This window comes from Brienomyrus brachyistius, chromosome 14 (assembly GCF_023856365.1).
Source record: "Brienomyrus brachyistius isolate T26 chromosome 14, BBRACH_0.4, whole genome shotgun sequence".
Lineage (NCBI taxonomy): Eukaryota > Metazoa > Chordata > Actinopteri > Osteoglossiformes > Mormyridae > Brienomyrus > Brienomyrus brachyistius.
Window position 1 is genome coordinate 8,262,723 of NC_064546.1, and position 72,089 is coordinate 8,334,811.

Sequence of the window (72,089 nt, forward strand, 5' to 3'; positions counted from 1 at the left end):
TCTCATATCTGAAACTGTATCCTACGGGTCTTCTCTCCCACAAAAGATAAAAAAACGATTTATACTCCCCGCAAACTCTCTCACTAGATTTGCTGGATCCTCGTTCAGACATACACACAGCCCCTTGAGAATGCATTCCCGCCCTTTATTAACATCATCATCCTAAGTGAAAAGGAATAAGGACAGAAGGACATCTGGATAGAATTATGTTCTCTCAAAAAGGAAATACACCATCATATCTATTTTCTTTCCTCCAAATTCATTCTTACTTCAGTCAGAGCTTACTTCAAGCTCTGTGGACACTTGCCTAAATGTTTCTGTCCTCCTCTCTTTACAAATAGCTTCAGAAGTTTGTTAGATAACACATATAGCTGTGAGAGAAATCTGGATTGCAGGGGCATGGTGGTAATCCACTTGAATTCAGCATTTATCAGAAAAAAAGACAAAAATACATATTTGATCTTATCATCGCAGTTATTTACAACGTAATTTAGTCCACTCCAATCACACACCTCATTTGCTTCAGAGTGCTGGCCATCTTGCCTGGAACTCTTGTATCATGGGTCTGTCATGTACCAATTCATATCTCCTATATGCAAATGTATTTTCCATTTTCATCCTCACCACTTCCCTGTTGTTCCTCTTCTTAACATCTGAAAGAAGTTCCTCTCCCAGTCTCTCAAGGCTAACGTCTGATTCTCCAGTAGGATAAGGGGGGCAGTAATTAACTTCTGACCGCCTTGGTTTCTTGATTCCAAAAGCAGAACTTTGCTTACCCTCTGGTTTGTGCTTGAGAGAGTTTAACATCACCTCACAACACCCCAGCTTTCTCAAGTGAGTGCGGTAGATAGCCAGTTTATTCTTCAAGCTGGTGCCTCTATCTTGTACCTCATTCACTGAAGTGAGGTTCATAAACTCATTTCCAAATATTGCATCCATGAATTGAAGTCTCAAATTAAGGTTAAGACCACACTGTCTTTCTACCTCGCAAATAAGTTCATTAACTGAAGTCCATCTTGGAAAGTCAGCTTTTGGCTGCTGTTGTCGCCCAGGATTACTTTGAGATTGACCAGGGAATTCATCCTTCTATGTCTTAGTCTATGAATAGGATGAAAAATGTGTAACCTACAAATTTGCAAAGCTGTGGCTAAAAATTTGAAAGCTAGGTACAATGTACAATGTAGGTACAATCTTGATGGGCCGAATGGCCTCCTCTCGTTTGTATAGTTCTTATGTTCTTCCTGCTAAATAGTAACCGACATGCATGCGAGATATACAGTATAGTGGAATATTAAGGTTAGTGTAATAGGCAGAAAACTCATATATAGATAAAGCACAACAAATACAATGATTGTGGATATAACTGAATCATGGTGACAAACTATAAAGACAGTGTCTATGGCCAACAGAACCACATCGTCTGCAAAAAGCAGAGACCTAATCTTGAGGTCACCAAGCTGGACACCCTCAACACCCTGGCTGCGCCTAGAAATTCTGTCCATAAAAGTTATGAACAGAATCGGTGACAAAGGGCAGCCCTGGCGGAGTCCAACCCTCACCGGAAACGAGTCCAACTTACTGTCGACAATGCGGACCAAGCTCTGGCACCGGTCGTACAGGGACAGAACAGGCCTTATAAGGCAGCCTGGCACCCCATACTTCCGGAGCACTCCCTACAGGTCTCCCCGAGGGACGCAGTCGAATGCCTTCTCCAAGTCCACAAAACACATGTAGCAAACTCCCACGCACCTTCCAGGACCCTGCCGAGAGTATAGAGCTGGTCCACTGTTTCACGTCCAAAGCAAAAACCACACTGCTCCTCCTCAATTCGAGATTCGACTATCCGACGGACCCGCCTCTCCAGCATCCCCGAATGGACCTTACCTGGGATGCTGAGTAGTGTGATCCCTATAGTTGGAACACACCCTCCGGTCCCCCTTCTTGAAGAGGGGGACCATCACCCCGGTCTGCCAATCCAGAGGCACCGCCCCCAAAGTCTACGCAATGCCGCAGATGTGTGTCAACCAAGACAGCCCCGCAACATCCAGAGCCTTGAGGAACTTCGGGCGATTCTCATCCACCCCTGGGGCCCGGCCACTGAGGAGCTTTTTTTTTTTTTTTGGGCGAAGTTCTGCCGGAGGTTGGAGTTGAAGCTCCTCCTGACAGGGGATTCTGCCAGGTGTTCCCAACAGACCCGCACTATATGCTTGGGTCTACTAGGTCTGACCGGCTTCCTCCCCCACCAGTGGAGCCAACCCACCACCAGGTGGTGATCAGTTAACAGCTCCGACCCTCTCCTCATCCGAGTGTCCAATACATGCGGCCGCAAGTCCGATGACACGACCACAAAGTTGATCATCGAACTGCGGCCTAGGGTGTCCTGGTGCCAAGTGTACATATGGACACCCATATGGACACCATATGAACATGGTGTTCATTATGGATAATCCGTGACAAGCACAGAAGTCCAATAACAAAACACCACTCGGGTTCAGATTGGGGGGGCGTTCCTCCCAATCACGCCCCTCCAGTTCTCACTGTCCTTGCCCATGTGAGCATTGAAGTCCCCCAGTAGAACAAGAGAGTCCCTGGGAGGAGCGCTCTCCAACAACCCTTCCAAGGACTCTAAAATGGGTGGGTATTCTGAACTGCCGTTTGGTGCATAAGCGCAAATAACAGTCAGGACCTGTCCTCCCACCCGACGGCGAAGGGAAGCTACCCTTTCATCCACTGCAGTAAACCCCAATAGGGGCAATAAGTATGCCAACGCCTGCTCGGTGCCTCTCCCCGTGAGCAACTCCAGAGTGGAAGAGGGTCCAACCCCCTTCAAGGAGACTGGTTCCAGAGCCCAAGCCGTGTGTCAAGGTGAGCCCGACTACATCTAGTCTGAACCTCACAGCCTCGCGCACCAGCTCAGGCTCCTTCCCCACCAGAGAGGTCACATTCCAGCTAAGAGGCCCACTTTTTTCAATTGCTATACGAACTGGGTTTCATTAGCAAACTGCTGTGCCAATTTCATTTATTAAAAAAGTCATAAGCTTTGAGGTTGTGGCGCTCAAGGATCTCACTTACAAATCCTCTAGATAGTGGGAATGATGCAGAGCATAGTAAGTAGTCCAGTTTTTGTAATAACTCATCAATAGCTTTACCTGGTACATGAACTAAATACTCCAACTTCAAGTGAGTTATATTGGCCTTTCTAGTCTAGGGATATAACAGGAACTTCCTCTTCCACACATTCCTCCTATTTCTGACAATCCTCAAACTAATGAACTAATGGTGATTGTAATGTACTTGTTATCACAATACGAGGTTTAAAATCAGTTAGGGTGTGAAGTGTGTGTTTGCGACTCTTATGAGATTTAATTGTTCCATAAATACTGGTTTGAAAACTACAGCCAACAAACATGCAAGACAGACTTTCATTTCTCCTCAGATGTGTGTTAATATGAACAAAGAACTCCCTTTCATTAGATAAATTCTTGTTTTTACATATGTGACAAATGAAAATAGGCAACTCCTTTGAATTTCATTAACTTGTATGGAATGAACTCTACTTTGATGTACAATTAAAGCATTCCATGTCTTAAATGTTCCATTGAACATAGGCTAGATGACAAACATAGGTACTTAAACACAGCAGGTTCAGCAGCAAGCTTCTGTTTCTTGTATTTTCCCCATCTTCTGACATCATATTGGCACTGAGTGGATGATCTGGTGGTGCTACAAAATGAGGACATACTCACTGAGACCTCATCCCATGCCTGCTTCACCCCAAAAAGCTTAGGTGGGAGAATGGTGCTCCCATAAATGATATACTTGTGCATTTTCACTTCAAACTTGAGCAGGTCCATTTCCTCGGCTGAAAACTGATCTGACTTGCCAGGTAAACATTCCATTATAATAGCAATCCGCCATAGCTCATGCACCCCTGCCTTTTAAAGGTGAGGTGACGTGCCATTTTGATTTGGTTTATTGCATGTTACGTCCAAAACATAGCTCTGAATAATTGAGAGTTACGACAACGTTTTTGCACCTTGTGCTAGCTTGAATTCTGTTTTATTCACCTTAAAAATAGCAAACTGGATTTGAAAACACCCATAAATGTTAGTTGCACCCTGCGCCTTATGTTATATCATCAAAATATGCTGATATGCCCTTTGCCTTGCCTGTATGCGACTTTGCATAAAGGCACTGAAAAAACATATCAATATATTGCAGTTTACAGTAATGGGTAACACTTTACAGTAACTGCACCCTCATATGCTATTATATTGCATTCTTAAAACGTTCAATGCACCTTCATAATGCATTCATAATGCATTCATAGAACATTCATAAACATCATGTATACCATAACATCCTAACATCCCTTAACAGCTGTAATATACATTAATAACAGACATTATACAATAATAACAAAAATTTAAGGTTAAGAGATGTTAGGATTTTAAGATGTACTTGCATGCTGCTTATGAATGTTCTATGAATACATTATGAATGCATTATGAAGGTGCACTGAATGTTCTATGAGTGCATAATGAATTCATTATGAAGATGCACTTAATGTAAAGTAATGTTTATTATATTTTCTGGAGGGCGGCATGGTGGTGCAGTGGTTAGCACTGTTGCCTCAGACCTCTGGGACCCAGGTTTGAGTCTCCGCCTGGGTCACATGTGTGTGGAGTTTGCATGTTCTCCCCATGTCGTCGTGGGGTTTCCTCCGGGTACTCCGGTTTCCCCCCACAGTCCAAAAACATGCTGAGGTTAATTGGACTTGCTAAATTGCCCGTAGGAATGCATGTAAGAGTGAATGGTGTGTGAGTGTGCCCTGCGATGGGCTGACCCCCCATCCTGGGTTGTTCCCAGCCTCGTGCCCATTGCTTCCGGGATAGGCTCCGGACCCCCCGCGACCCAATAGGATAAGCGGTTTGGAAAATGGATGGATGGATGGATATTTTCTGGATGGGGTATACATAGGGTTTTGGGACTAGTCCACCGCCGCCTGAGATACTTTCTTATTAATGCAATAACGCAGTAAGTATTTGAAAGATTGTTTTAAACATTTGCAGACATATTCTATTGGTGACAAGTTGGAATTTTTCAAATTTGTGGACAAATTGCATGTACAATTAAGCAGTGCTGCAGGAAGCAGAAGCTTTCAGGAAAGCCACCCAAGAACATTGTTTACGGATCTAAGTATTTTTAGCTCTTGAATCTTTCACTTAGCAGTCGATTCTCCCATGCACGTAGCTGCATACTTTATTGATTTAAGTGTATTCTCCCATCAACTTAAGTATGGAGTTTAAGTGCACTCAGCCAATTTATATGCTTTGTGCAGAGAAACACCAACATATGAGCATGTCACATGCAATTAAATTCTTCATTCACACATAGTGGCAACTCTGTATTGTTTGTTTACAAAAGTTCATCACCATGCAATGCGTTGCATCATGAAATGTACATAAAACTTTTAGGCAAATGAAAATAATGTACAGTATAATACAAAAAAAATCACATTTTCGAAATTACTGTATTGTTTTTGAGTATTAGTCTTTTAATGTTAATTGTTTAGTTTTTTTGGGGGATGTTTTGTGTTTCTTTTCCGTGTTTTGGCATCTTTCGAGCGCCCAGCCCAACAACAAGCATATACTTAGTTGTACTGTTTTATTTAATTTAGCATTATTTGTATATAATTAAGGTATTTTAATTTAAGTCTATATTCTTGGTCACAGAAAAAATTAAAAAAATTCAGTGTTCCTGAGGTTTGAACTAATTATTTGTATTTTGATTATTTACACTCCGTTTTGAACTCCGTTTCATCCTGTATTTTCATACACATGCGTACAATTTATACATACACCACAATGTAGAAACTACATACACTAGGTCAGGGGTCAGTGGAACTACCTGACCAGAACAATTCAATTCAATTTTATTTATATAGCGCTTTTAACAACAGTCATTGTCACAAAGCACTTTACATTTAACCGCCCAGAACCCCACCAAGCAAGCCTGAGGCGACAGTGGCAAGGAAAAACTCCCTCTAGCAGGAAGAAACCTTGAGAGGAACCTAGACTGGGAAGGGTACCCCATCCCCCTCTGGGCGAATGGGGAGCATGAAATTTATGTAAGGAATAATTGACGACGGGCCGTTGAATTATTAGAAAATAATGCACACCCGAGGTGGTAATGCGGCCACGACGCGATTCAACGGTCCGGAGTCAATTATTCCGCTTATACTACGGTTGCCACACCTCAAGACATCGATCAGATGATATATTTCAAGGGATTCGTCCGGTTTTTCTACTTAAATCGCTATTGTGAGTAGGATTATTTCTTCCGCATCTCATCCAACGACTCTTTTGCTAGTTCCAAAACGTCATTTTAAAGCTGGCAATGGAGGCTTGAGCCGTTGATAGCAGACCAATGCAGTTAATAATGAAGTTATTAGAAAGAGAGCGAGAGAGACAGAGACACAGAGAAAGAGAAACAGAGAGAGAGAGAGAGAGCTTGTATGAATTAGGCTACCTCTGTGTGTCCCTCAACAGTGTTCTGAAGCACCGTCTCTAAACTGTAAGTCTGCTTTAAGATGCAGCGCTGTTATTACCTCGCTAGTGAGAAATGTCATGTGTAGCCTTTAAGTTGGTACACTAGGCTAACTAATACTGCTGCAGCCCAGTTGTTGAAAGTTTCATATTCACCGTAAATATTAAAATTTACTTTTGGAAAATCGTCTGTCATGTTGTTGTTTTTGTTAGTCCTGTGTGCTGTATAGGTACTGTATGCTAATTTCCGTTATTACAGTTAACTATGCGAAGTGATATGGAACTGTAATGCGGTCAAGAGAGCTACCTGGAACTACGTTCGCCGTGCGTTTATCTGAAAATAATTGCACACCTCAGAACGTTCGTCAGCCAATCAGATTCAAGCATTCAACGGTCCCGTAGTATAAATTGAAATTAATTTGAGTTCATATAGTTATAAAGTCCCAGTTGGTTTCATGTAGTTATCAGGTGCGGGTTCACACAGTGTAGTGTCGGCTCGGGATCAGCTCAGAAAAGAGAAGATGGAGAAGAGTTATTTCCCTACACTTAACCTCCAGCAGGACTAAAGTAACTATGGCAGCCTGGCTAAAAGAGAGACCTGGAAGGAAACACAGACATGAGGGTTTCCAGGGGTTTTGGCGTCAAGCCAACCTACCGTTCACAGCTTAAATGATCGGCAAGAGTGGCAGGACGACAGCACCAATCCCCCTTTCACCTTTAATCTCAAATGATTATGAACCTCCAGATTTCCTATTCACCTTAGAAAAGGAGATATAACTATCCAAAAGACTGGCTAAAAGCAGAGATTGTGTCTGAGTTCCGAACACTTGCCCACCTGATTGCCTACCTACCATTCTACACTTAAAGAGGGCAGACGTGTGAGTTTTTGGTGGCAGTGACTAGCAATTGGTTTGGAATTTCTCTGGATTTCAGTTAATAATGTAAATGAAATAGTCCATGTTCTACGTTTTGCTTGTTGCCAAAGTCATTGAGGGCGTAACCCCCTTTTGTTACTTTATGAATTACTTATAGACAGCTGCATCTTCTTTTTCAGGTTAAGTGTGGTGGGCGTGTCAGCACTGATGAGGGGACAATATACTTAACTTTTAAGCACGTAACTTTTTTTTGTTTTACTTAAGTGCTAGATGCTAAAATTCACCCCTTGAAATATACCAATTTATTGCCCAAGAAACAACATGGAATACTGGGGAACAAGTGACTGTATCTTGCCTGACAGCTGAACTCACATTTTGAATGGTTAAATGTGGTTAATCTCTCTCCTTTTCAGATATACTTGGACATATATATATTAGGTCTGCAAGATATGTGATAACATTGATCAGTATCGTGATGACAATATGACTTTTGATAAATTAACATACTGAAGTGTGCATATTCACTATACAGTTACTATGTCTTTCTGCCTTAATAAATATACTGCTAACATATACCCCAAACATTGAATAGTCTATGCCCACATAGATGAATGCTGTCACAGTGGGGGTCACGTAAATAAGGAGGACAACGCTGCGGATCAGGCAGATATAAGGACTTCCTGCTTGCAATTCAAACAGAAAACCAAAACGTATTCCAGGAATCGTGGTCGAGGTACAGGCAGCAGTTGGGCGATCTTCACCGGCAATTAAGGGACAGAGCTCAGAATCCGGGGACAGGCGGGCTGAACACTGTTTATCAATACTCAGCAGATTCATCGTTGCAAAGGCAGAACAGGGTCAGGGCAACAGGCAGGCAGAGGTACAGACAGGTAAAGGGATATAATAGGACAGAACTGCTCGAACTTGCAATAGCATGTGGAAGATCTTGCGTCTAGCTGGCATGCCAGATTGTGAAAGACTGCCTGAATCACTATGCAACACTGCTTCAGTCTTCTGAGATTTATCTCAACCTTATACAAAAAAGTTCTGTTTAACAGTTTTAGTTATTGCACTAACAGGACAAATGTCCGAAACTCCCTATTTTTTTGCCATCACAATGCAACGCTGCTTCAATTTTAGGGTAAGCTGTTTCAGAATTTCCAGTTTTTCATGCCTAAAATGTGCCCGCAAAGTTTGAGAAAGTGCCACAATACTTTTACAGTTTTCATCAGCTTAAGTGTGTTCTACTTTTGCCATTTCCTTCATTTGCTGACACACTGCTGCTTAATTTTTGGGACAGTTTGTCAGAAAATGAAACCAGGTGTCGATCATCATCCATATAATACTTTTGTGAAGCAGTAGTAAGATCCATCAAATATTTTTTGACTTATCACATGCACAAGGTCAAATGTTGTCTGCTTCCTGTTGCTGCTATGGGGCGCCATTTGTAAAGGTACTAAACATTTTTGTACTTGCCACTTTTTCAACATTTAGCTAGAAGTCAATGGTGTTGCGGATCATCAGGTTTTTTTGCTGTATAGATTATGTTAAAAATTGTTTATCATATGTAAATATAAATGGTATGTCTATATATAAATATTAAATGTAAATGTTAAATGTAAATGTAAATATAAATGTTAAATATAAAACTTAAATGTAAATGTTAAATTTAAATGTAAATATAAATGTTAAATATAAAACTTAAATGTAAATGTAAATATAAATGTTAAATGTTAACTTGTGTCTAAATGTTAAATGTAAAACTTATATGTCAAATATAAATGATAAATGTCAAATATAAATGTTAAATGTGATATTCAAATGTTAAATATTAATGCTAAATGTTAAATATATATCATGTACATTCCACTGTGACATCAGGAAGTTCTCAATGTATCTTTGGGCGGGAGGGGGATCAGTAGTATCGTAAAACTACGGAAGCAATATGGGTAAAATTAGATGCTAAAAACTCAAATAGCCTAATTGTCGGTGTTTGTTACAGAACACCTAATATAGCTGCTGAGGAAAGCAGATTGTTATATAGTGATATTAGGACTATGAGCAATAAAAATGATGTGGTAGTTATGGGTGATTTTAATCTACCAGGAATGCAGTGGGACATTGTCACTGGCTCTTCAGAAAATGAACTGGAGATGGTGGAATTAGTACAGGATTGTTTTTTTACTCAGTTTGTTAACACCCCTACCAGGGGAGATGCCATTCTTGATCTTGTTCTCTCTAATAACCAGGACAGGATTGGTAAATTAGACGTTTTAGAACCACTTGACAGTAGCGATCATAACATGGTCAAATTTGAGGTTAAGTTTAGTGTTCGAAGAGCTAAGTCCAAATCAAAAATATATAATGTTAGGAAGGCTGACTTTAAGTGTATGAGACTAAAACTAGAAACTGTGAACTGGATGGAGTTAAATAACAAAACTGTTGAAGAGGCCTGGGAATTTTTTAAAAGCACATTATTGCAAGTGCAAGAGGACTTCATACCTGTTTCCAGCAAGAATAAATCTAGGAAATTGCAACCTAGGTGGTTTACTAGGGAAATAAAGCATAAAGTAAGGAGGAAAAGGGCTTTGTTCCAGCAATGGAAAATAACTGACGATGACAGAATTAAGCAGGAATATCTAAGTCTACAGACTGAGTTAAAAAATGATATTAGACGAGCTAAAAGAAATGTCGAAAGGATGGTTGCATTGGAAGCTAAGGATGACGTTAAAAGTTTCTTCCAGTATTTTAACTCTAAAAGAGCTCTAAAACCTGAAATTACTAATCTGCAGGATAGTAAGGGTCTTATAATAGTAAACGACATTGATATAGTAAATGAGTTCAATGATAGTTTTGCACGGGTATTCACTGTTGAGGACCTTAGTAATTTACCAGTTATTACCTATCCAGCATTGTCTATAGCTAATATATATATAACTGAAGCAGATGTTTTGCAAAGCCTAGCTAAGCTCAAAATAAATAAATCACAGGGTCCTGATGGCATCTTATCTATAGTGTTAAAAGAGATGAGGGATATTATTTGCCGACCCTTAACTTTACTGTTTCAAAAATCCTTATCTGAAGGTGTGGTACCTTCTGATTGGAAGCACGCCTTCATAACGCCTGTTTTTAAAAAAGGGGATAGAAGTAATTTGTCTAACTATAGGCCAATCAGTCTAACTTGTATAACTGGTAAAGTTATGGAGGCTATAATCAAAGAGAAAATGGTAGATTACCTGGACTCTAATAACATTTTGCGGGATAGCCAGCATGGATTTAGGAGAGGTAGATCCTGTTTAACAAATCTGTTGGAGTTTTTTGAGGAAGCTACTCAGGAAGTTGATGATAAGAAGGCCTATGATGTCATCTACTTAGATTTCCAAAAGGCTTTTGATGTTGTCCCCCACAAGAGGCTCCTACTTAAACTCAAAGCGACAGGTATTTTAGGTACCGTAGCGACCTGGATTGATAACTGGTTAACAGATAGGAAACAGCGAGTAGTTATAAGAGGCACAATGTCAAAGTGGGCTTGCGTTCATAGTGGGGTACCGCAGGGTTCGATTTTAGGACCACTATTGTTCCTAATTTACATAAATGATATGGATACCAATATATACAGTAAACTGGTGAAATTTGCAGATGACACCAAGGTGGGTGGTGTAGCAGATACTGAATTAGTGGCTCAGCAGCTACAGCGGGATCTTGATTTAATTTGTGACTGGGCCGATACCTGGCAGATGAAATTTAACATCGATAAATGTAAGGTACTCCATCTAGGGAGCAGAAATATAAAGTACAGGTATTTCATGGGTGTCACTGAAATAAAGGTAGCTGATCATGAGAAAGACCTTGGTGTGTATGTTGATGCTTCCATGTCCCATTCTCGCCAGTGTGGGGAAGCAATAAAAAAGGCCAATAGGATGTTGGGGTATATCTCCAGGTGTGTGGAGTTTAAGTCAAGGGAGGTAATGCTAAGATTATACAATTCCTTGGTGAGACCTCACCTAGAATATTGTGTGCAGGTTTGGTCACCATATCTTAAAAAGGACATTGTGGCCTTAGAAAAGGTGCAGCGTAGGGCCACAAAAACGATTCCTGGTCTTAGAGGAATGTCATACGAGGAACGGTTACTTGAGCTAAATCTGTTCAGTCTCAAGCAAAGGAGACTGAGGGGGGACATGATCCAGGTATATAAGATTCTAACAGGTTTGGATGCTGTTCAAGCAAATAGTTACTTCAGCATTAGTTTAAATACACGAACTCGTGGCCATAGGTGGAAATTAGCGGGAGAACACTTCAAGCTGGATTTAAGGAAGCACTTCTTTACACAGCGTGTAGTCAGAGTATGGAATACCCTTCCTGATAATGTAGTGCAAGCTGAATCCTTGGGTTCCTTTAAATCAGAGCTAGATAAGATTTTAACGACTCTGAGCTATTAGTTTAGTTCTCCCCAAGCGAGCTTGATGGGCCGAATGGCCTCCTCTCGTTTGTATAGTTCTTATGTTCTTATGTTCTTATGTAAAAATTGGCCTTAAATATTTCCCACCATACTTTTGTTGGTGGCGGCAGTTCGTAAGATGCTGCTGCTGAACGTTTTGTTCGGAAATGGCAAGAAATCGCTTGCAAAACGGTAGGTCCAATCGGAGGAACTATGGGGATCATAATCCATTGTGGTAATTGGTCACTGCTACGCGTCACTCTTTCGCATATTGGTCAATACTGACAGTAGCAGTGACCAATAACCGCAATGGATTATGAGCGGAATTCGCCATGATGTCCAGCATCAGTCCTAACCAGCAACCACTTAGCGAGCTCTCGCCAGTACCGCCCATGTCTATGCAGATAAGTTTTACATTTAACATTTAGCCATATGTTAACGTTTAACATTTATATTTAACATTTATATTTACAAAAACCTGATGATTCACAACACCATTGACTTCTAGCTAAATGTCAGAAAATGTTTAAAAAGTGTCAAATACAAAAATGTTTAGTACCTTTACAAACGGCGTCCCATACGCTGCCACTATGCATTGTTGCTTCAGTTTTGGGGCAATCTCAAAATTTAATTAGTTTCAGTTTGGCACTGTTACACTATTACAATGCCTCTGCAAAGTCCTTGAGAAACTTTTTGAATTATTGTTTTGGGTGATCTGTCTCTGCTTCACTATAAAATGCCTGCACAAGGTTTATAAAATATCCGTCAAATGGTTTTTGAGTTACTGACTCAAAAACTAAAATGTGTGCCGTGGTGGTGGCAGATTAAGGTAACACAGACGCTCCTCTACTTCCGAATGACTGTTCGTAACTTGAAATGTTTGTAAGCCGTTATTTAACATCATTTTAAGGGTATACTTTTAAGAGTATACTATATTTCATTATACAAAATGTATTGTGGGTGACCCCCTCCCCCCCCCCCCCCCCAAATGGACGGTATGAAAAGTTAGGTACCGCCTAAACTTACCGTAGAAGGCCAGAGACAGAGTATGGTGGCAGTGGGAGGAGTAGTAAATAGATAAGGGGGAGGGGGTGATGGGACCATCCAGGGAATACATCGCTGTCTTTTCTTGTTAGCTACTTTGTGATTTGTTTGCATGTTCATCTTAATTGATAAATTGTTATAATAATTACATATTTTTTTCAAAGTTAAAATGCTAATATAACAACATTGGTAAAACTTTCCTTGGGGGACACAAATAATATAGTAGTACATTACAATACTTCATTATTAATGTATTAATAAGCCTTATTAATAAGTGTTTGTTAAATACTGATCTCATGTTTGTTCATCATTAATCAATCATAATAGTGCAGTTCATGCAGTTACTATATTTGTTCATGATCTGTAATTTTGCCCTAGCAGCGCACTTCACATCACTTAATGTTTCCCCTTCATTTTGCAGAACGCTTGAGGTTATTCTTCCATTTTATGAGGAACTGCCAAATAAGTTGACAGTCATCTCTGGCATTGGAAAGTTGCTTCTATCCTCTACCTGCTTCACCTTGTTCTTGTGTACTTCTGTCTCTAGTAATTCAGTTACTACGTTACTTGTGCCTCATCAAGAAATTGTTACCACAAGTTTTTGTTTGTTTGCTAGTATTTAATATTTCTATCTAGTGCATTATACAGATTTCATGTACACCCATCTGTGCCTGTTGGGCTATTTTTTGTCACCTAACTCTAGCTTGTGTGTGTCCAAAACAATCTAGGTAGAATTAGCATTTTATCTCAAAGGAAAATGACAATGGGGTCTGTATGTTTTTGTGTAACATTACATGGTAGTTATTTAATTATACTACTGGTGTGTCTTTTACAATTCAGTACAAATGAGAAATAAATAGAATCTAAATATTCAGACATACACCAATCAGCCATGACAATAAAACCATTGAGGTGAAGTGAATAACATTGATTATCTAATTACAGGTACCATTATATATTAGGCAAATGAACAGTCAGTACTTGAAGCTGATGTGCTGGAAGCATGAAAAATTGGCTAATATAAGAATATGAGAGACTTTGACATGGGCGAAATTGTAATGGCTAGACAACTGGGTCAGTGCATCTGCAAAACAGCAAATCTTGTGAGGTGTTCCTGGTAGGCAGTGGTCAGTACCAACCAGAAGTGGTCCAAGGAATATTGACCAGTGAACCAGCGATGGGGACATGGGCACCCAAGGCTCATTGATAGATATGGGGCGCAAAGGCTAGCCCATCTGGTCTGATCCCACAGGAGAACTACTGTAGCATGAATGGCTAAAAAAGTTAATGCTGGCTATGATAGATAATAATAATAATAATAAATTGTATTTGTATTGCACTTTATATTCTAGCAATCTCAAAGTGCTACAAAGTAAAAGAGTAGTGTAATAAAAATACTATAAAATATAATAATAATATAAATAATATAAAATACAAAGACTAGACTATAAAGAGTAAAAAGTAAAAATACTCAACTAAATGTCTTTCTAAAAAGATAAGTTTTTAGATTTTTTTTAAAAACATCAGTCGACTGTGGGGCTCTCAGGTAGTCAGGGAGGCCGTTCCACAGCCTTGGTGCCACAGATGAAAAGGCCCTATCACCCATGCTATGGAGCTTGGTTCTGGGGACTTGGAGGGTGTTAGTACAGAGCGGAGTGTGCGTGAGGAGGTATGGGGGGTGAGGAGTTCTTGTAAGTAAAGGGGGGCATGTCCATAGATGCACTGATGGGTGAGAAGGGAGACCTTGTACTCTATCCTGAGTGGGACAGGGAGCCAATGAAGGGTTTTCAGGATGAGGGTAATGTGATCATGCTTTCGCACCCTCATCAGGATCCTGGCAGCGCTGTTCTGAATATACTGAAGTCTCTGAATATTCTTGCCAGGAATCCCAATGAGGAGTGCATTACAGTAATCCAACCTGGAGCATGGACGAGCTTCTCTGCATCTGCCAGGGAAAGTGTTGGGCGGAGTTTAGCGATGTTCTTCAGGTGGTAAAATGATGACTTACAGAGGTGTTTGATGTGGGTGTCAAAGGTGAGTTGAGAATCCATTTTAACACCCAAATTGGTGACAGCTGTAGAAAGGTGGATGTTTTGGCCAGAGAAAGTGATACTGGTGATGGTAGAAGAGCGGAGATGGTGTAGTGTGCCTACTAAGATGGCTTCTGTTTTGGATTTGTTCAGCTGAAGGAAGTTGAGCCTCATCCACTCCTCTATCTCCTCCAGGCAGGTAGTTAGTGTGGATGTTGGCAGAGGAGCAGTAGAGGAGGTGGGGGTAGTCCTGAGATAAAGCTGAGTGTCATCAGCATAGCAGTGGAAAGATAAACCATGCCTGCTAATGACATTTCCAAGGGGAAGCATGTAGATGGTAAAAAGGATGGGGCCTAGCACAGAGCCCTGTGGGACACCACAGGTGACGTTGTGGATGTGAGATTTTGCGCTGCCAAGGGCGACATGTTTGGTTCTGCCAGTTAGGTATGATGTGAACCAGTTTTGAACAGTTCCTGAGAGTCCAATGGTGCATTGCAGGTGGTGAAGGAGGATGTTACGGTCTATTGTGTCAAAAGCAGCTGTCAGGTCAAGGAGGATGAGTAGAGAAGGGGAACCAGTATCTGCTGTCATCAGAAGATCATTGATGACCCTGACCAGGGCTGTTTCGGTGCTATGGCCAGGGCGGAAACCGGACTGAAATTTTTCAAACAGGTTATTCAGTTTGAGGTGATCAAGAAGTTGTGCTGCAACTGTTTTTTCCAGAACTTTAGAGAGAAATGGAAGATTGGAGATGGGCCTATAGTTAGAGAGAACTTCAGAGTCCATGGTGGGTTTTTTCAATAGAGGTCTGATGACAGCAGTTTTTAAAGTAGAAGGAATATGGCCAGTCAGGAGGGATTGGTTTATGATCCTGGTGATAAGTGGAGAGACGGCAGAGATGTTGACCTTTAGCAGGGCTGAAGGGAAAGGGTCCAGGGAACTGGTCATCATTTTCCTGATGACGTCCTCCACCTCTTCCCGTGTGGTAGCAGAGAAGGAGCAAAGTGGCTGGACCGTCTCAGCTAGTAGGTCGACAGTTGGAGGAGGCAAGATATTCGTGATGCAGAGGTATGAGCGGATGTTATCAACTTTTTGTCTGAAGAAATTGATGTGCATGTTGCACCTCTCCTCGGTGGCCTTAGAGTGGGCAGGTGAAGGAGGTTTGAGAAGGTGATTTATAGTTGAAAAAAGTATTTTGGAGTTTCTGGAGCTGTTGCTGATGATGGTGGAATAGAACCTGGACCGTGCAGCCTTCAGAGCTTCTGCATACGCCCTCTTGTGTTCCCTGTAAGCCTGTTTGTGGACAGTCAACCCAGAGGTCTTGAGCCGCCGCTCAAGGACATGCCCAGCCGCCTTCTTTTTTCGTAGCTCGCAGGTGTACCAAGGTGCTGAGCACGAGAATGAGACAGATCTGGATGTTAAGGGGGCATGGAAGTCCAGGAGACTGCTCAGGGACTGGTTGTAGAAATCTTCGAGGTCAGCAACAGAGAGGGAGCTGGTAGGTTCAGAGGAGAGACATTTAAGGTCCAGGTAAGGTGCAGGGCATCTGCATTGATGTTCTTCAGATTTATGAAATGGATCTGACGTTTTGGTTTGATATGAGTGGAGAGAAAGGGCAGCTCCATTGACACTACTTTATGGTCCGAGATACCAAGATCATATACCTGTAGATTACTGATGGGGGCGAAGTTTGAAATGACCAAGTCAAGTGTGTGACCCCTGGAATGTGTGGGGACATCAACATGTTGTTGTAGGTTGAGGGAATCTAGCAGCTCTAGGAAATCAGCAGTGAGATAACCTGTGGGATTATCAACATGGATGTTTATATCTCCCAGGATTATAATGTTAGTAGAGGTAGCACAGTGTTGAGAGAAGATCAGATATTTCCGGGATGAAGGCAGAGTTGGGTTGTCATAACATACAGGGCATCACAACATACTGCATATGGGGCTGCATAACCACAGATTGGTCACAGTGCCCATGCTGACCCCCTTCAAAATTACCTATGATGGGCACATGAGCACCATAACTGGACAATGGAGCAGTGGAAGATGGTGCTCTAGTCTGATGAGTCATGTTTTCTGTTCCATCATGTAATGTAAATAGTCGGATACCTGGGGAATAGATAGCACTAAGACGCAGTGTGATGCTCCTAAAAATTCCTCTGGGACATTCTATTTGATCCCACATTCCAAAAACATGTGCAGCTCACTCTATATTTTCAAAAAATCTGCATTTATATATCCTGGCATAATCCTGGATCTGCAGATAGAAGTTTACACTGTGAGGCAAGCTGCATCCAGGCTCAAAATTTCTAAGACAGAAGTACACAAGAACAAAGTGAAGCAAGAGACCCTGGCAATAACCAAAAAACAACCAGGCAGGCAGAAGCAACTTTATAATGTTAGAAATGACTGTCAACTTATTTGCCAGTGCCTTATAAATTGGAGGATGACCTCAAGTGTCCTTCAAAAAGAAAGGGAAACATTAAGTAGTGTGAAGTGCACTGCTAGGACAATTTACAACAGGCTCCTACGTAGAAGCAGGGCAGAAGACCCATAAAGCAAGGGAGAAGCCCTTCATCAATGAGATGCACGGAAGAGCCAGACTGGAATTTGCAAAAAAAAATGTATTTTCACACAGGCGCATATCCATAAATTGAGAAATGAGTGAAACTGTGTTTAGGTAACTTGTATTTCTATGATTCATATAGTATTTAATAGCATATGCCCTTAACTATAACAAATTATTAAAGTAATATTGTATTAATGTTTTCTATTAGGACTATGCCGGTTTATGTTGATGGAGTTCACTTCAAATTAAGCACACAACATTTACCATGTTTCTAGGAAATTTCCAAATTCTAGTTTGCCAGTAAATCTAAATGTATGATTTTTTTCATTTTAAAGATGTAATATTTCCAAACAAAAAGCTAATAATTTAATATTTGGTAACCATTAAAAATACATGGACTCTATAAAATCTTATGTGTAGTAACACAACCGTAAAACTGAAGCATTCAGTATTAATTATGTTTTTACCTTTTTCATAGAGTTCTGGTTCATACGTTTCCGCTCAGGGACATGCATATTTGCATATGTTATGTGTTTGAATTTTTGCAACACCAGGATATTGTGTCCGTGTAGCCAGGAACCATACTGGTTTTCACCCATTGCGCATCTCTCCATTTTGAAAAATTGCCCTTTCTTTATTTCCTATATATTCTGCATGCCCATCATAATGCATACTCATTACTCAACTATTTATAAAACAAAACAAATGAATAAAAAATACAAAAAAGCTATTGCAATGCAGAATAGAATAGGGCTGCACAATTCTGGGTAAAATATGAATCAGTTTTTTTCAATCAAATTCAAGATCATGTTTTTGTGTCAGTTCTTGAGCAATAAATTTCTTTCTTTTTTCTTCTTTTTACTTTACATTACATATTGCCTTTAAGGAAATGGAACAACCAATAAGTAGAAATGCATTATACAGCGCCCTTCAGAATTTTTGACAGCCCCTGTAAAGATTTGTAAAAAGGGTTAAAAAAATCCACCATTTGGTAAAGTAGTTTCATATCACACTGAAAAAACCTAGAAAAATCAAACTTTCCCTTAAATAAATTTATTGAAAGAAAAACAAATCTGTAGTGATCTTGTGTCAGGTGAGCGAGCATGGAGCTGGGAATCAGGATCGGGCAGACAGAAATCCAAAACACAGGGTTTATTCAGGCAAATTCACATGCAAACCAAAACTACATCAATGACCGGACTGGGGAAACAGACTTGAACACAGACTAAATACACAAGATTGAAGGCAGGAAACGCAGAACAGCTGGTGAACTTAGGGATTCCACACAGGGTTAATAAGCATCTCTTGACAGAACCCCTCCCCCAACGACACGCACTCCGGGCACACCTCAGGCGGCGGACGAGACAGGACCGGGGACATAGGACCTGGAAAACAAATGTACTGTAAAACCCATCAACGGGACACCAGGAACAGACCAGACATGTCGAACAGGCATAGGGGAAGCAACCAAGACAACACCTGACACAAGACGGGAAACGCTGACAGGCAGACCAGGAAGGGAGACACAGGGAAAACACTAGCACGAGGGACAAAAGGACCAGAAGTAAATGGAGGAACTACAGGAGGACGAGGAGCCGAGACAGGAGGGACAGATGGATATGAGGAGCACAGGAGGGACAAAACAGGGAGGCCAAACGGGAAAGTCTGGGGGATAATGGGGAGCCTGAGGGAGCCACAGTGGGTGATGGGTGGTAGCCGGAGGGGCCGCAGGCAACCAGGAGGCAGGAGCAGGAGGGGGCCACAAAGGGGGCGAGGAGACCCAAACCCTGCGAAGGTGTCCCCTCCCCTTTCAGGACACCACCAGGTGGGCATCTGGCCGGGATCGCGCTGGAGCAAAAGTGGAGGGGTCAGTCCCCTAGAGGGGTCCAGTGAGGCCATCAGGGAGATGCCTGAGGGGTCCCATTCTAGGTCCCCCTCTCCCTCCAGCAAAGAAAGAAGAGCTGTGACCTCCGGCGTGGGCTGAGCCGAGGCCAGAGCAATCGGAGGAGGTGGCGGTGCAGCAAGTGCCTCAGGTGGTGCTGTGCGCTGTGCCATAGCAGGAGCCTCAGGTGGAGGCAAAGGGGCCTTGGGCGTAGCAGCAGGAGCTGTGGGCGCAGCCCGGACCTTGGGCGGAGCAGGCACCTCCGGGACGGGCACAGCAGGGGCCACAGGCAGAGCAGGAGACAGGGGCACAGCAGGGGCCTCAGGCGGAGCAGAAGGCATGGGTGCAGCAAGGACCTCGGGTGGAGCAGGAGGCGGAGGCAGCGCTGGGACCTCGGGCAGAGCCGGGACAGGTGGTGCAGACACCTCAGGAACGAGCGGAGCCAGGACCTCATGCACGAGCTGAGCAGGCGCCGCAGGAATGGGCAGGTCAGGTACGGACAGAACAGGCAGGTCAGGCAAGACAGGAACAGGCAGATTAGGAACCGAGGGCGACGGAGCCTCGACCGCCGGTGCAGGAACCACAAGGGATGGAGCAGGGGACTGCACCCCAGCTGTGGGTGTCATCTTCCTGGTGATTTTGGGGACCTTCGGGATGGCATCCCCAACTAGCCTGGCCCCTTCATAAGCTAGGCGCGTTCTCCGGAAGGGTTAGGCTGCCGGCGCTGGCAAGCGAGGAACAGCTGTGGTGGCTGTATGCAGACGAGCATCAGGCGGCTGCAGGGAAGTGGTGGCAATGTCTGGTGCTAATGCCGCCTGGCTCAGAATTAGGAGGGGCTCCTTCCAATACCGGGCAGGGGAAGCAATGGAGTCCAGGGTAGCCCCCAGTAAGATCCCCGGCGTGTCTTCCTGCTTCCAGGTACCCTGCCGTCTCTGCCTTTTCCCAGTCCTCAACGAAACCGGGGATGCTTCGGGCAGCAGACTATGAGGTAGTCCGCTGTCGATGGCTACCTGCCGCATCATTAATCCAGCTGACTTTTTTCTCTGAGCCGCCAGAGGTTTTTACGTGCTTCGTCTGTCAAGTGCATATCGCCGGGCAGGAACATCTCCTTCAGTACCTCCCTGTTCTGGTTGGCTAAAGCCCGAGCCGCTGGATTGTCCCGGACTTCGGGCTGATGTGGTGATTGGAAGAAGACTCGGCACTGGCTTGTCATCACCTCCCTATTCTCCAGTTATTTCTAAAATCTTATTATTGGGACAGTCTGACTTGGAACTTAACCATCTCTCCTACTTGACTATCCCTGCCGGCCCCTGGAGGATGGGCTCCCCCTTTGAGTCTGGACCCTCCCAAGGTGTCTTCCTTCTTGGGAGTTTTCCTTGCCACTGTCGCCTTTGGCTTACTCACTGGGAGCTTTGGGTTCGGATGCAGTAAAGCGCTTTGAGACAATGTAATGTTGTGATAATGCGCCACACAAAAATAAATTTGTTTGTTTGTTGTTTGTTTGTTTGTTGTATGTAACCAGTATAAAAACTCGTTGGTGAGGTCAAAGTATTCAGCCTCACTGATCCGAGGGGTCTTCTTTTGGAGTCCGGTCATTCTGTACTGATCGCGTGTCAGGCGAGCAAGCAGGGAGCGGGGAATCAGGATCGGGCAGACGTAAATCCAAAATGCACGGTTTATTCAGGCAAATACACATGCAATTGACTATGTCAATGACCGGACTGGGGAAACAGACTTAAACGTGGACTAAATACACAAGACTGAAGGCAGGAAACACAGAACTGGTGAACATAGGGATTCCACACAGGGTTAATGAGGGGATGTGGCATACACGAGGATTGTACGAGCAGGTCATGACAAAATCCTTCATTAAGAAATCATTATTTTCAACAAAAATACATGTGCCAGGATTATTGGCACCCCTGCTTTTAATACTTTGTAGAACTCAGCACTGAGTCTTCTCCTATAATATTTTATAAGGTTGGAAAATAGCAAGCAGGACATCTGAGTCCATTGCTCTTTACAGAATCTCTCCAGATCATCTAGGGTCCTAACCCATCTCTTGTGCACTCTTCTCTTCAGCTTCAATGGGGTTCCGGTCAGGAAACTGAGATGGCCAAGGCAGAAACTTGATTATACGGTCAGCTAACCATTTTTGCGTTGATTTGGACATGTGCTTAGGATCACTGCTGGAAGATCCAATGACAGCCCAGCTTTTGTTTCCTGGCAGAGACAGTCAAATTTTGGTTTTAAATGTCCTGGCATTTCATGGAGTCCATAATGCCATGTACCATAACGAGGTTTCCAGTGCCTTTGGAGGAAAAACAGACCCACTGTGATGATCGCGGGCAGAAGGACAGGCAGGAAGCGGGGAAGGATGAGGCAGGTATGCAGGATGCAGGATATGAGAGTTTATTGGGGAAGACAGGGCAGACAGCGACAAACATCATCAATGACAGACCTGGGGAATACCGACTTAGACGTGGACTAAATACGCAAGACAAGCCAAAATAACAGGAAACACCTGGGCACAATTGGGGAAGCACACGTGGATGATCGGGCGGCGTGGCACACACGAGGACTGGATGTGCAGGTCATGGCACTCACAACATCACAGAACCTCCACCATATTTTGCATTTGGGATAAGTTTAATTTCATTATAGCCATCCTTCTTTTTACGTCAAACCCACTCCATATTTGTTTCATCAAACCATTGAATATGGTTCCAGTCAAAGTTGTAGTAATGTTTCGCAAACTCCAGGTGGTTACATCTGTGGTTAACTGACAAATAAAAGCTATTTCTGGCATATATTCCAAATAATCTGTTAGCATGGATGTTTTTCAGAGATGTTTTACGAAAGATTTTACTTGTCTTGTAATTCACCAACAGTCATCCTTGGGGATTGTTTTTGCCTCTCTTATGATCCTCCTCACTGTATGTGGGGGAAAGATAAACTTGGGTCCTCTTCCAGGCAGATTTGTAACAGTTCCAGTTGTTGTCCACTTTTTTATTATTGCCTTAACAGTAGAAATGGGCATTTTAAGGCGAGTACCTATTGTTTAATACCCATTCCCTGACTTATGAAGGTCAACATACTTCTCCCTCATTTGGTTTGTATATTCTCTTGTCTTTCCCATGTTGATGGATGAAAAAGGGAATTTGGGCTTTGTGTCACCTCATGTTCATATCCCTATTAACCAGAAAGTCATGGATTACAGCTTGAAGGTTCCTATTCACGCCACTGAACTCAACTCAAAGATGTAGAATTTACATGGGAACCATGCTTCAGTTACACTGTGTTCACTATATGTAGTATTCTTTCATCTTTCATCATCACATTCCATCATCTACTACATTCCTCCCCCCTTAAGCTAACATATCCCCCTTAACAGTTTTTTTTTTTTTTTTTTTTTTATTATTATTTTTTTTTTTATAAAGATATATGAACATATAAAACAGAATAAAAACTAGACATCACAATACTGAACCGTACCACCACCTTAGGTTAACCAAGACAAACACAATTGTAGTTAACAATCATAGTCCTTCAAATAACTAGGTTTAGTCACAGTCCTTTGTGACCGTCTGGCCGGCGTAACTGATTTATTCGGTGGTGCCTCCATTGCTGTCCCTTGGGTTGGAATGTTTGCCGCCGCTGCTTCCATGTTGTGTTCAAGATGTTCTTCTGGAAGACATCCATTCCCCACTGTAGCCGGATTCCCAGAGCATGTCACTGTTTCAGCTGGTGGCGTAGGCCCGACCGGTGGTTCTGTAACTCTAGGAGCTATGACGTCTCTGACTTCCGGTCTAGCCAGTACCTGGTCTACATGTCTACGCACAATGCTGCCATCGCCCAACATGACTCTGTAAGACACTGGACCAGTGACTTTCACAATAAAACCTGGTATCCACTTTGGTCCATGACTGAAATTCCTTATAAGTACTGCATCCCCCCCTTCAAAACTTCTCTCTGATCTTTGCTTGTCATGATGTCTCTTTTGTACACCCTGCTTCCGATGTATCTTAGTTCTAAGGTCAGGATGCACTAAGTCTAGTGTGGATCGTAATCTCCTGCCTTGTAACAGTTCAGCAGGTGATAACCCCGTGGTGGAGTGAGGGGTAATGCGGTAATTAAACAACACTCTAGATATTTTGGTAGTGATGTTCCCTTCACCTGCCTTCCTCATCAATGACTTAAATGTTTGGACAGCCCTCTCCGCACAGCCGTTCGAAGAAGCATGGTAAGGTGCCGAGGTGATGTGATCAATACCGTTCTTCTTCGTGAATTCCTTGAATTCTGCACTCAGAAAACATGAGCCATTATCTGACACAATCATCTCGGGTAATCCCTGAGCGCTGAAACTCTTCCGTAGACATTCAATCGTATTGACTGCTGTTGCTGAGGTAACCACGTATGCATCCATCCATTTGGAATGGGCATCCACCACAATCAAAAACATATGACCCATAAAAGGTCCAGCATAATCTATGTGTAACCTCTGCCATGGTTTACTTGGCCACTCCCAAGGATGGAGAGGTGCGGGGGCTGGCAAGTTGCTATGTTCTTGGCAAGTGCTACAACCTTTCACTACTGCTTCAATATCAACATCTAACTTTGGCCACCAGAAGTAGCTTCTTGCTAATGCTTTCATTCTGGTGATACCTGGATGTCCATAATGCAGTTGACGTAGCAATGGTACTACCACCCGTGATCCCCACAATACACAACCATCTTGCACACTTAACTCCGATTTCCTCACAACATAGGGCTGGAGAACAGGGTCTGAGTTACTAGGTGGCCACCCCTGCAGGACGAACTGAACCACTCTGGACAGCACTGGGTCTTTGCGTGTCCACTGACACACTTCCTCTGCTACCACCAGTGCTACCTCCTCCATCAACAACACTCGATCCTCTTGCTCTCCCTTTTCTGATAGCTGAGGCAGAGGAAGTCGGCTCAGAGTGTCAGCGTTGCCGTGGTCTTTCCCAGGTTTATACACTATCTCGTACTCATATGCTCTCAAGGTCACCGCCCATCGTTGAATACGAGGAGATGCCATTTGAGGCACTGCCTTCATCTCATTGAAGAGAGACAGTAGAGGTTTATGGTCTGTGCAAATTACAAACTTCCTTCCATATAAATATTTATGGAAGCGCTGAATGCCGAACATTACTGCCAGACCTTCCTTGTCTAGTTGTGAGTAATTGGCTTCCGCTGATGTAAGCGTCCGCGACATGAAACCGATGGGTCTCTCCTGCCCATCTGACATGCGATGTGATAGCACAGCCCCCACTCCATAAGGTGATGCATCACACGACAGAATTAGTGGTTTCTGGCTGTCGTAATGCACTAACACATCCGACGACTGCATGAGTCTTTTAGACTCTTCAAAAGCTCTCTCTTGCTCCTCTGTCCATTCCCATTTGCTGTCTTTCCTTAACAGTTTGGAGGTATATCCAACTTTATCTCGAGAACACGTTGTCACCTAATGAATACACTTTTTAACAGCCATAGATTCACTCACCCGTGTTTACCTTTGCTCAATATATTAATATTGCCCCCTACAGTCTGGGCTGATTCTTAATATAACATTCCATCATCCACTTCGCTATAATTTCCAGGGGTGCCAATAATCATGGCACATGTGTTTTTGTTTAAGATAATTATTTCTTGGAATAAATTTATGTCAATGAAAGGTTGGATTTTTCTCAATTTTTCAGTGTGACATGAAGCTGCTTCACCAAAAGATGGATTTTTTTCTAACCCTTTTTACAAATCTTTACAAGGGATGCCAATAATTGTGGAGGGTGCTGTATATCAGTTAATAGGTATGTAACAATGAATCGCGAATCGGTTAAAAATCGATGTAAATGTATGACAATTTAAACCAGCTGATGTGGAAAATGAATTGCTACTTTAGTATTTCATATTACTTCAACAGAAAAACTGGTGTAATATTACATTTGATTTCATAACGTCAGTTCAGTGTTAGATGTCACTGCGTATTCACATCGATGTTGTACGGCAGTTTTTGGTTTTGACCGAATGCGAGATGGCGAGCAAATTTGAAATTGAAGACACACTGCCGGGTGGTGCGGTGGTTAACGCCACTGCATCACAGCAAGCAGGGCTTGGTTTCAGTCTTGGGTCCTTTCTGTGTAGAGTTCGCACACTCTCCCCGTTTTGGCCGGAGGTTCCAGTTTCCTCCCACGATCCAAAAGCGTGCAGGATTGGTTGATTGGGGAGTCTAACTTGGCTCTGTGTGAGTGTATGCGCCCTGCGGTGTGTTGGCGACTGCCTGGGGTTGGTTCCCATCTGCGCCCATTGTTCCATGATAGGCTCCGGTCCCTGTCCATGACCCCAGTTAGGATAAAGCAGCTTCAGAAAATGGATGGATGGACACACCGCCCGATCTTAAATCAGCAGTGTGGCAGCATTTTAGCTGTCCGGTAATCACAGACTAAAATGGCGAGAAAAGCACAGACAAGACAAAAACTGTGTGCAAACATTGTAAACAACTGATAACATACATGCTTCAGCATGTTCACTGGCACCACAGTGAGCTGAGCAAAGATTATTAAAAGGTCAAACCATGCTAAAAAGCTGCACATGCATGTCTTAGTTTATTTATTTAAAGATTTTTTTTATTTACTTATTTTGATGTGGGATTTTTAAAAACAGTATTTTATTTATATATATATATATATATATATATATATATATATTTATAAATTTCAGTTGCACTGTTAAGAAGAGGACATATTTTGAAATATTTTTGAATAAATTTGTCTGCAGCTTATTCTGCTAAAAAAAAATCTTGAGAAAATCGTATCTGTCACACCCAGCTTGTACGATCCTCGTGTGTGCCACGTCCCCCTGATTATCCACGTGTGCTTCCCTGATTGTACCCAGCTGTACCCTGTTGTTTGGTCTATTTCAGTCCGTGTCTTACCTTAGTGCCTTGTCCGTCATTGATGTTAGTAGATGTCCGTGCTCCTGTTCTGTCCTGCCTGTCCCGCTCCTTTTAATAAAACCCTAGTTTACCCTGAATTCCGCCTGTCTGCCTGCCCGTTCGCCTCACCCGTTTTCACGGATCGTGACAGTATCGTGAACTCAGAATTGTATCGAATCATGAGTTGAGTGTATTGTTACATCCCTATCAGTTAACATACCAAAACTGTCAAATGAAATTTAAACTTAATCAAGATTCAAAGTTAGCAGCACCAGAGCTACTGAAATAATGGTGATGATTCTATTGGATGATCATGCATTTTCCATATTGGCAGACAAGATTTTAGTTGGCTCATTTATGACTTATATGAGATCTAAAAGTACTGGCCCGTGAAATTTTTTATAACTCATTATTAAATCTGGCCTGTAGATCAATCCTTGTTTTCCATGGAATATAAAATCATTCCTTTAATCTATGCCAGCAAGCTCAGCAAATTTCACTGCTTTTTTTTGTGGTGCAAACCCCTGATGATGAAATTTATGCTTTTCACCCTGCATGTGGCCCAAAATCGAAAATTAAAAAGTGAAGAATGACTGTAAAATTGCAAATCCGTGTGTGGAGAAGTATGAACCAGCCATAAGTAACATATTTTTATTCAATGCATACTTGATATATTCCAATACCAACTCTCAAAACTTAATATTACATAGATATGGACTAATGCTGGAAAAAATCAGTAGAGATTCTGGTCCATGCTGGCATTGTATGATTGCTGCAGATTTGTCAGTTACGCATTTATGCCACAAAAATCCCAAAGGTACTCCATTGGATTGTGGACTGTGACAGGGGTGGCAACTTAAATACACAAGGCAGATTGAGATTCATGCTGTTTACACCAATTTCTGACCCTAGATCTGCATGTCACAGCAAAAATTGAGCTTCATGATGTCATATTGGGCTGCTGCATGATGGCTGACTAGATATTTGTATGAATAAGCAGGGATATAAGTGTTTCTAATAAAGTGTTCAGAGAGTGCATGAATCCGGTCTCCAGATTATATTTGACTACATGGGTGTGTCTATATACATATTACATATACGTGTATAGCCAATGCAGTAAAACCTCAGATTGCAAGCAACTTGGTTTGCGAGTATTTTGAAAGTCTGTAAAATTCCATTTCAAAAATTTTTCTGCTGTGAAGTCTTGCTCCATATAATACATTTGGCAGACAACTTAGAATTTTCATTGCAAATCAAACTGGGCGGCATGGTGGTGCAGTGGTTAGCACTGTTGCCTCACACCTCTGGGACCCGGGTTTGAGTCTCTGCCTGGGTCACGTGTGTGCGGAGTTTGCATGTTCTCCCCATGTCCTCATGGGGTTTCCTCCAGGTACTCTGGTTTCCCCCCACAGTCCAAAAACATGCTGAGGCTAATTGGAGTTGCTAAATTGCCCGTAGGTGTGCGTGTGTGAGTGAATGGTGTGTGAGTGTGCACTGCGATGGGCTGGCCCCCATCCTGGGTTGTTCCCTGCCTCATGCCCATTGCTTCCGGGATAGGCTCCGGACCCCCCGCGATGGATGGATGTAAATCAAACTGAAACATGAAAAACATACTGTTGACATATGAAACAGACTTTTTTATTGTTAAGTTTTTAATATTAACTTAGCAGAAAGTATTCATTACAAATCATGCTCACACATACCTCTGCTGACACAGGTCTATGATAGACCTATAAGGTATAACCGATTTTAGCACATGACATATTTAACTGTGTCAGCACTGTCAGAGACAGGATGGATAAATAAAAGGATCTTTATACTTTTGTCTGTAGTGGCTTCTGATGCAATTCAAGAACCTGATAAAGACTCCATTAGTAGTGGGCATTTTAAATGGCTGTTTAAGGCATGAAACTTTTACTGCTTGAAAGAAACCCCATAAATATAGCATTTTCAAAACACACCCTTTTTACATTCTTGTTTTTATTAAGCTGATATATAATATTTGCATATAGAGAGACATATGTTTTTGGGGGCCTTATTATGCTATCCATTGCCAGTATATTGTAGTAACAAATAATAAGTAATGAAAAGATTTTCTAATAAAAATACATTTAAATTGACAAATTAACAATAAATGAACAATGAATTATATACAATGAATATAGTATTGCAAGTAAAATAAAATAATTGATTGGTATCAGACAGCTTCAGTGTTAGAAATACATTATGCACTGTTCATGAAGTATACATTTCAAAATGGACTAATAGCTATGAGCCATGTATGTCTAAGAAGGCTTTGTAGCGGCTTCTGTAGTGTTACACTCCGATTTATTTTATGTATTGTATTGACTGGCAGGCATGAAACAATTTTTATGTTTGAGGTAGATGTTCAAGAATAAATAGCATATAATTGGTTAAATTATAATTATTAAATCCTCTAACACAGAAGGTTTACAATTGACATTAGAAAACAAAATGATGAAAAAATGTCATTAAAATACATTATATTCTAGACACTTTCATACACAACCAGGGATAAGTTGTAGTTGGGTTATATTTTTAAACATCACACTTGATTATTGATAGTGAATATACTGTAGTAGTAAATTAAAGTGAATGTGATGACCTGTATAGAGGTGAAGTCTACCTATAATAACAAGGTTATTAGGGCAAACCTGTGAACAGGAATTAAGTGAAAATCATGAGTGTTGCAATGAAATTCATGTTTAAATGTAATTTTTAAATAGTATACAAATTATCACCTTTTGGTTTTGGTGTGTCTGTGACCATCCATCCATCCATCCATCCATCCATCCATCCATCTATCTATCCAGATAGATAGATAGAGCGCAAAATAAGTGTTTATCTGTGCTTTGCATCCCACAGAGAATTTATAGACATCTTGTAGAAACAAACAGGCATTACGCTTCACATGAACTATATAGAAACAAAGCTGTTGTTTCTGGGAATCAGGCATTACTCAGGAGGCTTATTGGGCCAGGCTGGCTATGTTGTTCCTAACCCTGGGAATGAAAAATTGTGGAACTGGTGTGAAAGGCAGCCAGGACGTATGGTCCGTGTGAATAAGGGACACATTGAACGTCCCAGCCTTTTCTCATTATCTTCAATCACATTCTTTCCTTGGCAGAGCCAGCCACTGAGGAGCTCATTACCAATATGTATGTGAGGACCCTGTTGTGGTTAGAATGCCTCAGCTGGTCAGGTAGAGATTGTAGCCTTTCGTCAAATCCATACAATACCCAGCAGACCGCAATGAAACTGCAGTCCATTCAAAAAGACGGCAGGTGTCATTTCCTCTGGATAGACATGTTCCCCACCCCACACAAAACACTGAGCAACAAGGAAATGGAACAAAACCCACTGGATAATAGGAAATGAATTGTTTGTCTCTTTTTGCCATTTGTCATTATATAAACGTATATAAAAAATCATAATTTATTTAAAATTACTTTTATCTTTAATTATGGTATGAAATGTGTGTGTTTGTGTGTGTGTCTGCGTATACACACACGTGTATATATACACACACACACACCCACGCACACAAACATATATACATATATTTTTATTTATTAGGTAATTAGATAGTCAGCTAACATGCAATTTTCAAAATTGACATTGAATGCAGACAAAATGGGCTGGGATAAGGATCTGAGTGACTTTCACATGGGCCAGATCATTATGGGTCAGGCTTGCGGATGCTTCCAGTCAGCTGTGTTGAGTAACTACTGTTAATGGTTCTAGGAAGGGAAAACAATGAACCACCGACAGGTTTTTGGAGGCCAGGACTTGTTGATGCAGGATGTTAGTGAAAGTTATCACATCTAGTACAAACCAACAGAAGGGCTATTGTGCCACAAATGGAAGATACCTTTAATTGTAATCAAGGAAGTAATGTGCCACAACATACAGGGCATCGAACCTGGTTGTGTAGCCACAGGCCAGTTAGACTGCCCATGCTAACCCCTGTCCACTGCCAAAAGTGCCTAGAATGGGCTTGCAAGTGTCAGAACTGGATCTTGGAGCAATGGAAGAAAACTGCCTCATCTGGTGAGTACCATTTTCTGTGGCATCTTGCGGACAGATGGGTATGTATCGAGCATCTGTAGGATGTGTTGGTCTGACAGGTCTAATCCATGGCTACATAGCCCTGTGCACAGCAGGGCTACACACACAGTGTCATGACATATTACTCCCATCATCATTAAAACTATTTGCTTCACATAGCAGTGGTCATAATGCTTGAGCTCTTTGGTGTGTATATATAGCCATGAAATATATAAGTCATTTAATCTGGAGACAGTCACATTTGTTTTCAAACAGGAACATCTGTGATTGTGTTACCCAGAATTGGCATATAGCCAGGGCAATTATAGGGAGGGAACACCAGCTGTGTATCCATCTACATCTCAATCTTCAATAGTTAGTCAAGGTACAATTCTCTTTGGTCTGCACAGCCCCTCCTCATGCCCTTTGTGAGATGATGAAGAGCACTAATTGACAGGTAATCACAGCCCTTCTTTCCAGTCGCACTCTGTTCAACCACTTCCCTCCATTGACCCAGTTCTCCCACCTCCATCTGCTATCAGTACTCTGGGATGTATTCTTACTTCAAGACAAAGGTTGCAAAATATTGCATATTTCTCACTATACAGGACAAAAAGATACATACTATTATATCCATTTTGGAATGCATAATAATCTGCACTTCTGCAAGGTACCTGCATAAAAATAAACTAGAAAAGAGGCTGTCAACAGCAATGTATTGCTCGAACAGTCCCATCACCCCTCCACCCACCTTATCCATACTCGTCTCACACTCTCCAACTGCACAATTTGTATAAGTACTGGATGGATCAACTGGCTTTGTGAAAGTTAATAAATGTGCTTTTACCAGAATGCTATGAGTCCTATTAGTGACACATAACTCTGAAACTACAGCAATGAATTTATTGCACATTCCACATTCATGCCAATTTGCACAGTCATACCCCTTGGGATCACAGTTTTCCACACTGTCCAGTCCAAAAATGTCCATCTATCTGCTGTAGGCAGGTGTTCAATGAGCGTCCCCTTGGCTTGGTCCAGCCACTTCGGTCCTCAGCAATTAGAAATGCACCATGTGGCTATAGTGCTGTAACTGATGCTCCTTTGCAATACAGGTAATGTGCCTTATTCATAACTCTGAGAGCAGCTGCTCATTCAACAGAAAGTCAAACCAGCAGTACTCAAGGATTTTCCAAAGAGACACAGCACCAAACGAGTCCAGTCTTCATTTCAGGTCACTGGATAGCGTCCATGTCTTACAGCCATACAGCAAGACAAGGAGCACCAGCACCCTAAAGACCTTTTCCCTCTTAGAAAGATGTTGGGAGCACCACATACCCCCTCCCAGTGACCTCAAGACATCAAGCTTGTTTGGGGAGAACTTAACTAATAAGTTGTTAAAATCTTATCTAGCTCTGATTTAAAGGAACCCAGGGTTTTAGCTTGCACTACACAAACAGGAAGACTATTCCATACTCTACCTACACGCTGTTTAAAGAAGTGCTTTCTCAAATTCATTTTAAAATGTTCATCCGCTAATTTCCACTTATGGCCATGAGTTCTAGTATTTAAACTAATACTGAAATAGCCATTTGGCTGAACAGCATCCAGACCTGTTAGAATCTTATATACCTGAATCATCTCCCCTTTAGTCTCCTTTGCTCAAGGCTACACAGATTCAGCTCAGCTAACTTCTGCTCATAACACATTCCTCTAAGACAGGAATCATTCTTGATGCCCTATGTTGCACCCTTTCCAAGGCAACAATGTCCTTTTTAAGGTATGGTGAACAAACCTGCACACAATATTCTAAATGGGGTCTTATCAAATTACTGTATAATCGTAGCATCACCTCCTTTGACTTAAACTCCACACACCTAGAGATGTAACCCAACATCCTTTTGGCCTTTTTTTATTGCTTCCCCACACTGGCGAGAGTGGGACATGGAAGCATCAACATACACACCAAGGTCTTTCTCATAATAAGCTACCTTTATTTCAGTGGAACCCATAAAGTATCTGTACTTTATATTTCTGCTCCCTGCATGGATTACCTTACATTTATCTATGCTAAATTTCATCTGCCAGGTATCAGCCCAGTCACTAATTAAATCAAGATCCCGTTGTAGCCTCAGTGCTGCTATATCAGTATCTGCTATACCACCCACCTAGGCAAATTTAACCAGTTTACTGTATGTATTGGTGTCAATATTATTCATGCAAATTAGGAACAATAATGGTCCTAAAATTCATCCCTACAAGCCCTGTGGTACCCCACTATGAACGCAGGCCCACTCTGACATTGTTTCTCTAATAACCACTCGCTGCTTCCTGTCTGTTAACCAATTTTAGATCCAAGCTGCTACAGTTCCTAAAATTCCTGCAGCTTTGAGCTTAAGCAAGGGGCATTTGTGGGGGACATCAAAAGGCCTTCTGGAAATCATAGGCCTTTTTGTGACCAATTTCTCATTTAGCTTCCTCAAAGAACTCAAATAAATTAGTTAAACAGGATCTGCCTCTCCTAAATCCATGTTGGCTATCCCTCAGAATGTTATTTAAATCCAGGTAATCTACCATTTTCACTTGGATTATAGCTTCCATTACTTTTCCTGATTGGCCTATAGTTTGCTGGCTTACTTCTATCACCTTTTTTGAATATGGGTGTTATATTAGCATGCTTCCAATCAGAAGGTACCACACCAGCAGATAAAGATTTCTGGAATAGTAAAGTTAAAGGTTGGCTAATAATATCCCTCATTTCTTTTAAAACTAGGTAAGATGCCATCAGGGCCTTGTTGTTTATTGATTTTGAGCTTAGTATTAATGATGCATCCTAGTTTGCTAGCTCAAACTAACTAACATCTGAAGTATGACTGTTTCCCAAAACCATTGTACGTTGTTAGTACCAGAGTAGTTGAACCACTATAGTTTGAACTACAATGGTCCCAGTGGTATTTAGTCTAACTCCCACAGTGGGAAGCATACAAAAACTGACAAACTTTGCAATATTATTTCTAAATACAACAAGAATAATATTTAAAACTTTTAAAAAACAGCAATAGCATCATAATAGTATGATATGCTTCTTGTAGTGAAAAAAACAAATAACTTTTCATTTCATTTTCTTTCACACTAAAAACACAAATTCCTGCTCAGATGTTGCTTACAGTGTGCTAGAGGCTCAGTGAGATAGAGGAGTGTGTAACGCCCAACCATGATAGATGCAATTTCTTCACACATGTGTTCCAACTAGCCAACCCAGGCCATGCAGACCACCTAACGAGTGTCAAAAATGTTGTTACAGCTCATCACCAACTATGTCACAAAAACACTGCAGGTAACATGCTACCAATTTCATCACGTGATGTTTAAATTTCTAATTTGTTTTTTTTTCCTCCTTGTTGGTTACTTTGAGTGTTGCACAGTTTGGCTTTGATACAGCCATGTCCACATTCCTTGACTTGACATTACAATAAAAATTGACTCCATCCATCTACCTTGATACTTGTATTGTTTTTAGAACAATAGCTCATCCAACAGATAAGGCTGAACCTTTGCTACTGAGTGATTTCAGTAGGCAACATTTTATGAACTTCTTTAATGATAAAATTACAAACATTAGAGTTCAAACATGTTCCAATGGCTCACAATTAACTTCAATGCAAACGGATCATGAACACACCCTTAATGATTTTGAATTAATTAATGAACACAACCTGAAGACTATTATAATTAAGATCAAACCAACTGCTTTTCCACTGGACCCAATCCCCACAAAACTTCCCTAAAGAATCCCTGGGAGTTTTGGCAAGACCTATGACTGCCATACTAAATGTGTCCCAGTTATCAGGTGATGTCCCTGACCAACTTAAAATGGCAGTAATCAGGCCACTACTGAACAAGCCAAGTTTGGATCCACGTGAGCTCAGCAATTACAGACCTATCTGAAACGTACCATTTTTTTTAAAGTTCTGGAGAAGATACCTGCTGCTCAACTTCACTCATACTTATGAGACGCAACATACCGGATTGTTTCCAGTCAGGCTTCCGCCCAGGACACAATACTGAAACTGCCTTGACTAAAGCCGTAGATCATATTTTGACTGGTTAACTAACAGGAAGCAGCGAGTAGTTTTTAGAGGCACAATGTCACAGTGGGCCGGCGTTCATAGTGGGGTATCGCAGGGTTCAATTTTAGGATCACTATTGTTCCTAATTTACATTAATGATATTGACACCAATACATACAGTAAACTGGTTAAATTTTCAGACGACACCAAGGTGGGTGATGTAGCAGATACTGATCTAGCAGCAGAGAGGTTACAATGAGATCTGGATTTAATTAGCGACTGGGCTGATACCTGGTAGATGAAATTTAACATACATAAATATAACGTAATCCATGCAGGGAGCATAAATATAAAGTACAGATATTTTATAGGTTCCACTGAAATAAAGGTAGCTCATTACGAGAAAGATCTCGGTGTATATGTTGATGCTTCCATGTCCCACTCCTGCCAGTGTGGGGAAGCAATAAAAAAGGCCAATAGAATGTTGGGTTTCATCTCTTGGTGTGTGGAGTTAAAGTCAAGAGAAGTAATGCCTCCTTTAAATCGGAGCTAGGTAAGATTTTAACAACTCTGAGTTATTAGTTAATTTCTCCCCCAACAAGCTTGATGGGAAAATGGCCTCCTCTCGTTTTTTAATTTCTTGTGTTATTATGTAACAGTGGCAACTGATGCTGACAGTGTGACTGTGCTAATGCTTCTGGACCTTAGTGCAGCTTTTGTCATGGTTGATCATCCTGTTCTATTACAAAGACTTAAATTTAAGATCGGGTTCATTGTCAGTGTCATTGGGCAAATATGGAGTACCACAGGGATCAGTGCTTGGTCCTTTATTGTTTTTTCTCCACATGCTGCCATTAGGAAACATGATGAGAAAATATAATGTTAACTGTCACTCCTATGCTGATGATACCCAAATATACATTTCAGTTACATCTAACAACACCACATCTATTGTCACCTTAGCTAATTGCTTTAATGAAGTTAAAACCTGGATGGCTGAAAAATTCTTATCATATGTTCAGAAATCTGAGGTTCTGTTGTTTGGAGGCAGGTTTCCAGATTGGGATTTTATAATCTCTGCACTCCACTCCAAAAGGCTGCAGTATCGAAGGAGTGCTTCCTACAGCTATGCCAAATAACCAAACTGCAATGATTTCTTACTATTCAAGATAGACAAATTGGTACATGCCTTTGTATAGGTTAGACTACTGTAATGGCTGTTATGTGGGAGCACACACTGTATACTAAATACCTTGCAGCATATTCAGAATGAGGCAACTTGAATTGTCACCAGGAGCAGGAAGTTGCACATAACCCCTCTTCTTAGTTCCCTGCATTGGCTTCCTGTTTAGAGATTACTTTTTACATATAAGAAGTTCTCCTACTTTCATATAAGGCACTTAAAAGTCTAGCTCCTGCATACCTGACTTAATTAATTCAAGTTTACAAGCTGTGTGGTCCACTCAGTTCACAGAATGCAGATTTCCTTGTCGTTCCACACATAAATAAAGTGAGAGTGGGCAGTAAAGCATTCTACTATGGAGTCCCTACATTGTGGCATGGTTTAGCAACCTATGTTCGGGATGCCGATTCAGTCTCGGTCTTTAAATCTCGACAGAAGACTTTTATTTCAGTTTAGCTTACCTGCAACCTAACACAACATAACTAAGGCTGTTGGTGCTGCTGTACAAGTCTTTTTATGTACTATGCTTGTCCATTTATGCGTCATATTGAGATTGTGCACATGCATGTGTTAATATGCACCACTTGAGGCTATCATCCAAAAGTAGCGTCAAGATACTTTTTAACTTCATCTCATGAGGTCCACTAGACATAACTTTTCCTTAAGTGCAACTGTCCAGCTTTTAGCTGCACTGTGTTCTTACTACTCAAGCAACTTTTTTGAGGTGCTGGAAGATGGCCTTGGTCTCAGCATGACAACCGTTAGCAGAGCTGTGACAGCTGTCACCCAGGTGCTGTTACAGCTTGCTCAGAGGATGACCTTTCCAGCCACAGCAGAGGAGATCACCAGAGCTAACCAAGTCTTCCACGCCACTACCAGCATTAGTAGTCATTAGTGCAGTGTTTTTGAACCTTGGGGTCACGACCTCACATGGGGTTACCTGGAATTCAAATGGATTCAAAAACCAGAGAAACAGACACCAAAAAGACAGAGAAAACATGACGAAAGTTTCCTTCAATATGGATTTACTAGCATCATTGAAAGCAATGAAGAAAGACCGAAATGTCTGCTGCATGGAAACGTCCTGTCTGTCGAGAGTATGAAACCCAACAAGTTTAAAAGACACTTTGTGACAACACATAAAGAATATGCTGGCAAACCAAGAACTTTTTTCGAAAAAGAAATATGCCCAGCTCAATAAGCAGAGAGTGTACTTCAAAAAGGCCGTGGCGGTTAATGAGCTGGCACTGAAAGCCTCTTTTGAGGTGAGCTACCTCATTTCTAGGGCTATGAAGTCACATACCATTGCGGAGACGTTAATATTGCCAGCTGCCATCAAAATGGTAAAAACGATGTGCGATGTGGAAGACGGTCAAAAACTGAAGACAATGCCACTGTCTGATAACACACTGAAAAGAATTGATGCTACAGTATCGCTGATGACCAATAGAGCACGCTAACAGAAAAAATTTGCAATTCCCCAGCATATACTCTTCAAATGGATGTTAGCACAGAAGAAAAAAATTCCCATGCTTTTACATTTGTTCGTTTCATGCAGGAGAATGCAATTCACAAGGATATTAATTCGGTTTATCAAGCTGAGAAACGAACTGTTAGCATTTTCCAAGGATGTGAAAAAAACTGATTTTGTGAACCTTCTGTGTGACCGTCAGAAAATGTGCCTCCTTGCATATGTAACGGACATCTTTGGAAAATTAAACGACCTTAACACAAGCATGCAGGGGAAAAACAAGAATGTCATGCAGGTGAGTGATCGTATTGATGGATTCAGGGCGAAACTCGCATACTGGAGAAAAAGCCTTTTAAAGGCAAACTTCACCCCTTTTCCCCAGATGAGTCAGTTTTTAAAAGACAACAGCATCGATAAATGCTCCAAAAAGGAAATGTGCTGCCACCTGAATCGCCTAGAAGAACACTTCGCCACTTATTTCCCAGACATAGATATGTCAAAGTGATCCAATTAAATGTGGTGAGTTGAGAGAGACAATGATACTACACACTGTGGCCAGTTTAAGATGTTACAGTAGCTCTTTTTTTCATAGGCCTAATTCATTGTTTAAGAAATTGTTCAGTATTAATTTTCAGCCTTGTAAAGACAAGCTCGCCTAACTGTACATGTGATCAGGGAAAATAAAATGTGACTTTGTGCACTAATCTTACTACTCTGTATTTGCAACACGGTATAAGAAAATAATCAAAATGGGGTCACAGGCCGAAAAAGGTTTGGAACCACTGCATTAGCATGATCGATGGCACCCTCATACCAATTGCAAAGCCATCCATAAACAAGCCAATTCCTGGAAAGGGTATCCCACTATTAATATAGTCTGCAACCATCACGCTGTAAGGAGCACTCATAATGCATTCATCTTGGCCAACTCTGCTCTCTGCCAGGTGGCAAATGGTGGTGGCTTTGGGAGCTGCTGGCTTCTTGGAGACAGTGGTTACCCTCGGTGCCTCTACCTGCTCACCCCCATCCAGCAAGCCGTCACAGGGGCAGAGGAGAGATTTAACACTACTCACACCAGCACTTCTGTGCCATCATAGGGAGAGCCATATGGCTGTGGAAACAGCATTTCTGGTGACTGAGCAAGTTTGCTAGTAGCCTACAACTGCAACCTACAAAATGCTGTGCTGGGATGGTGGTGGTTACTGCCCTGCTGCACAACATGGCTGTTACAACAAACATCCAGCTGCCTGAAGATGAGGAGGTGTTGGAATCAGAAGCTTAACAAGGTCATGTTAAGGATGATGGAATGCATCCTGCAGGCCTAGAAGTACGATAGCAGTTGTTAGAAAATATGTTTAGCCCCAAATGGCCATACTCTCTTTTTCTCCTTACAACTTTCTTCTTCACTGGCCCTTTTCTTGTTTTCTTTTCCCTCCCCAATCAGTCCTCTAACTCTCAATAGGTAGGGAGTTACATCCTTTCTGGATAGGATTGGTCACAATTGTGGTAATACAGTATGGTGCACAGTGTGAGAACATACAGGTCCTTCTCAAAAAATTAGCATATTGTGAAAAAGTTCATTATTTTCTGTAATGTACTGATAAACATTAAACTTTCATATATTTTAGATTCATTACACACAACTGAAGTAGTTCAAGCCTTTTATTGTTTTAATATTGATGATTTTGGCATACAGCTCATGAAAACCCAAAATTCAGGTCAGGAGAGTTGGCAGGCCAATTGAGCACAGTAATACCATGGTCAGTAAACCATTTACCAGTGGTTTTGGCACTGTGAGCAGGTGCCAGGTCGTGCTGAAAAATGAAATCTTCATCTCCATAAAGCTTTTCAGCAGATGGAAGCATAAAGTGCTCCAAAATTTTGATTTCCGAATGACAGAAGCGCCTGACCTGGGCTACAGAGAAGCAGCACTGGACTGTTGCTCAGTGGTCCAAAGTACTTTTTTCGGATGAAAGCAAATTTTGCATGTCATTCGGAAATCAAGGTGCCAGAGTCTGGAGGAAGACTGGGGAGAGGGAAATGCCAAAATGCCTAAAGTCCAGTGTCAAGTACCCACAGTCAGTGATGGTCTGGGGTGCCATGTCAGCTGCTGGTGTTGGTGGTGTTTTATCAAGGGCAGGGTCAATGCAGCTAGCTATCAGGAGATTTTGGAGCACTTCATGCTTCCATCGGCTGTTTTGTGTCCTGGTGCTCCCTGGAACCTGCGTACACTTGGCTGAGGCCCGTCATCGCCCCCCTGGTGGAATTCCACACCGAACACGTTCGCTCATCTCGCTTCCGCAGAGGAGGGGTGAACCTGAGTAGTCTCCAGCCAGTAAGTCGGACACCCTGGAAGGAGGATGAACCGGATTTCATCAGGATTCCACTAGTGAATGTACGATCGCTTGGGAATAAGACATTTATCCTGAATGACTTCTTCAAAACATACAAGTTGGATCTTTTATGGCTAAGCGCTAGTGAGTTGAGCCCCTTCGCAGAACTTTTACCGCCTGATTGCACATACTTAAACTCACCAAGGACAACTGGATGAGGTGGTGGTTTAGCATCTGTTTTTGAAAAGTGTTTTAAGTGCAAGCAGTTGTTGGAGGCCCAATACTCCAGCTTTGAATTGAATATGTTTGAGTTAGACCCCCCGCAACCGGTCTTATGTGCTGTGATATACTGTTCCCCAAAATATGTCTGGGGTCATGGCCAATTCTTGGAGATTTCAACATTCATGTTTGTTGCCCTTCCAAACCTCTGTCAAAGAACTTTTTTAATCTTACTGATTCTTTTAATCTTGTTCAGTCTGTGACTGGCTCCACTCATATATTGGGGCATCGGTTAGATCTGGTACTATCTTGTGGGCTACCTGTGCAAAACCTAAAGGTCCATGATGCTGTTTTTTCTGACCATATGCCTGTATTATTTGAAATTCCTTTCTATGCTCATGTTGCTAAAGCTTGCGCTTCTGCGTGCCGATGCCGTATTATTAACCCTTCTACTGCTACTCGTTTCTCTGCTGCATTTAAAAGTGCCGCTGAGAGTCAAATTTCTGTTTGTTACGATTCTGAACAATTGACCTCATCTTTTTATTTTACCTGCCATAACATTCTGGAAAGTGTTGCACCTTTTAAAGCACTGCGCCCTAAAATCAAAAAGGAGCCATGTTTGACTGACACTTCTCGCTCAATCATACGAGAGTGTAGGTGGGTAGAACGCAGGTGGAACAAAGATAAGTTACATGTATCTTTTGACATTCTAAAAGAAACTTGGTTTAAATATCAAAAAACTGTTAAATCAGAAAAAAACTAAATATTTTTCTGATATTATTCTACGCAACAGTGATAAACCACGTGTTCTCAATACTATTAACACTGCTCTCAATAATCATCAGCCTGTGGAGTCAGACACCTCCTCAGTGAATAGTGAAAAATTATCTTCTGTCCTGTATGTTGTCCTTTCTGTTTGTGTATTAGGTCGTATTTCCTTGCTTGTCCAGCACTTTGGTCAGCTGTTATTGTTGTTTTTAAAGTGCTTTATAAATAAACGTGACTTGACTTGACAATTTACAGCAGGTGTTTTAAGTTGATAGCCAGACTCACTGCTCAGGTCAGAAGACAAGAGCAGTGCAGCAACGGCAGCAGTGATCTGATTGAACCTTCTGAATCTTTTTCAAGGCTTGCACCATATTACCTTGCTCCTGTAGTACCAGCCCTCCACAGAGGGGACAGAACTGGGTTGAGAGTTCCAAGGAAATAGAAATGGTTGGTACCTCAGGATACACTGGAAGGGAGTCATGGATGTCACCCGATGGGTTCATTCACCGAGGCATTCCTGGCATACTTTACCTAGTCTGAAGGGTTGGTGTTGCACAGAAGTCGAAAGGTTTTAGCAGCCTCTTGATTTGTCTACTCCATCATACTATTGTACTGCAAGTGGTAACTGGAAGAAAGACTTAGGGATACATTGAGGTGAAAGCAGAATGTTTTGAATGCATTGGTGATAAACTGGGGTCCAAGGTCAGAAACTATGTCCTCCAGAACACTGTAATAACAGAACACACACATGAAAAGAGCATCAACCAATTCTGTTCAAAAACAAAACTCAGTGATTGACAATGGTTAGGATTATGGTGCACGCTTGAGAGATGGAGAGATCAGTTGAAAGCTAGGTGCAACCAGGAACGAGTGGGAGTCGGTAGGAGTTGCAACAAACATACATGTTGACAGACACATTTACTTTGGTTTACAAATTTATCTTATGCTTGCAATTTTAATAATAGATCATTTCAAAACAAATTTTGTTGTCTATGACGAATTCCTCTACCATGTGAACTTGAAATCCATCAATACATCAATCCGAAATCCAGGGTGAGTAAAACAATGTGTCCAGTTTTGAACCAATATGGGACATGCTGTATATTTTGGACAGTGCAATCTATCCCCACCCCCCAACAAATTTTATCATCGTCGAAGTCGGGGGAAGTCCTCCTTTGTTTCGTAACATCACATGTGGTAACCTGAGGAACAATTGCAAACAAAAGCTCGAGGTTGCCTGCAGCCCCTCTTCCATCTCTTGTCCGCTGGGGTTCCCTCGGGCTCCCTGTTTCCCCCGTCCTTTGCCTTCCTGCTGCCTGTTTTTGTGCCCCGTGTTTCTGCTCCTCGGCCCTCTGGTCCTCCGTTGTTCACTCCTGATCCCTTTGTTCCTCCAGTTGGTGTTCCCCCTGTGTCTCCATTCTTGGTGTCCCTGTACTTGTCTGCATTCCACGTCCTTTGTCAAATGTTGTCCTCATTGCTTCCGTTGTGCCTGTTCTGTGTGTCCGTCCTGTTCCCAGTGTCCCGTTAATGGTCTTGTTTTGTTTTCCAGGTCTCCTATCCCCGGTCCTGTCTCTTCGTTCCGCATGGGACGCACCCGAAGTGCATAGACAAAGGGTATAAAGGGTACTCTTAAATACAGACAAAATATATTGAAGAAACAGATGATGCCATAGCCACCACCCTCCATCTGGTTCTTACCCACCTGGACAATGAAGACACTTACCTTCTAATGCTGTTCAAAGACTTTCAACACAAAAATTCCACAGCAGCTGATTGTGAAACTGAGCCTTCTTGGCTTGAATACTTGTGTTTGCAATTGGATCCTGGACTTCCTGACTGAGAGTCCTCAGTCAGTCCGGATGGGGAGCAGCACTTCCAGCACCATCACACTGAGCACTGGAGCCCCCCAGGGCTGTGAGCCGAGTCCACTACTGTTAACTCTGATGACGCATGATTGTGCAGCAATCCACAGTTCAAATCACATCATCAAGTTTGCTAATGACATAACTTTGGTGGATCTCATCAGTAAAAATGATAAGTCAGTATACAGAGAGGAAGTACAATGACTATCTTACTGTTGCCAACAACCTGCCTCTGAATGTAGACAAAATAAAAGATGTTGTTGTTGACTTAAAAAGAACACAAATTGACCGCAAGGGAACTCAGTTCTTTTTGTGTTCAAAATGCGAGTTCATTTGAAAGGGGACTCTTTCTGGTTTACTTCAGCTCAGATGGGGCCTCAGTCCTTTTTCTGTTCATACTTCAAGTTCTTCAAGAGCTCTCAGACCTTTCCTACTTTGAACTCTTGGTAGTTTTCACTTCAAACAAGATAACTGTTGCAATACTTGTCATCATGTGGTGGGTCTTGAAAATAGCCCACAGTCACGACAAACTGATCAGGCAATATCTGATGCTCCTAGTTATACTTTGGACACCGCAACTTTTACCTGGAAGGTATGTATTGCATATTTGCAGAACTATCTAAGTCTTATACAACCACTATCAGCATCCTTATTAATTAAATTAACAGAAGTATAAAAACTATACTCCAAACATGACCTCATGTTGGCCTTGTTCCTTTTGTCAAGTAGGCATAATGATTTAAGTTTACTTAAATAGGTCTCGTATCTGGTGGGAGAGCACAAGTGCCTAGACTGACACTGACTGGCGTCGGAATTTCAGAGTGGGGAGGGACGCATTCCTCTTCCTCTGCCAGCAGCTGAGACCTCATCTTGAGCGGGACAGAACTCGGTACAGGATACCTTTGACAGTGGAGCACTGCGTTACTGTTACGTTATGGAGGCTCTCGACTAACACAGAATCCTGTTCTATCTCACACCTCTTTGGCCTCTCCACTGCGTGGATGATAATCCATGAAATAGTTTCTACCATTTTACATGTACTTAAATCATGCTTCATCAAAGTCCCAAAAGGAACTGTCAAGAAAGCAGAGCAGCGTCTCTACTTTACACGGAAGCTGAGAAAAGCTCACTTCCCATCACCCATCCTCACAACATTTTACAGGGGAACTATCGAGAGCATCCTGAGCAGCTGCATCAGGGTCTGGTTTGTGAACTGTATTGCCTCAAATCACAAGACTGTACAGCTGAGAAGATCAAAATCTCTCCACCCTCCCTTGCTGTCATTCACACCACTTCTTGCATCCAGAAAGCCACAAACATTCTAAATGACCCCACCCACCCTTCACATTATTTTTTCACCTTCCTATTGTCTGGAAAAGGGTACCAGAGCATTCAGGCCTTCACAACCAGACTCAGAAACCGTTTCTTTCCCTCACTACTGAACTCTCAGGTACTGATCTGATAAAATACACAACATACGCACACACATTACCATTATTATTTGACTTCTATTTACTATCTTATTATAACCATGTTTACAATTACTTTTACTTTTTTATTGTTACCCCATTGCACAACCAAACTGCACCTTACTCGTATCATTATTGGGTTTACTGTGCTGTTTGTTTTTTTTGGTGTCAGTTGTCCTGTTTTGCACAATTTTAGCACAGCATACACTTAGCGGTGCTAGGCTGTTATGTGTTATGTAGCACCTTGGTCCAAGAGTAACGCTGTTGCTTTTTAAACTGTACTGTTTTCAGTTACGTATGGTTTAAAATTTAAATATAGACCTACTTGACTTGAAATTAACAAAATACAAAATTGTACTAGCATAGATATTAACCAACAATATGAAATGATGAAATTGCTAGTTATTCCCCAAATGTAATCAAAATAGAATCAATTATTTATCCCAGAGATGGTACCCCATGTCCGACATTCTTCACGTCTATCTTCCTGACCTAGCAATCTTTGATGGGGAAGACCTTGCTAACTAAGTGGTTGATTTTCCCACCAACCCCTTAAGTCAAAAAAGTTATGTGCATTTGAGTTAGATGTGTTCTCCCCTCATCAACACAGTCACATTCACTGCATTTAACCTGAAAAAGAGTGGCCATGCAAGAGGTATAATTTATTTATCGAGCAAGAAAATGGGATTTGCTCCTTGCGCACCTTCAATGATTTTTGAATCAAGCAAAACAAAGAACATGGCCTATTTAATTTATAATGTGAACTTAGCTGTAAATCCAGAAACCCTTTTTATTTTGAAAATGAAAGCATGGCAGTAACTTACTTTTACTTATATTCTCACAATCATGAGACTCCTTTAACAAAAAAATGACACAGTCCAATAAAGTGTTTGAATTTTGTGCAGAGCAAACAACATTACCTTAACTTATGGGTATATTAAAATTATATAATGTATAGCTCAGATTTAATGATCTCGCAACCATTTTCCCCAAATACGTACTTCAGTCACAGTTTTTAGATCAACTAACAAAAAACTAGATAAAAAGTTCTTTCTAGTCTTTCTAGGTCTTGCAAGTAATCCACAATTGACAATTAGTATAAATAGTTAATTACTTCCTTTCTGTATTGTCAATTGTTTTATTCCACAAATGTATAAGTACCCCAGAGGCAAAATATATTGTGAGTCTGAAACCAAACTAATTTGAAGAATTAGAAAAAACTATATAGATTGTGCAGCATGCATGGTTGGCTGACCTTTTCTGGTGACATAAGTATGCTGTTATCAGATATGTCAAGGATTGTAAACTGACTTTTCAGTATGCTTAATCATACTGCGAGTGACAGCACGAGCTCCATTGTCCCATTTGTCAAGCATCTTGCCTCTGAGTATGCTCCATGGCAGCAGGCTTTGCAGCACTGTTGGAAAAAGGTGAGGTCAAAATTTGTAAGGGTTATTTGTGTCCCCAGCTGAATCTAGAACCAGCAGCTGCAGCCATAACTGAACCTCATGATTATGGAAAATGGCTGCCTGCAGATTCAATCCTTTATCTGCAGTGGCACATATCCACAATGGAATTGTGCATGTTCCAATAGCGAACATGGGTACCATAGATGTAACATTATTACCACGTACTGTTCTGTGTGTGGTGAGTCTGTATTCTCTATGCAAGAAGGCAGTTTAGGTTGCACAAACCTAATATGTCATAAGATCTCTTTGTCATGCCTGTTCACCCTTGATACAGACATATTTCACTATCAGACTACAATGTGAATGGTGTGTGAGTGTGCCTTGTGATGGGTTAGTGACCTATCCTGGGTTGTTCCCCCATCCTGGTTTGTTCCCTGCCTTGTACCCATGGCCTCTGGGATGGACTCCAGACCCCCCACCACTGTGAATACGACAAGCGGCCACAGACATTGAATGGATAGATGGACTACAATACAATTAAGTCTCACATCTGCCAGCTGTTGGACAGTCAATTTATTAGGGAGAGCAGCAGACCATACACCATTCGTGAAAAAGATGGCACACTCCATGTGTGTGTGCACCACCATTGAATATCAAGACATGCTGAGACGCCTTTCTGTTTAGAGGTGGTGTTGGCTCAGCTACAATAGGAGAGGTTAAGAGCAAAGATGGAGAAGTGTAATTTTTTTTCATCCAGAGGTAAAGTACCTGGGACATGTCATTTCCAGGGAGGGAGTTTCAGCTTACCTCACTGCATGCCCCTTCTGCATGTTGCCGAACTTGGCGGCAGCAAAACCAAGAGGGGTTCTGGGAGACCAGGCTTGGACAGAGAAAATTGAGACAGCTTCTAAGCCCTTAAGCTCCAATTTTAACATATTGTAACGGAGTTGGACTGTAGGGGGCGGCGGCACCCATAATGCATTGCTCCCACCGAGGGGGAGAATCTGTTTACCTGTGATTCCTGTTGTTGTTGTTTGTGTTGTTTGGGGGGGGAAGTTGTTAGTATTTGTTAATGTAATTGGGTTCTGGCATGTTTGGAAATGTGTTTGGGTGGTTTTTGTGTAAACGCACACAGGCTACCGTGGACGGGATCCTCGGTAGTACTGTGTATCTGGGCAGGGTTTTTGTGTGTCAAAGGGAGTGCGAGCAAGTAAGCTTATGGTAGAGTTTGCCCTTTGCTTGCCTTGGCTGTGCTTTTGTTCTGTTCTTTGCTGATGGAATAAAGCTCGGAGACTTCTCTCCTGTTGAGCAAAGTCCTCGACTGTCTCCATTACTCCCTGGTGGCGAAAACCCAGAAAACGCTACATTGGTGTCAGAAGTGGGATCATGGAGATTTCGACGCTCGAGGAAATCGAAGAGCTCATCCGGCGACTAGAAGGAGCCAGACCAAAGAAGAAGACTCCAAGGGGCACAGAGCATCAAAGGACAGCTGAGGGTCCTCCGGTGGGGTCTAGCGCATCTGGCCCGGCCTTCCGGCAGCTGAGCGCGCGCCGAGGGCCGGCAGAAGATGACGCCACTGAGCGGCCCCGACAGCCCAGCGGCTCGACGGTGAAACTTCCGCCGTACAAGGGTGACGAGCCGCCGGACTCCTTCCTGACCCAAGTGCGGCTGGCGTCGGAGTTCAATGGCTGGACTTCGGCAGAGACGGCGGTCCGGGTCGCGTTAACCCTGGAGGGGAAGGCGCTGCGGGTCCTGGACGATCTCCTGCCGCACGAACAGAGCTCGTGGCCCGCCATCAAGAGTGCCCTACAGCGCCGGTTTGGCCAGCGGGTTTGCCTGGAGGACGCCCGTGCCCAGCTAGTTGCCAAGCAACGCCGCGACGGTGAGACACTAGGCGCCTTCTCCTCTGACCTTCGATGGGGGCGATGGGGAAGACCTTGCTAACTAAGTGGTTGATTTTCCCACCAACCCCTTAAGTCAAAAAAGTTATGTGCATTTGAGTTAGATGTGTTCTCCCCTCATCAACACAGTCACATTCACTGCATTTAACCTGAAAAAGAGTGGCCATGCAAGAGGTATAATTTATTTATCGAGCAAGAAAATGGGATTTGCTCCTTGCGCACCTTCAATGATTTTTGAATCAAGCAAAACAAAGAACATGGCCTATTTAATTTATAATGTGAACTTAGCTGTAAATCCAGAAACCCTTTTTATTTTGAAAATGAAAGCATGGCAGTAACTTACTTTTACTTATATTCTCACAATCATGAGACTCCTTTAACAAAAAAATGACACAGTCCAATAAAGTGTTTGAATTTTGTGCAGAGCAAACAACATTACCTTAACTTATGGGTATATTAAAATTATATAATGTATAGCTCAGATTTAATGATCTCGCAACCATTTTCCCCAAATACGTACTTCAGTCACAGTTTTTAGATCAACTAACAAAAAACTAGATAAAAAGTTCTTTCTAGTCTTTCTAGGTCTTGCAAGTAATCCACAATTGACAATTAGTATAAATAGTTAATTACTTCCTTTCTGTATTGTCAATTGTTTTATTCCACAAATGTATAAGTACCCCAGAGGCAAAATATATTGTGAGTCTGAAACCAAACTAATTTGAAGAATTAGAAAAAACTATATAGATTGTGCAGCATGCATGGTTGGCTGACCTTTTCTGGTGACATAAGTATGCTGTTATCAGATATGTCAAGGATTGTAAACTGACTTTTCAGTATGCTTAATCATACTGCGAGTGACAGCACGAGCTCCATTGTCCCATTTGTCAAGCATCTTGCCTCTGAGTATGCTCCATGGCAGCAGGCTTTGCAGCACTGTTGGAAAAAGGTGAGGTCAAAATTTGTAAGGGTTATTTGTGTCCCCAGCTGAATCTAGAACCAGCAGCTGCAGCCATAACTGAACCTCATGATTATGGAAAATGGCTGCCTGCAGATTCAATCCTTTATCTGCAGTGGCACATATCCACAATGGAATTGTGCATGTTCCAATAGCGAACATGGGTACCATAGATGTAACATTATTACCACGTACTGTTCTGTGTGTGGTGAGTCTGTATTCTCTATGCAAGAAGGCAGTTTAGGTTGCACAAACCTAATATGTCATAAGATCTCTTTGTCATGCCTGTTCACCCTTGATACAGACATATTTCACTATCAGACTACAATGTGAATGGTGTGTGAGTGTGCCTTGTGATGGGTTAGTGACCTATCCTGGGTTGTTCCCCCATCCTGGTTTGTTCCCTGCCTTGTACCCATGGCCTCTGGGATGGACTCCAGACCCCCCACCACTGTGAATACGACAAGCGGCCACAGACATTGAATGGATAGATGGACTACAATACAATTAAGTCTCACATCTGCCAGCTGTTGGACAGTCAATTTATTAGGGAGAGCAGCAGACCATACACCATTCGTGAAAAAGATGGCACACTCCATGTGTGTGTGCACCACCATTGAATATCAAGACATGCTGAGACGCCTTTCTGTTTAGAGGTGGTGTTGGCTCAGCTACAATAGGAGAGGTTAAGAGCAAAGATGGAGAAGTGTAATTTTTTTTCATCCAGAGGTAAAGTACCTGGGACATGTCATTTCCAGGGAGGGAGTTTCAGCTTACCTCACTGCATGCCCCTTCTGCATGTTGCCGAACTTGGCGGCAGCAAAACCAAGAGGGGTTCTGGGAGACCAGGCTTGGACAGAGAAAATTGAGACAGCTTCTAAGCCCTTAAGCTCCAATTTTAACATATTGTAACGGAGTTGGACTGTAGGGGGCGGCGGCACCCATAATGCATTGCTCCCACCGAGGGGGAGAATCTGTTTACCTGTGATTCCTGTTGTTGTTGTTTGTGTTGTTTGGGGGGGGAAGTTGTTAGTATTTGTTAATGTAATTGGGTTCTGGCATGTTTGGAAATGTGTTTGGGTGGTTTTTGTGTAAACGCACACAGGCTACCGTGGACGGGATCCTCGGTAGTACTGTGTATCTGGGCAGGGTTTTTGTGTGTCAAAGGGAGTGCGAGCAAGTAAGCTTATGGTAGAGTTTGCCCTTTGCTTGCCTTGGCTGTGCTTTTGTTCTGTTCTTTGCTGATGGAATAAAGCTCGGAGACTTCTCTCCTGTTGAGCAAAGTCCTCGACTGTCTCCATTACTCCCTGGTGGCGAAAACCCAGAAAACGCTACATTGGTGTCAGAAGTGGGATCATGGAGATTTCGACGCTCGAGGAAATCGAAGAGCTCATCCGGCGACTAGAAGGAGCCAGACCAAAGAAGAAGACTCCAAGGGGCACAGAGCATCAAAGGACAGCTGAGGGTCCTCCGGTGGGGTCTAGCGCATCTGGCCCGGCCTTCCGGCAGCTGAGCGCGCGCCGAGGGCCGGCAGAAGATGACGCCACTGAGCGGCCCCGACAGCCCAGCGGCTCGACGGTGAAACTTCCGCCGTACAAGGGTGACGAGCCGCCGGACTCCTTCCTGACCCAAGTGCGGCTGGCGTCGGAGTTCAATGGCTGGACTTCGGCAGAGACGGCGGTCCGGGTCGCGTTAACCCTGGAGGGGAAGGCGCTGCGGGTCCTGGACGATCTCCTGCCGCACGAACAGAGCTCGTGGCCCGCCATCAAGAGTGCCCTACAGCGCCGGTTTGGCCAGCGGGTTTGCCTGGAGGACGCCCGTGCCCAGCTAGTTGCCAAGCAACGCCGCGACGGTGAGACACTAGGCGCCTTCTCCTCTGACCTTCGATGGGGGCGATGGGGAAGACCTTGCTAACTAAGTGGTTGATTTTCCCACCAACCCCTTAAGTCAAAAAAGTTATGTGCATTTGAGTTAGATGTGTTCTCCCCTCATCAACACAGTCACATTCACTGCATTTAACCTGAAAAAGAGTGGCCATGCAAGAGGTATAATTTATTTATCGAGCAAGAAAATGGGATTTGCTCCTTGCGCACCTTCAATGATTTTTGAATCAAGCAAAACAAAGAACATGGCCTATTTAATTTATAATGTGAACTTAGCTGTAAATCCAGAAACCCTTTTTATTTTGAAAATGAAAGCATGGCAGTAACTTACTTTTACTTATATTCTCACAATCATGAGACTCCTTTAACAAAAAAATGACACAGTCCAATAAAGTGTTTGAATTTTGTGCAGAGCAAACAACATTACCTTAACTTATGGGTATATTAAAATTATATAATGTATAGCTCAGATTTAATGATCTCGCAACCATTTTCCCCAAATACGTACTTCAGTCACAGTTTTTAGATCAACTAACAAAAAACTAGATAAAAAGTTCTTTCTAGTCTTTCTAGGTCTTGCAAGTAATCCACAATTGACAATTAGTATAAATAGTTAATTACTTCCTTTCTGTATTGTCAATTGTTTTATTCCACAAATGTATAAGTACCCCAGAGGCAAAATATATTGTGAGTCTGAAACCAAACTAATTTGAAGAATTAGAAAAAACTATATAGATTGTGCAGCATGCATGGTTGGCTGACCTTTTCTGGTGACATAAGTATGCTGTTATCAGATATGTCAAGGATTGTAAACTGACTTTTCAGTATGCTTAATCATACTGCGAGTGACAGCACGAGCTCCATTGTCCCATTTGTCAAGCATCTTGCCTCTGAGTATGCTCCATGGCAGCAGGCTTTGCAGCACTGTTGGAAAAAGGTGAGGTCAAAATTTGTAAGGGTTATTTGTGTCCCCAGCTGAATCTAGAACCAGCAGCTGCAGCCATAACTGAACCTCATGATTATGGAAAATGGCTGCCTGCAGATTCAATCCTTTATCTGCAGTGGCACATATCCACAATGGAATTGTGCATGTTCCAATAGCGAACATGGGTACCATAGATGTAACATTATTACCACGTACTGTTCTGTGTGTGGTGAGTCTGTATTCTCTATGCAAGAAGGCAGTTTAGGTTGCACAAACCTAATATGTCATAAGATCTCTTTGTCATGCCTGTTCACCCTTGATACAGACATATTTCACTATCAGACTACAATGTGAATGGTGTGTGAGTGTGCCTTGTGATGGGTTAGTGACCTATCCTGGGTTGTTCCCCCATCCTGGTTTGTTCCCTGCCTTGTACCCATGGCCTCTGGGATGGACTCCAGACCCCCCACCACTGTGAATACGACAAGCGGCCACAGACATTGAATGGATAGATGGACTACAATACAATTAAGTCTCACATCTGCCAGCTGTTGGACAGTCAATTTATTAGGGAGAGCAGCAGACCATACACCATTCGTGAAAAAGATGGCACACTCCATGTGTGTGTGCACCACCATTGAATATCAAGACATGCTGAGACGCCTTTCTGTTTAGAGGTGGTGTTGGCTCAGCTACAATAGGAGAGGTTAAGAGCAAAGATGGAGAAGTGTAATTTTTTTTCATCCAGAGGTAAAGTACCTGGGACATGTCATTTCCAGGGAGGGAGTTTCAGCTTACCTCACTGCATGCCCCTTCTGCATGTTGCCGAACTTGGCGGCAGCAAAACCAAGAGGGGTTCTGGGAGACCAGGCTTGGACAGAGAAAATTGAGACAGCTTCTAAGCCCTTAAGCTCCAATTTTAACATATTGTAACGGAGTTGGACTGTAGGGGGCGGCGGCACCCATAATGCATTGCTCCCACCGAGGGGGAGAATCTGTTTACCTGTGATTCCTGTTGTTGTTGTTTGTGTTGTTTGGGGGGGGAAGTTGTTAGTATTTGTTAATGTAATTGGGTTCTGGCATGTTTGGAAATGTGTTTGGGTGGTTTTTGTGTAAACGCACACAGGCTACCGTGGACGGGATCCTCGGTAGTACTGTGTATCTGGGCAGGGTTTTTGTGTGTCAAAGGGAGTGCGAGCAAGTAAGCTTATGGTAGAGTTTGCCCTTTGCTTGCCTTGGCTGTGCTTTTGTTCTGTTCTTTGCTGATGGAATAAAGCTCGGAGACTTCTCTCCTGTTGAGCAAAGTCCTCGACTGTCTCCATTACTCCCTGGTGGCGAAAACCCAGAAAACGCTACATTGGTGTCAGAAGTGGGATCATGGAGATTTCGACGCTCGAGGAAATCGAAGAGCTCATCCGGCGACTAGAAGGAGCCAGACCAAAGAAGAAGACTCCAAGGGGCACAGAGCATCAAAGGACAGCTGAGGGTCCTCCGGTGGGGTCTAGCGCATCTGGCCCGGCCTTCCGGCAGCTGAGCGCGCGCCGAGGGCCGGCAGAAGATGACGCCACTGAGCGGCCCCCGACAGCCCAGCGGCTCGACGGTGAAACTTCCGCCGTACAAGGGTGACGAGCCGCCGGACTCCTTCCTGACCCAAGTGCGGCTGGCGTCGGAGTTCAATGGCTGGACTTCGGCAGAGACGGCGGTCCGGGTCGCGTTAACCCTGGAGGGGAAGGCGCTGCGGGTCCTGGACGATCTCCTGCCGCACGAACAGAGCTCGTGGCCCGCCATCAAGAGTGCCCTACAGCGCCGGTTTGGCCAGCGGGTTTGCCTGGAGGACGCCCGTGCCCAGCTAGTTGCCAAGCAACGCCGCGACGGTGAGACACTAGGCGCCTTCTCCTCTGACCTTCGACAGCTGGCACAGCGGGGCCATCCAGACTTCCCGGTGGCCATCCAGGAAGAGCTAGCGTTACAGGCCTTCCTACGTGGTCTTCGGCCGGAGCGGCTGCGGGAACATGTGCGGCTCTCCGCACCCTGCACCCTAGAGCAGGCCGTGGACGTGGCTGAGCGGGCCGAGCACATCCTGGCGGACAAGCGCACAGCATCCACCACGGCGGAACGGGTCCGGCAGGTGTCCTACGAGGCGAGCGGCGACAATGCAAGGGTCTGCAGAGCGACGGAGCCGCCCAAGCGGACTGGAGTTCCGAACGTCACGCCGGGGTCAGGACGTCGGTGTTTCCGCTGCGGAGAGCTGGGGCACATCGCTCGCTATTGCCCTGCTCCTACGCCTTTGGACCATGTGCCCCAGCAGCAGTTAAACTAAGACGGGGTGGCGTCGAGGGGGAGCCGCCACCCGCCTCAGCTCCCTTTTCCCCGCTCTGTGGATTTAGTGCGCGTACTGGTCAGGACGGATTCTATGTGGACTGTAAACTGAACGGCGTGCCATGTCGTGCCTTGGTGGACACCGGTTCCACCGTGTCGCTGATCCGTACCGGACTTTTAGCGGATACTGACTCTGTTGCGGACGAGGGGACAGATGGGTGGGGAATCACTACGGTTACGGGACAGAGAGTGACTATGCCAGTCAGGAGGACAGTGCAGGTCATGGTGGGCCCACTCACTCTTGGACACTCGTTCCTTATCGGGGGAATTCAGGACCAGTGCATTTTGGGGTTGGACTTGTTGCGACGGATGGGCGCGGTGGTGGACACTGCTCGGGGGGTTGTACGGCTCGGGAAACGGACTGGGGGAATACCCTTACACAAGCCAGGGTGGAATACTTCCGGGGCTCCTCTGCCGGTGCGGACTTGCGAACGGCCCTCGGAGTCGGCCGAGGGTGCCACGCGTACAGGACTGTCGCCAGATCGGCAAGCAGTGGATCAGCTGTTTAAACGCAGTTGCGAGGGACTGAATCCAGCCCAGAAGCTCGAGCTGCGCCGGCTGTTGGACAGTTTCATGGACATTTTCGCAGTTGACGAGAAGGACTGCACCCACACCAATCTAGTCCAGCACCACATCGACACTGGTGACGCGCAGCCAATCCGCCTTCGGCCGCGCCGACTACCGCTGGCCAAGCGTGGCCCTGCCGAGCAAAAGGTGCAGGAGATGTTGGAGGCGGGGGTGATCGAGCCGTCTTCCAGTCCCTGGTCAGCACCGGTGGTAATGGTGAGGAAAAAGGACGGTTCGTGGCGATTTTGTGTGGATTACCAGAGACTAAACGCGGTGACACACAAAGACTCATATCCACTCCCCCGCATTGACGAGGCCCTAGACTGGATTGCCGGCTCTACCTGGTTCAGTTGACTGGATCTGCGGAACGGTTACTGGCAGGTGGAACTAGCTCCGGAGGCGCGGGCAAAGACGGCGTTCACCACTGGGCACGGACTAATGCAGTTTAGAGTGATGCCGTTCGGGTTATGCAACGCTCCGGCCACATTTGAGCGACTCATGGACAGGGTTTTAAGGGGCATTCCACGTTCGTGCTGTGTGGTTTATCTGGACGATCTTTTAGTGCACGCTAAGGACTTCGAAACGGCACTGGGGAACCTACGGGGGGTGTTCACCGCCATACGGCACGCCAACCTGCGCCTGCACCCACGCAAGTGTCATTTGTTCCGCCGAGAAACTGCGTTCTTGGGGCATGTGATCAGTGAAAAGGGGGTGGCTACAGACCCGGCCAAAATTACCGCTGTCAAGGACTGGCCTGTGCCGGCTAACATCCGCCAGCTCCGGAGCTTCCTGGGGTTGGCCTCCTACTACAGGCGGTTCGTGCGGGACTTTGCCACGATTGCAAGCCCCTTACATCGTCTCACACAAAAGGGGCAAGCTTTCATGTGGGACAGTGATTGTGAGCGTGCTTTCTTGACTTTGAGAGCAGCACTGATTTCCGCCCCTGTGCTGGATTACCCGGATCCCAAAGGGACATTTGTGCTGGACACCGATGCCAGTGATGTGGGGCTGGGGGCCGTGTTGTCTCAGGAGGGGGGGCACGTTGTTGGATACTTTAGCCGTGCGCTTTCTCGGGCAGAGCGGAATTACTGTGTCACGCGACGGGAGCTGTTGGCTGTGGTGGCGGCCCTCAAGCACTTCCGCCCGTACCTGTATGGGCAGAGGTTCCAGCTCCGGACGGATCATGCGTCACTCACCTGGCTACTGAGTTTCAAGGAACCAGAGGGTCAGCTGGCGCGTTGGTTGGAGGTCTTACAGACCTTCGATTTCGAGATTCAGCACCGAGCGGGCCGCCTGCACGGCAACGCTGATGCCCTGTCCCGGCGGCCGTGCTCAGAGGGGGAGTGCCGTTTCTGCGAGCGGACGGAGGTGAAGGACAGCGCGGGGGAGCAGCTGGCCGCGGTGTGCACGGCGCGCCCTCAGGTCCTCGAGGAGGTGGACGAGCAGCGGTTGCGGGTGGAGCAGAGCCGTGACAGCACCTTGGGCCGGGTCGCAGAGTGGCTACGGACCGGTCATCATCCGCAGTGGGCTGAGGTCTCGGACAGGGACCTGGAACTTAAGGCGTTCGTGTCGCAGTGGGGCAGCTTGGTCGAGAGGGACGGCTTGATCTACCGCCGCTGGACACAGGCAGATGGCGCGAGGGCAGTGCTCCAGCTCATCGTCCCCAGGTCCCTGCGGTCTGTGGTCCTTCCCCTAGTCCATGGAACGGTGGGAGCGGGCCATTACGGGACGGCCAAAACTTTAAACCGTCTGCGCGCGCGGTTTTACTGGCCGGGCTGTCACGTGGACGTGGCCCTGTATGTCCACAAGTGTGACACTTGTACCGCCCAGAAGGGGCCGTCACAGCGCTCCCGGGCCCCCTTGCAGGATTATCGGGTGGGGGCTCCTATGGAACGGGTCGCCGTGGACGTGCTGGGCCCGTTCCCTGTGACAGACCGGGGGAACCGCTACGTGCTCGTGGCCATGGACTATTTCACAAAGTGGCCGGAGGCCTACGCGGTCCCCGACCAGAGCGCGGCGACTACAGCGGCCGTCCTTGTGGACGAGATGTTCTCCCGTTTCGGGGTGCCGGAGGAGCTCCACAGCGACCAGGGCCGCAACTTTGAGGCTGAGGTTTTCAGCGAGGTTTGTTCGCGGTTGGGGGTGAGGAAAACCCGCACCACTCCCCTCCACCCACAGAGCGATGGTCTGGTTGAGCGGTTCAACCGGACCCTAGCCACACAGCTCGCCATCCTCACGAGCGAGCACCAGAGAGACTGGGACGTGCACCTGCCGCTGGTCCTGTGGTCGTACCGCACCGCGGTGCAGGAGTCTACGCAGTCTACCCCCGCGGCGCTACTGTTTGGTAGGGAGCTTAGGACGCCGGTGGATTTGGTGTTCGGCCCTCCGCCCGAACCGGAACTTCCAGGTAGGCCAGGGCTGGACTATTTTTATGAGTTAAGGGAGCGATTGAGGGTGGTCCATGGGTTGACCCGACAGGCCTTGGCAGACGCTGGCTCCAAGCAACGGCGGGCGTACGATGTGCGCTCCCGCGGCCGCGACTTCGTGGCCGGGGAAAGAGTTTGGGTATATAGCCCGATGAGGAAGAGGGGGCTGTCACCCAAGCTCATGTCCCATTGGGAGGGCCCGTGCGTTGTGTTGGAGAGGCTGTCTGACGTAACCTATCGGGTCCGTTTGAAGAGAAGGCCGCGGGTGGTTGTCCTCCACCGGGACCGTCTCGCTCCCTACCAACCATCGGTTCCACCGGTAGAGACTCAAGGGGTGGGGCAGGTTCAGGACGAGCCCCCGTCCCCTGTCTCTCCAACTCCTTTTGAGCGTGGTGCTGGGGACCGGCCGCGGAGGCGTCGCCGCCGGCCACGGCGCCTTGCAGACTTTGTTACGGACTTTGCGTATGGGGACATCCGCAGCTGAGGTGGGGGCAGTGTAACGGAGTTGGACTGTAGGGGGCGGCGGCACCCATAATGCATTGCTCCCACCGAGGGGGAGAATCTGTTTACCTGTGATTCCTGTTGTTGTTGTTTGTGTTGTTTGGGGGGGGAAGTTGTTAGTATTTGTTAATGTAATTGGGTTCTGGCATGTTTGGAAATGTGTTTGGGTGGTTTTTGTGTAAACGCACACAGGCTACCGTGGACGGGATCCTCGGTAGTACTGTGTATCTGGGCAGGGTTTTTGTGTGTCAAAGGGAGTGCGAGCAAGTAAGCTTATGGTAGAGTTTGCCCTTTGCTTGCCTTGGCTGTGCTTTTGTTCTGTTCTTTGCTGATGGAATAAAGCTCGGAGACTTCTCTCCTGTTGAGCAAAGTCCTCGACTGTCTCCATTACTCCCTGGTGGCGAAAACCCAGAAAACGCTACAATATGCTAACTTTTCACTCCGTTTCATTTTGGATATTGACACTAGCCACAATGGATTGGGTACAGAGCTATCTCAGCAGCAGGAAAGACCAGTACAGCCCCTAGTCAATGCAATGTGTACAACCTGATACTATGTCAGTGAGGACCTGTTTGTATGTATTTTAGTTTTGTTTTTAACCTCTTTTTTTCATTATTTGTATTTGCCTATATGCATTGTACAGCTCTTTGGTGCAACAAGTATTGCTTTTAAATGTACTTAATAAATAAATTTAACTTGACTAGCCTACGCAAGTAAAGAGCTTTAGTGGAATAGTACATCCTATGTCCTTCACCTAATCACTTTTCCTTGATCTGAATCGAAACAGTATGACGGAAAAGTCATAAGAACCTAGGAAACGTCAACCATGATGCTGAGAGAATCCAACTGCACTTACACTAGGCAATGCAATTATTCAAAAAGTGCTGATCGCGGGCATACCTTTATTGAGTGGGGGGAAAAAGAGTCTGGCTGTCAGCTCAGGACCTGACATTGTGGGTACTGTCATGCAAGCTAGCACCTTAGTTAATGGGCCCATTTCCTATTACCAAGGTCACCATCCCTTTGGTGGTGCACCTGAAGCTGCTGGCCTCAATGACATGGGTAACCCCGACATCCCATGTGTCTCTTCTCAAGCCCATGGTTACAAACCCTCTCACCTCCCTGGCCACACCTTCTACCTTGATTGACATAGGGTGAAGCTTTTACAGTCCACCGCCTTCTGGACATATCAATATCGGGGACAGGGTCTTCAGTATCTCGAAGTGGTACTGTCCTAAGGAGCAATCTTGGGTCCCTGCACAGCAGAATCTGGATCTCTCCCTTGTTCATGACTTTCAATGTGATCACCCCAGTGCCCTCGATCAACCACCCATCATGATCCAGCCTATGGCAGCCCTATCAACAACACATGCATGTAGGAATTCCCTGTCTCACCAATAAAACCTCTCAGGGAACCCCCAGAGGGGGGTTCCACCCAGTCAAGGAAACTTTGCTCAGCCTGTGCTCTAAAACTGAAACATGACGTGTGTGCAAGGTGGAACAGTTCCATGGAAATGTTAGCATACTTTATGAAGCAACATGCAGCAATAGTAGCGATTCAATTCCAGCGATTGATTTAACTTTTCTTGAGCCAACATGTAAAATCTGTTATCAAGTTTTGGTGATGAAAGAACAGTTGTCTTCACCAGTGACAACAAGTGAGTTTGACCTTGTAGAACTAGAACAGGATACAGTGATTTTTCCTCCTAGAAGTGACTGATACAAGGGACAACAAAGCTTTTTTGTGTGCTGAGGAGTGAGTCTAAGACTTTAAAATTTGGTGATGCTCTTTGTACTTGGACTGACTAACGTGCTCTCTGTGTTCCAAAACCATGAAAATCCAAATCCAAGAACACAAGTCAAATTGGGAGTCATCTTGAGATCTGGAGTATCTAACAGTTTGCATTCAATGATGAGATCAGAGAAGTGCAAAGAGGAGAACATGTCTCCAAAACAAGTCCCAGGTGTTGATGGTAGATGGCGGGGTATCTTTAGCTGACCAATTGTATTATGAGACGCCTAGTTACACTTCTCAAGAAACGTGTAAGCCTTGCTTTTGAGCATCACCAAATTTTATTGTCTACTTCATTCACTGAGGGAGCACCTCACTCTGCTGGTATGTGGATAATCAGGGCAATGAAGTTAGTCTGCAGTGTGATCTATGAATTTCAAATGCTGCTAATTCCAAGGAAAGCCTCCGGAACAAAGGATGACTAACTTGCCTGTGGATAGACTAGAGTCTCCATTCAGTAGGATCAGCCTAGGTGTCTTCAGATTATGGAGTGTTGTCTTGCAAGAAACTATAGAGGAAACAGCAGGGAAGAAACGTTAGATAGTGCTGTTAACTTGCCTAGGAACAGTTGCTGTCCACGTAGAGAAAATAGAGTCCACCGCAAGTTTCATTATTGTCTGAAGCAGTCTGTCATATAAGGCCCTTCCAAAGTTCTTAGAATGGACTGCAGAACCAACTTCAGAGCCTGTAGAGAGCTAACGATCTGCAGAGATGATCCAGAGATCCAAGATTACAGTACCTCATCTCTAAAGGGTGCTCATCGACCTTTAATACACCACACTCATCTCATATGGGAGGCTCTAGGGAGAAAATGAATGGTGTCACTTGTCCAGTCTTTGATGCCTAGTTACGTCCTACTCATGTCTCTCATGAAGTCTTCACCACCTTGATGGCAGAAGTCATGGCAAAAATTAATGCTTAATTGTTGCTTCCTGTGACCATGGATCCAGAGTCACCGTAGTAGAAGACAGCTTTCAACATACCCATATGTCATTTTGAAAATTTGGTGATGCTCTTTGTACTTGGACAGACTAATGTGCCCTCTGTGTTCCAAAATCTGATAAACGACATCTTTTGGGACATGATCAGTCAATTTGTGTTTACCTGGACGATATCCTGATTTTTTTTTTGTGTGTGTGTAGACCACTAGAATGTCCAGCGCTTCTAGAGTCCTGCAGCATCTCCTTCAGAGGAAACAAGTCTCACATAATTTTTTGTCATTTACGTTTACAACAGTAGCATAACGTTCATATTTCGCCAGAGGGTTTAACATATTGTTGAAAGTTATAAACATATGTGCATATTAGCAACAAGTGCTTTGTCCATCATTATACAGTGATTTCCCAGTCTTCTGTGTGAAGGTCCAAAACTGTAATTAAAAAAATGTGTGTGTTATTGTTGATACTTGTTTTCTTCCCAATGTTGTTGTGTGTGCCTTAGTCACATGTCATATGTGTGTCTTATGTGAATCCTGTCCGATCCTCACGTGTCTTTAGCTATTGCGTAAATTACCCTACATGCGTACCTTACTGTCCCACATTTCCCCAATATATTTGATGGTGTCATTGTTTGGTACCTCTGTTAGTCTGTTAAGGGTTTGAAAAAGGCATGATTTTTCCTTTAACTGTTTAGAGTTAGGTTGCTGGATCGAGAAACTTGAACCACCACACAGGATCTATTTAGGCCAATTCCTTATGATGGTGCTTAATGAAGTGGATGAAGTCACTCTAGGTTTCTGAAAGCTCTTCATGTTCTTGGGTTGTCTGGGATGACACGCCTCTTCATCATTTCATGAAGGTTAGGGAAAGTACTCTTCACCCTCACCTTCACCCTCAAGTATGCAGGAGAGTTCACGGGAGCTTGCTCAACCAATCTACATGTGTTTTGTGAACTTGGAAAAGGCATACAGTATGACTATGTCCCTCTGGGGTCTTTTGGGAGGTGTTTTTGGAGTACGGGGTATAGGATCAGTTGTTATGGGCTATCAGGTCTCTCTATAACTGGAGAGATAGTTTGGTTCAAATTGCCGGAGGAGGTCTCTGGGGAGAGGGATGTCTGGGCTCCTGCTAAGACTACTGCCCCTGTGACCTGACCATGGAAAAACACGGAATAAATTTAACAAAAAGTACATTTTGCTTGTTGCTTTGAGGGTTTAACCGCCTTTTCTTGCTTGATGAATTAATTACACTATATGTATAGATGCTCCTCACATTACGGTGGTTCAACTTTACGATCAGTTCGATTTTACGATGGTGTGACAGCAATGCACATTGAGTAGTCATCAAACTTTTGTTCTGTTCTAGGCCTAGTGATATGCTGTATGATTCTTTCTACGGCTGCCAGTGAATAGAAACCACTTAGCTAGTCTTCTAGTCTCTTGTAAATGTGTAAAATGTAAGTGTATACATATCCTACAGCGTTTAACAACATATCATAGTATTTTTTCAGTGTTTAACCAAATATTTACTTATTCATTGACAGTAATTATTTATCAAATTCATCTTAAGATATATATCTCACACACATTCACACTCGTACACTGATGAGTCAAAAATTATAACCACTCCTCATATGATGCAAATAATATTGACCGTCAAGGTGTCGAAGATATTAGACCACATGTGTAAAACTCAAGGTCCACAGGTTACATCCAGCTTGCAGCACAATTTTTGTGTTCAGCAAATTAATGATTTTGATATTGAATTTAAAAAAGCCAGTATATATTGCTATAATGTACTCGGTTCACGGTTCAGTATAAATCTTGGTTTGGTGCAATTTGGCTTTGAAATGGTTTAGCTGACAAACATAGTCATAATAGCATAGTTTTACATAAACAACAAACATTTAAACATGATTTTATTTGACATTGTGCTGTGTATTTGTGTGTGTATTTGATTGACTGAGGCCTTTTTTAAAACCACTATTTTAGCATGGCACATGAGACAAATCCTCTGGCACCACTCCAATATTCAGAGTAAACACAGCTTAGCTATAGTGGGCTTATGATTGCAAACAATGGATGTTTCATACACAATCTGTACAATCTGTACATCATCTGGAACAGCCCAAACTGAGAAAGACAAAGACTCTACCTTAAATGGGGAAGCCTTAGTAACTGAAAAGTATAATTATTCTTATCTAATTACCTGGGAAAGTTTGATGTCTATTTTTCACCTGCAACATCACATTATTAAACAAAACATCCTTGACACTAGTCCGCTTACTGTAGCAATCATGGTGGTAAACAACAAAACAGAACTTTTTTTGAGCTCCTTTTGTTTGCCACATGTACTTCACTGCTGTGATTTCTGTTCTCTGCAGCTATGTTCTGCATCTTGCTTAGTGTGATGAATGTCAGTTGTTCACTTTCTCATCCTCATGAAACTACATTTGTGAGGCTGTTATAACTCATGTAAGTACTGTGCCACTCACCATGCCACATGCACACAAATACACAAATATTATTGCGGAAATAATCTTGTAGAAAATGGAAACAGACTAGATACAGTTACAGTTTATGGAGTAAAATCTGTTCAAGTCAGCAATGAAATAATGTTTTTATTTCTGAAGGTTTTATTCATATATATGTGGTTTACCATTATCTGTATGATAATATGTTTTTACAAACCCTAGGTATCTGCACAGATATATAAGCATTTAAATAAGTTTGCTTTTACTAAGCAAGCTATGAGAAATGGGTTCCCCTGGGATCAATAAAGTATACCTTAGCTTAGCTTAACTTACTACAGTATAAATAATTTGCTACATTATAAATTGCGAAATCATGCCAGGTTCACAGAACCAAGGGTGCCCGGTTTTTCTGCATTGGTTGATGCCTTTGCCTTTGCTGAAGATGCCTGAATGTTTTTCTCAGTGATTAAACTGTACCCATCACTGGCCATTCGAGGTTGTTCTTAATTCTTTGAATGACACAAACATTTAGCTAGCATAAATTTGCTCTGTGTTGCCCGACATAAATATGTAATGTAATACATGATTTATTTTCTGCCAATTTGATTCTTGCTTTCAACTATTATATTTGATAAATATTTGACAATGTCAAGGTTTAAGACAAAAGACAATACTTTCTAGAAACATTAACTATTTAAGCCAAGTGACAGCAAATCTAGTGTTTATCCACATACTACATATTCCTTGTGCTGGTTGTAGTGTGACACTGTATATGCAGAATTTCAATTTCCCTTCAAACAGCTAACAGTGCTAGTATATGGAGTAAAAAATGACTTAATATGGACATTGAATTAGTTCAATGGAACATTTAACTGCTAAGGTCAAATGATACCATAATTATTGTACAAATGCTCACAAACGGTAGTGAACCTGTAGTTTAGCACTGTGAAGATTAAACTCGATTAGTTGTTTTTGAAAAAGTGTTGACTAAAAAATTCCTTCTTGATTACTTGGCAATATGGTGTATGGAAGATGGAGCATAGCAAATGAAGGTCCAAATAAACACTGAAAGCCTCAGTTGTGTGGAAGCGCAAGGGAAAGAATATACAAACATTTCACATTTCTAGAACAGCCATGGTTAACTGTCTTTGTCATTACTTTGCCTGATTATTTGGCAAAATTTATGTTGAGGTACAGGAATCATACAAAGTAATTGCCAAAAGCTATCCCCATCATGGAGCCACATAATGTTACATCATGTTATACACGTGGCGCTCACATCTCACCTGATGAAGACCCTGGAGCGGTTGGTCCTGGTCCACCTTCGACCCCTAGTGAGCCCTTCACTGGACCCACTTCAGTTTGCCTACCAGCCTGGCATTGGGGTAGATGATGCGATTATTCATCTCCTACACCTCTCTCACCTGGAAAAGCCTGGGAGCACTGTGAGAATCATGTTTTTTGATTTCTCCAGTGCTTTCAACACCATCATACCCACAAGACTGAGGGACAAGTTACTGTACACAGGAGTGGGCCCCCACCTCACCTCCTGGATTCTGGACTATCTAACGAATCGGCCACAATATGTGAAGATACAGGACTGTGTGTCTGACACAGTCGTGTGCAGTACAGGGGCCCCACAGGGAACAGTCCTGGTCCCATTTCTCTTCACTATATACACTGCGGACTTCTCACACAACTCGACCAACTGTTTTCTGCAAAAGTTCTCTGATGACTCCGCAATTGTTGGCCTCATTGCTAATGAGGATGACAAGGAGTACAGAGAAATGACCCAAGACTTTGTGGAATGGTGCCAACTGAACAACCTCCATATCAATGCTGGAAAGACCAAAGAACTGGTAGTGGATTTTCGTAGGCACAAACGTCCTCCATCCACACCAATCAACATCCAGGGGATGGACATTCAGATCGTTGACTCCTACAAGTATCTGGGTGTTCATCTGAACAACAAACTGGACTGGACCCACAATACTAATGCTATTTACAGTAAAGGTCAGAGCAGATTGTATCTGCTACGTAGACTGAGGTCCTTTGGAGTGCAAGGGCCACTCCTGAAGACCTTTTATGATTCTGTGGTGGCGTCAGTCATCTTCTATGCTGTGGTCTGCTGGGGCAGCAGCATCTCTACTGGGGAGAGGAGAAAACTGAACAGGCTGATTAAAAAAGCCAGCTCTGTCTTGGGAGGTCCCCTTGACTCAGTGGAGGTGGTGAGCGACAAGAGAACGTTGGCTAAGCTACATTCCCTGTTGGAGGACATCTCCCACCCCTTACAGGACACACTATCAGTACTGAGCAGCTCCATCAGCGACAGACTGGTGCATCCAAAGTGTGCGACAGAGAGATACCGCAGGTCTTTTCTTCCATCTGCCATCAGACTTCACAACAAACACTAAGGCACATACCATCTTGTATTGTATTGTATTGTATTGTATATATTGTATTGTATTTTATTTAGATTTCTTATTTCTATTGTTTGATACTTGATTTTTTTCTGCATTTTTTCTGCATTCTGCTTATTTCTGCTGCACTGTCCACTTTGCTGCTGTACAACGGAAATTTCCCACCCGTGGGACTAATAAAGGCAATCTTATCTTATCTTATCTTATCTTATCATACATAATAACCATACAAAAATAAATAAATAAGTGTGTTTGTATATATATATATATATATATATATATATATATATATCCATCCATTTTCCAAACCGCTTATCCTACTGGGTCGCGCGGGGTCCAGAGCGTATCCCGGAAGCAATGGGAACGAGGCAGGGAACAACCCAGGATGGGGGGCCAGCCCATCGCAGGGCACACTCACGCACCATTCACTCACACATGCACTCCTATGGGCAGTTTAGCAAATCCAATTAGCCTCAGCATGTTTTTGGACTGTGGGGGGAAACCGGAGTACCCGGAGGAAACCCCATGACGACATGGGGAGAACATGCAAACTCGACACACGTGACCCAGGCAGAGACTTGAACCTGGGTCCCAGAGGTGTGAGGCAACAGTGCTAACCACTGCACCACCATGCCGCCCCCATATATATATATATATATATATATATATATATATATATATATATATATATATATATATATATATATATATATATATATATATATATACACACACACACACACACGCACAGGATATATATATACAGGATACATATATACAAGATATATATATATATATATATATATATATATATATATATACAGGAGTATAGTTGATTTTGGGTAAACGTCACAATATATAACAGAAGAATTATAAATACCACAATGTCACCTTTTTACTAATGTCCATTTCTACTCAATGCACATAATGCATTTACCATATATATATATATATTCTGTTATATATTGTGACGTTTACCCAAAATCAACTATACTCAAATATAATTTCTATCTACCAAGTGAGTCTGTCAAATAAGTTGGTGGTGTTGCCACAAATGATGCTGTAAGAAACTAAGCAGTGCGAACAAAATCACTTGCTTTTACTCAACATCAAATATTTCCATTCAGCAGCAGATGAATGTGTTTTGTTGACCAGTTATTGGTAACTTTCTCTTCCTCACTCATTTTTGTTAGATTTCTCACAAACAGGCTACAAGTCAGTCAAATAGCAAAGATGAGAATGATTATGACTGTCTTGGAGAGTACAGGGAGAGCTCATGCACAGGAGAGGTACAGCATCAGTAAATTTCATACAGATTTTTTTAAACATACACTAGACAGTGTTAACAGACCATGAGTAAAATTGCAAAGCTTGCTACAGTTTCCTATAAAAGAATAAAAAATGTTTTGCCATAAATTATTGATGGTCACAAATACAGCTAACTATTGTGGTCCTTGCACATATGCGTGATATGCAATGTTGATATTAACATGGGTAGCAGTGGGTAGTGCTGCCGTCACACATCACTACTTTCTGTGTGCAGAGTACTCTAAAAGCATGCAACGTGAGTGAACTGGAGTGCCTGAATTGACTGTATGTGGATTTGAGTGAATGAGTAACTGAGCGAGTGTTCACCCTGTGATGGGTTGGAACCATCCATGGTTGGTTCCTGCCTCCCTCTATTTGCAAATTGTAATGTATGTATATTATATGAATGATTGCATAATTAATCATCAAATTAATCGGTAGATTAGTCAATTATAAATATAATCAATAGAGGCAGCCCTACCCTAGTTTAAATTATATATTTGCCTTTGTGTCCTAGAAAAGAAACTATAACAGCACCTAATTTCATTTTAATTATATCAAGTTTTTTTATGAATGATCACTAAATATCCTAATTTTATAATGTTCAGTTCCTTATCTTCTAAGATTTTTAGCATGTTTTAGGTGTACTTGTCATATCAATATGAAAAAATCCAAAAACTGCTTATAAACCATGCATTGGAAGTTAATAAATTTGTGAAATAATTATATCTAATGGTGCTTTTCCACTGCCACAAAGAGTCAAGCCATACCCTAGCAGTACTGTGAATAGGCAGTTTTCCATTGTAAAGTATGCTAGCCGTAACTGCTAAAGCTTGACCAAACTGAGCTGGTTGCGTCACCACTATTTGACTGGTTGAAATGCATGGAGATACCAGTGTCCCACAAATGGATTATCTGAAGGAATATATATATATATTGCGAGATTGCGAGTAACTTGGTATGCGAGTGTTTTGGAAGACGAGCAAAAATTAACATTTTTACTTGATAAACGAGCGAGGTAGGCATGTAATGATGAATTGTGAATCGGTTAGGATTAGATGTAAATATGTACAGTATGATGATTTAAACCAGCTGATGTGGAAAATGAATCGATACTTTACGGTACTTTACTTAGCAGAAAAACTGGTGCAATATTACATTTCATTTCACAAAGTCAGTTCAACTTCAGATGTGACTGCGCATTCACGTCAATGTCACATGTTAGTTTTTGGCTTTTGACTGAACTCGAGATGGCCAATGAATTTGAAATTGAGGAATACCCCCCATTCTTAAATTGGTGGTGTGGCAGCATTTTAGGTTTCCGGTAATCGGAAACGAAAACGGCGAGAAAAGCATAGACAAGACAAAAACTTCGTGCAGGCATTGTAAAAGACTGATAACATACACAAATAGCACAACGAACATGCTTCAGTATGTCCACTGGTATCAAAGTGAGCTCAATTCACCACCACAAGAGCAAAGATTATTAAAGGGGCAAACCACGCTAAAAAGCTGGACATGCAAGCCTTAGTTTATTTGGTAATGCTTTATATTAAGTGCACCTTCATAATGCATTCATTATGCATTTATTATGCATTTATAGAACATTAAGTGCACCTTCATAATGCATTCACAGAACATTCATAAGCAAGTGCCCCTTAGCACCCTAACATCCCTCAACAGCTTTAATATACATTAATAACAAACATTACATGATTATACAATTATAATGTTTATTATTATTATATAATGTTTGTTATTAATGCATATTACAGCTGTTAAGGGATGCTAGGATGTAAAAGTATACATGCATGATTTCTGAATACTTAATGAATACATTATGAAGGTGTACTGAACTTTTATGAATGCAATATAAAGGCATTATGATGGTGCTGTGATGTTGCGTGCTGGACAAACCGGTAGCGAGCAAAGAATCACGGATCCGGGAAACGGAGAGTCGGGAATGAGGGTTTATTGACAGAAACAGATATCAACAGCAAGAGACTTCAGTGACAGGACTGGGGAAACAGACTTGAACGCAAACTAAATACACAAGACTGAAGGCAGAAAACGCAGAACAACTGGTAACAATCAGGGTTTCACACGAGGTAAATGAGAGGGTGTGATCCACATGAGGGCGGTACGAGCAGGTCATGACAGGTGCAGTTAATGTAATGCGTTACCGTTTATTTGAATTTTTTTTATTTACTTATTTTGATTTGTGATTTTTTTCTAAGAGTATTTTATTCAATTTCAGTTGCACTGATAAGAAGAGGACACATTTTGCACAGTTTAGAAAGATAAATAAAGGAATATTTTTGAATAAATTCATTCATTCTTTTAAAAAATCGTTAGAAAATCGTATCGTAATCGTAAGCTGAATGTATCGTTACATCCCTAGAGTGAGGTCTTTCAATACGAGTGCAATGTATATGCTTTGTCTGCCTAGTGTTATGTAATCACAACTGAGGCAGTGGTTCTTCTCTCTCTCTCGCTGCGGGATTATGGGTAATCGTTTCCCATGCTCGGTCTCGGTCGGTGTGCCTCATTTGTATACTCAAAAATTAGTAGAAAAGCACCACCCGAATAAGGACATTGCAGTGCGAGCGATGAATCTGTTTAACGACAATGCAATGTTCACATTTCCGCGAAAAGGATGAAAAAGTGGTTGTCATTGGATAGGTTCCTTGTTAAAGTCGCACAAAAAGAAAAAGATTATTGAGGTCACGTGACACTCGTCGCTAATGGCTGCCTGACTTTTCTCGTCCGCGTGTCCCATATTCATTTTTACCCTTTAGTCAGTGCCCTTGCCACTTACCCACTTAGCTGTACCTACTCTCTCTTTTCGGGTCTCGCAATGGAAGCTCAATGCTGCTTTGCTTCAGAACTCCAAATATATAGCCTATTTGACCCCTAGACTCAAAAAATTTATTTCACTTAATACAGGCTCAACTGATGACCCAGTCTACCGCTGGATGGCGATAAAGGGCTTTCTCTGCAATGCCAAGTTTGCTTTTGGCAGTGGCCTGGCTTGCAAATGTCACCAGAAGATCTGTGATCTTGAAAGGCGGCTAGCTCACTTAAAGAGTGCTCGTCCTGCAGTGGTCATCAGGATCTTGAGACCCTCATTTTAATCACCAGAGCCTTCTGTCCTTCTGTCACGATGTGCCGAGTTTATGGTTCGTCACTAGGTCACGATATTATGTCTCGGGTGCTAGGCCCAGTAAGTTGTTGGCTTACAGGCTTCGGCAACGTGACTCTTTCTCCACAATTTCTTCTGTTAGAACCAAGTATGGGGCTCTCACCACTGACACACAGGAAATTAACAATAGCTTTTTTCAGTTTTACTCAGATTTACTCTCCCTTCCCACTGTCTTTCCACCCTCTGACCCTGATTCGTTTCTTGACTCTGTACCTCTTTCTTGTCTCTCAGGCCCAGAAGCCTCTATGCTTGAGGCCTTCTGGAAGCAGCTCTCTACTCCGCTCATGCACATGCTGAATTCTGTTATTCCTGGCTTCCATCTCCATCCTTCTCTTAATCTGTCTCTGATGACTTTATTGCTCAAATAAGGTAAAGACCCCACAGATTGCTCCAGCTATCGCCTGTTGTCCCTGATGAATTTGGACATCAAACTTTGCCAAGGTGTTTGCCCGTCAACTGCAGTCGGTGATTTTCAAATTGATTCAACCAGATCAAACTGATTTTATTGAGTCCCGTCATGTGGCCAACAACATCTGTCACCTGCTCCATGTACTTCACACTGCTTCTTCCTTTGCCTTCCCTGCTGCCCTTCTCTCTTTATATGTGGAGAAGGCTTTTGATAGGATGAATTGGTAATTTTTGTGGAGGGTCCTGCATTGAATGAGCTTTGGCTCTTATTTTAGTAATCTGGTCTAGACCCTTTACTTCTCCCGCTCTTCTGTCCTTTGAACTAATGCCAACATTTCTCCTCCTTTTCAGCTTCTTCAGGGGACCAGGCAGGGATGTCCCCTCCCTCCCCTACTATTTATTCTGTCTTTAATCTATCAGTTATGCATCAATATATATATATATATATATATATATATATATATATATATATATATATATATATATATATATATATATATATATATATATATATATATATATATATATCAATGCATTAATGCATAACTGATAACTCGGATACTTAAAAAGTACTACAGAAGAGCTGAACGGAATGGATTCATAATGAAAATTTACACAAGTGTGGCATGGAGAGGCCAAGAGCATGCAAGTGTTGCTGTTGGTAAACAGGTTTGTTTACCAAAAAAGGCAGAGTCATGTCTCCAGGTATCAAAATTAATTAATGCAGAGTGATGCTAAAGGGAGACAACAATTATAAAACAAACTTAGCTCAGCTTGAGAACAGCCCTTAATGGCTCACACTGATCCAAACACCAGAGAAAGAGGATTAACAAGCTGTATTTGACCGGTAGGGAAGTATCGTCACCAGGAGACCACGTACGTGCTCCCCACACATACCAAAAACACAGCAGTTATTTAGCAGACACATAAGACACTGTACTACAATTCAGTGCTGTCTAACCTTCTCCCCTCAGACTCTAGCCCAGCTAACAGGCAATTTGCAGTGAACATAACACTGAGCACAGGGCATCAGCCACTAAGGTTTGCCTACTCGGAACATATTGTCAAATATGAGTCAAATATAAATTAAATTCACATACAATTTAACAAATCCAGGACACTGTTAAATTGAAACAAAACCAAAACCTTAAACAACAACAAAACTATGCTAAAAAGATTAAAACTAAATATGGAGGTAAAAACGTGCAGAAGCAAAAACAGCAGTGAACAGGAAAGCAAAATTATGTAGAAGTGAAACAGCAGCCGGTATTCATTTCTTCTCCTTATAATTAAAACAGATAAGTTATTCATATGACAGCAACAAAACAAATGCTCAAGAGACAGCTCTAAATTAATAAACTGCATAAAATGGTTACCCAACTAGCCTGCCACAATTGCGCAAGTACCATACATTACGTTAAAACAGTTATATCTCGACAACAGGCAACAATCCAGCAACAAGTGGTGGGTCATAGGTAACAAGCTGGAGTACATGACCACCCATCCAGGAGCAGTCAGGGACGGATGGCATAGGGGGCAATCTTAAAAATGTACAGGTCCACTGCTCATGTTGCAATGTCAAACAATGATGCTGGGTCCCAAGTGTCAAAAAGGAACAGTCTGCTAGACAAGAAGCCAATGGAAGCAATCACCCCATCACCAAGCACACACTCAAGAGGCATCAAACTGCCCTCTTTATATGGAACACAACTAATTAAGGGTACGGTGAATGAGCAGGGCAAAGACATTTCAAACACAGCAGGTAATCTATGAGTACCCTGCTAAACAAGCAAATGCTGTTTTTGCTAGCATTTAATACTTGCATAACATGGATTCTCACAGACATGCTAGCAGAAATTAGCATGCAATTAAATAATAATAATAATAATAATGACTCAAGATTCTTTATTTGTCACATACATCATTATACAAGTACAGCATGTAGGGAAATGTTCCCTGAACGAGCCTTAGACTTCAAATCAAAAATATAATTGTTAAAAAATCTTACAATAAAATAAAAGTTAAAAAATTAAGAATAAAATATATACATAATAGTGCCCTGCGATGGGCTGGCCCCCCATCCTGGGTTGTTCCCTGCCTCGTGCCCATTGCTTCCGGGATAGGCTCCAGACCCCCCGCGACCCAATAGGATAAGCGGTTTGGAAAATGGATGGATGGATATACATAATATAGAGAGATATAGAATTTGTTCTAATATAGAAAATATTATGAAAATATGAAAAGGTTTAAACTGTTCATGTGCATATCTTAGTACTATGTATTTAAATTGTTATTTAAATGTATTTAAGTTCAATGATAGTTTTGCATGGGTATTCACTGTTGAGGACCTTAGTAATTTACCAGTTATTACCTATCCAGCATCGTCTATAGCTAATATATATATAACGGAAGCAGATGTTTTGCAAAGCCTAGCTAAGCTCAAAATAAATAAATCACAGGGCCCTGATGGCATCTTACCTATAGTGTTAAAAGAGATGAGGGATATTATTTGCTGACCCTTAACTTTACTGTTTCAAAAATCCTTATCTGAAGGTGTGGTACCTTCTGATTGGAAGCACACCTTCATAACGCCCATTTTCAAAAAAGGGGATAGAAGTAATTTGTCTAACTATAGGCCAATCAGTCTAACTTGTATAACTGGTAAAGTTATGGAGGCTATAATCAAAGAGAAAATGGTAGATTACCTGGACTCCAATAACATTTTGCGGGATAGCCAGCATGGATTTAGGAGAGGTAGATCCTGTTTAACAAATCTGTTGGAGTTTTTTGAGGAAGCTACTCAGGAAGTT

General features: G+C 42.9%; 1 protein-coding gene across 1 annotated transcript; it reads right to left on the reverse strand.

Moving 5' to 3' along the window:
* Nucleotides 1-21,441: 21,441 nt before the first annotated feature.
* Nucleotides 21,442-43,189, reverse strand: LOC125707215 (uncharacterized protein K02A2.6-like). Its single transcript, XM_048974201.1, has 3 exons — nt 43,124-43,189; nt 23,101-24,879; nt 21,442-21,498 (listed from the first exon to the last, which is right to left on the reverse strand). Exons 1-3 carry the CDS (start codon nt 43,187-43,189, stop codon nt 21,442-21,444), a joined length of 1,902 nt encoding a protein of 633 aa, XP_048830158.1.
* Between the last annotated feature and the right edge of the window lie 28,900 nt (nt 43,190-72,089).

Excerpts from the sequence above, each read along its gene's own strand:
- LOC125707215 (XM_048974201.1), bottom strand. The coding sequence starts at position 43,189 with ATGAGGTCTCAGCTGCTGGCAGAGGAAGAGGAATGCGTCCCTCCCCAC. Across the intron at positions 24,880-43,123 it reads ACTCTGAAATTCCGACGCCA|GTGACAACGTGTTCTCGAGA; the intron begins GTCAGTGTCAGT and ends TGTATTCATTAG. Across the intron at positions 21,499-23,100 it reads GCTCTGGGAATCCGGCTACA|TTTCCTGACCGGAACCCCAT; the intron begins GTGGGGAATGGA and ends TGGCCATCTCAG.